General features: G+C 46.0%; 1 non-coding gene across 1 annotated transcript; it reads right to left on the bottom strand.

The window, feature by feature from the left end:
* Positions 1–48,838: 48,838 nt before the first annotated feature.
* TRNAG-CCC lies at positions 48,839–48,911 on the bottom strand. The gene has a single exon. It is a non-coding gene; the product is annotated as a tRNA-Gly (tRNA).
* Between the last annotated feature and the right edge of the window lie 23,178 nt (positions 48,912–72,089).

Here is a 72,089-nt window from a genome sequence, read left to right as displayed (position 1 = left end):
AGTACAAGTCCCATGAGCTGCAGTGTCCTGAGACTTGCTTCATGTTCTCCTTTTAAGTTCTTCCAGCTCAGGAAAATGGAAACATTTCCTAGGTGTACTTCTAGCTAAAGCCTTTGCCCAGGTGGTCTTGCCTTTAATAATATCATACCATGTGCGGATAGCGGCCTTGGTGTTGAGTTTTTAGGTATCCAGGCACGTACATGTCCATTTTGTCCCAGAATGTCATGACACAAGGCCCATGAAACCCAGGGACAGACATGAAAGGGCCCCTGGGGTGTATTTCTGGTTCGCCTGTGACCTCTAACCAGATTGCTTTCACTGGCTGAGTTGCCTGCCCATGAGCTGTTTCCCTCTTAGTGAAGCCAGAGCTTTGGACCAGATCTTGTCCATCTTCTGCTCCAACCATCCACTGAGTGGTGAGAGCTCAGGTCTCACACAAGCCTGGCAGGAGGGCTCAGTCCTCCCTCCACACAGTTGCCTGTAAAATTGTTCAGTACTTTTTATCTTGTCCTGAAGAGGCAGGTGTGATGCTCACTTTTGAATCTTAGCATATCAATCAACACCTCCAATGGAGGCATTGTGAGATTTTACAGCCAGGAAATAACCCAGCCTTTGCTTCTCAAAGCATGTTGTGGCTACAGAGGTTGTACAATTTACTTGCAAAGCAAAGTGTTCGGCTCAATGTGGATCTACGTTTGCTTCCAGCTTGAAAATTGTTATCGCTAAAATTCCAAATCCAGAGAGTCCGACATCTTGGGCTCTGTTTCAGAGGCTAAGGTGGGATGTGTCAATGGGAATCAACCAACCAATCAATCAGTACTTGTTGGCTCCTTGTCCTGTGCTATCAGCTAAATTGTGAACTAGGCAGAATTTGCCTACGGTGGTCCTGCTTTCCCATCCCCGCATCCCTGCACCTTCTGGGCCCCCTGCCTTGTACCAACACCTGCTGCTGCTGCTGCTAAGTCGCTTCAGTCGTGTCCGACTCTGTGCGACCCCAGAGACGGCAGCCCACGGGGCTCCGCCGTCCCTGGGATTCTCCAGGCAAGAACACTGGAATGGGTTGCCATTTCCTTCTCCAATGCATGAAAGTGAAAAGTGAAAGTGAAGTCGCCCAGTCGTGTCAGACTCCTAGCAACCCCATGGACTGCAGCCTACCAGGCTCCTCTGTCCATGGGATTTTCCAGGCAAGAGTACTGGAGTGGGGTGCCATTGCCTTCTCCAGTACCAACAGCTAGCACCTTCCTTTTCCCGCCCTTGCCTGATCCAAACTGTCTCAGGAGAGAATCCACCTCAGTCATGGAGCCCTTGAGCTCACCCTGTTCAGAGGACAGCTTTGTCTCTTTCTGGGGGACATACAAGCATCAGAGAAAAGCGCACAGCACGTGCAAGTTTTCTCTTCTTTAAAAACTGTATTTATTCATTTATTCTGGCTGTGCTGAGCCTCCATTGCTGCGCGGGTTTTCCTCTAGTTGCAATAAGCAGGGGCTTCTCACTGCGGGCACTTCTCCAGTTGTGGTGCACTTCTCCAGTTGTGGTGCACGGGCTGCTCATTGCAGGAGCTTCTCTTGCTTTGATAGTTGCCGTTCCCAGGCTCTAGAGCAATAGTTACAGTACGTGGGGCTTAGTTGCTCCGCGGCATATGGAATCTTCCCAGACCAGTGATCAAACTCATGTCTCCTGCGTTGGCAGGCAGATTCTTTACCACTGAGCCACTAGGGAACCCCAAGTGTAAGTTTTCTAATATGCTATCTTTCTTCTACCCTTTCAGCCCGATGGCTCTCTATCCATAATGTGAGAATGAATACTGGCACCTTTTCTTACTAGCTTGCAGCAGTGTGCTCAACTCTGAGCCTCAGTATCCTCATCCATAAAATGGGCAAACAGTGCCTACCTTTCCAGGCACTATCCAAGGTTGATGCACTCATGTACTGTAGGGGCACTTGGAGGATGCCCAGCAGCAACTGCTTTTGTTACAATCACAGGCTTAGAAGTGGGCAGGAGGCCTCCCTTGTGTCTCCCACTCACATCCCTTAAAGTGCTGGGTTATGTGCTGGGAATTTCAGAGGAAGAAACCCCAGTTCATGCTCCTGAAGGTCTTTGAGGGAGATAACACCACAGCAGGCAAAGAGTGACTAAAGTCCAGTGGCATCAAGAGTAAACTAACCCCCAAGGATCACAGGACTAGAGACTGGAATGCCAGGTCTGTGACAATGAGCTGTGAAATTAACTGTGAAATTAACCCCAAACTGAGGTGCTGAGACTGAGAGCTTCCCATCCCCACTCTTCATCTAACTGCCAGAGAGCCTCTGGGCCTACATCTCCTCACCCACAAAACAAGAGATTTGGACCAGATTAATGTCTACAGTTTGTTTCTGGTCTTACATTCTAAACTGTTTTTAATTCTCTCACTTCAAACAACTGCCACCCTTTCCACCTTTCTTCTTTCCGTGTACAGTTTTTAATGCAATAAATAAACTAAAGATTCCTGCTCACACAGAGTACACACTTAAAACGGGGCGGTGAGGGGTGGCAATAACAAGAAGCGTGATGTGCAGGCAGCCAGGTGGATAGAAGGGCTCTAGAGAAACAGCAGGCAGAGGCTAGGGGCTGGGGAGTAAGAGAGGGTGCAATTTTAACTGAGCAATGTCTTCTCCAGAGGCACCAGATGGGTGAAGACCAGGAGGAGGAGAGAGAGAAGTGTGGACTGCTGACCTGCAGTAACAGGAAGTCAGGTGGAGAGGCAGAGCACAGATGCAGGTGGCAGGCAGCCACGCTAGGAATCCATGAAAGCTCCCCTTCCCATGATTGCTGTGTTCACAGTAAAACAAGAAGTGAGGTTATCAGCTGAGTGTAAAGATGAGGATGGAGATGTTAGTGGCTGGAGGAGAGGAGAGAAGCTATGAAGTATTTATATATGAGGGAGAAACAAGTATGGACAAGCAAAACATATAATCCTTTCTGTGCTAAGAGAAGCTGGTTCAAATGCCATTGCAGGGGTACAATGGAGCATTTTTTTAATCCATTCATACATTCAGTTGGCAAAAGATGAGTGAGTGCTCTTGGCTAGCAACAGGTTAGGCAGGGCCAGAACAGGAAGTCTTTAAGGAGGACCATCACACCTTGCTAATGGCCAGGGTTGTCCCTGAAAGACTTGAACGCAAATAGTTTGTTTGGGAGGTGGAGGTAGGAGCCTGGGGAAAATGACCCAAGAAGGGAAGAAGTTAATCCAGGGTTTATTAAGGAGCAGATTACCTCTGTGGACAATCTCACCAGGGGCCTCTGGGAGACTATGTAAAACAGACTCATCCCAGCAGAGGAAGCTGGGTATCCACATGCCGTCACTGGCTGTGGGCTGCTCCTGGGTTGTGCACAAACTCTGGCCTTTTCAGCTTGCTCCAGTAAACAAAGGCCTCAGGTCTGCAGTCAGAAAATGCGGGCATGTATAAGAACAGAGGGGCTTCCCAGGGGGCACCAGTGGTAAAGAACCTGCCTGCCAACACAGGAGACATAAGAGATGTAGGTTCGATCCCTGGATCGGGAAGATCCCCTGGAGAAGGGCATGGCAACCCACTCCAGTATTCTTGCCTGGAGAACCCAGCGGACGGAGGAGCCAGGCAGGATATAGTCCGTAGTGTCACATAGAGTTGAACACAACTAAAGCAACTTAGCATGCACCCACACATGAGAACTGTGAGTGTCAAGAAAATACGAACAGGCATCAGCAATATCTATGCACTGTTGGAAGCCTCTGGCTTTAGATGGAAGATTATATGTCTCCTTATGTATAAGACACAGTTCTTCCTTTCAAAGAATTAATTTATTGGAGGAGGCTAAGAATAGGCTCAAGCCTGAAAGAAAGAAAAAAGAAAATAAATCTAAGAGAAGAAACAGGAAGCACAAGCTAAAAAAACACCAAGTGAGTCTAGTCTACATGGGGTCAGAGGAGGAAGAGGTCTTCCGGGATGGAATGGAAGGCTTCGCAGAGGAGGGTACCCAACTGGGTGGCAACTGGATGAACAGAAAAAGCAACAGAAGGCTTCAGGCGGGGGAAGCCTGCTTTCCTGGGGTAGGTCCATTCTGCCTTTGTGGCCAAAATGGACCCAAAGACAGGCAGTGGCTGCTGCTGACTCGGGGTCCCCAAGGTGTGGCAGAGAAAGACTGATATCATCCAGAGCCACCTCTGGCCACCTGCGCCCTGCAGGTGCAAGACTGCCTTGATTTGCAACCGAAGCTGCTGTTTGGGAAGCAGTAGTGGTTCAGCAGCTCCGCTTCAGGGAAGCGTAAAACAAAGGAGATTCTCACGGGTTGTTATAAAGCAGTCTCAAAAATATATCTCTGATATCCAACCTTCCTGCACAGGGCAGCTGCGGAAGACACAGCCGTGATTTACCGCAACAAATGATCCCGCCGCATCCTCCTTCCTGCAATGCCGCTGAAGTTGGAAAAGTTTGGACTGTGCTTTACCCACCCTTGGCCCCCATACTCAGAGGAGAGGGATGGGCTGAGCATTTGAATAGCGTCTTCTGATGAGGATAAATTAATTAGGACCACACGATCACAGACATCCACGTGGGTTTAGGTGTTCTAATGAGGCTGATGATCGGATGATGCTGAGTAAGGTCAGCATGGCCTGGGGGCCTGATTGCTGTTCACTCTGCCTGGAGATCGGTGGTGCCCCTGCGGTTAACCCCCTCCATTCCTGAGCATATCTTTCTCCCATCCCCACACTCCGAACTACAAACTCTTGCCTAGTTTTCACCATCAGCCCCACGTCCCTGCTTCCAAACATCCTTTTTGGGCCAGATAGCTGATAAACTGATCATCCTCAAACAGATTTGGGTTCAGTTTGCCCCTAGGGCTCAGGAACATTAATAGCTCCTTGTGACCCAAAGAATAAAATCCACATTTGAACACAAGTCCCCCATCAACCATCTCTGGCCCCTTGCCTTCCACCATGTCAGCCCCCTACTTCCCATCAAGGCTTGTCTGCATTAGCCAAATTCCTCAACCTGTTCTCCCCCTGCAAGCGTTGTTAGTTCTGGTCCAGATTGTCACTTTTCCACTCTTCCCACCTTAAAGAAGACTGTCCTCTCATCAGCAAATCCCTTTCTGTGGCTGAAGCAAAAGAGGTGCCATCTCTAAGCCTTCCCAAAGACAAAATAGCACTGGGTGATGAGTGATCAGGCACGTGTGTCAGGTCGAGACCCACACGCTCAGTGATTGAATGAACAAAGGAAGGAACCCTTCCTGGGCACCCGCCTCTGAGTCTGATAATCCTCCCTGCTATGGTGAAGTTTGGGCAAGAGCAGGTCTACCTTCTGGTTTGATTGGTGGCGATTAGTGACTCTGCGGAGTAGATTTTAGTGTTTTGTTGTGATGCCTGCATTTTGGAACTGAACGACGTTCCTAGGGAGAGAGCCTGGCAGATAATCCAGCGCTCAAATTTAAACTCGGCTTTTATTTCACTCCGCTCATGCACCACACAGGCAGTGGTTGTCAGGAAATGGTGATAAGACAATGTTATTTCCTACTGAAAACGACCACTTCTCCCCCTGGGGAAACTGTACGCTTTAGCGATGGTGCAGATGGCAGTCCGTTTGCGGGGTTGTTGGTGTCAGTCTCCCTCCTGATTTGGCTGTAAGCTCTCTGCCTGGCTGTTTCACTCTTGGCTTCTCAGGGCCTGGCATGTGGCAGGTGCTTAATACTCAGTGAAGTCAGGTACAAAAGCAAGTATTTCAAGTAAGAAATGAAAGCGTAACAAATGATAAATTCTAAAAAGCTGGCAGACACTACCAATGTCACATAATCCAGAAAAATACATTCGTCTGCATTAAATAATTTCATTATTATTATTGATTAAGATAATTATTTAATAAAATGATTGTTTTTATTAACCAAAGAGATCGCCACACCACTCAAATACTAAACTTTTAAGGACTAATAATTTCATGCATTTGATGTTTGGTAGAATTTCCACAGACTAGCTTCTGGCTCCATGTTTCAAACCTGATTTTTCTCCACTACCCACACACTTCTGGTGCCGGGTGCCATGGGCTCTCTTCAGATAGTAACCTGACTTTGGCCTACCACCTCTGTGTCCCATTACAAGGTGAATGGACAAAGGCACCAATAGAAGCCTCCGTGGAAGCTGTTCCTCCACTGGGGTGCTGTGTGCGTGTGTGTGTGTGTGTGTGTGTGTGTGTGTGTGTGTGTGTGTGTGTGTGTGTACGTGTATACTCAGTCAAATCTGACTCTTTGTGACCCCATGAACTGTAGCCCACCTGGTTCCTCTGTCCGTGGAATTTTCCCAGAAAGAATACTGGAGTGGGTTGTCATTTCCTGCTCCAGGGGGTCTTCCTGACCCGGGGATCAGAGTCTCACGCATCTCCTGCCTTGGCAGATGGATTCTTTACCACTGAGCCACCTGGGAAGCCCCTTAATTATAGGTAGGAGTGACCAAAAGCCACACATGTGACCAGCTAAACTCCAGCTGTCTACATTCTCAACTCACACTCCCTTTATCCAGGTCTAAGGAAGCCAGAGGGCCACCAGAAGCTCACCTGATGTGATGGAAAGTGTGCTGGCAAGGAAGCTGCCCTGAAGAGCCAACAGTTGTAAGCAACGGCTGTTTAAACATCATTGGCATATTTTATAAAAACATACGACCATGTGAAGACATCATAGGAGGTCCTGCCAGGGCTTCGGAAGGACCAGCATAGTCAAGAACCCTGAACCATAAGCCTCACAACTTCACAGGAAATCTTCACCCTCTTTGCCCTCCCCTGCTTCAGGAAGGAGAATGACCAACTGAAATAACAAAGAAGAAAACCTTTTTTTTTAATTTTGTATTTTGAATTGGGGTGTAGCCAATTAACAATGTTGTGATAGTTACAGGTGAACAGGGAAGGTACTCAGCCATAAATATACTTGTATCCATTTTTCCCCAAACTCCCCTTCCATCCAGGCTGCCACATAACATTGAGCAGAGTTCCCTGTGCTATACAGCAGAACCTTGTTGGTTATCCATTTTAAATATAGCAGTGTGTACATGTCCATCCTAAACTCCCTAACTATCCTCTCCCCATATCCTTCCCCCCAACAACCATAAGTTCACTCTCTAAGTCTGCGCATCTCTTTCTGAAGAAAACCATTTTAAATGTGCGTGTCTTCATTTGCTGCAGCTGCCTTAACAAAGTACCATAGACCGGGTAACTTAAACAATAGCAGTGTATTGTCTCATTGTTCTAGAAGTCCGAGATCAAGGTGTCAGCAGAGTTGGTTCCTTTGGAGGGCTGTGAGGAAGGGATCTGATCCAGCCCCCACTCCTGGCTTGTAGAATGATGACTTCTCTGTGTCATTTTATATCATCTTCCCCTGATGCATGTTTTTCTCTGTGTCCAAACTGTCCCCTTTTCCTAAAGGCACCAATTACATTGGATTAGCAGTCACCCTAATGACCTCATTTTAACTGGATCATCTTTGCAAAGACCCCATCTCTAAACAAGGCCACATTCTGGGTATTAGGACTCCCAACATATTATTTTGAGGGAATACAATTCAACTCACAACAGTGTAAAAATGCAAATTGGTATGTGCATCTCTGCAGAAAATTGAGGGAGAGGGAGAGAAACCCAGAGAGACTGAGAGAGAGAGGGAGCTGTTATCTTGTTTACACTTTGCATTTAGAAAAATTACCTCATTAGCTGTCTGTCTACATCCAGGCCCAGCTGCAACCACTAAATCAATCATTTAGGGATCCATTTGCCTTTCTTGGACACCATAAATGGCACATTTTTGAATCTGTTTTGATTTTGGTGGCTGGTCTCAAATGTCAAAAATGATGGAGAGGATAAAGAGGCTGAAATCTGAGAACAGAAAATGGGGCCTTGTCTGGCTGAAGGATGAAACAGAAGGTCAAGGGCCCAGAGAGGAAGGGACAGGAAATAAGGACTGGTCCCCAATTCTGAAGTAGCCTGTGACGGCCGTTCACTTTGCATTTGAAAGAAGTAGGTTAGGGATGAGCAAGCCCTGTTGACATAGAAGGCAGTGAATCTAGGGAAATTCACCCAAGAAGTGACAGAAGATGAAAATATAAATTCAAGGCAAGGAGACTTCCCTAGTGGCCCAGTGTTTAAGAATCCACTTGCCATTGCAGGGAGACATGGATTCAAACCCTGAAAGATCCCACATGCTGTGGGACAAATCAGCCTGTGTGCCACAACTACTGAGCCTGTGAGCCCTAGAGCCAGTGCTCCGCAACAAGAGAAGTGACTGCAATGAGAAGCTCACTTGCTGGAACAAGAGAAAGCCCATGAGAAAGCCAGCTTGCAGCAATGAAGACCCAGCACAGCCAGAACTAAATAAATAAATGTTTTTTAAAATAAAATAAATTTAAGACAAGGTTGCTTAAATTATTGGCTATCACAGCCTTCTACAGTTCATTTCTGAGAGTCCCAACAGGTGCCTTGTAAGTGCTTAGAGCAGGTGGACGTTGGAGAAGCTCTGCCCTTGCAGGAGGTGCACACAGCCCTTCACGGACCCCACTCATGGACTTGGAACTCCGGCCCCTAATTCCTGAGGACTTGGGAACAATCACTGTGGGGGAAAAGCAGAGGTTAACTGTCACAGCCCTGCAATGTCCTTTCCTGCCCTATGCCCTTCTCCCAGCAACCAAAAGTTCTTAGAGCTACTGGTTCTTGCAAACTGAGTCCTGGAGGGAGCCCAGACTCCCAATTCAGCTAGAGCCTGAGTTCCAGCCTGACAAAGAGGAAGGAGGTTAAGTAGATGCTATGTGAATTTGTTGTTTAGTCCCTCAGTCCTGTCCACCTCTTTGTGATCCTATGGACTGTAGCCCACCAGGCTCCTCTGTCCATGGAATTTTCCAGGCAAGGATTGGGTTGCCATTTCCTTCTCCAGGGGATCTTCTCTATCTAGAGACTGAACCTGCATCTCCTGTACCTTCTGCATCGGCAGGCAGATTCTTTACAACTGAGCACACAACATACACGTGAATATGAGCCCTGTTAGCAGTAGAATCAAAAGGCACATTGGAAAGAGATGGAGACCAGGCTTACAATTTCCAACGATCACTATTATAGCAAAACTCTGCAGAACCTGCTGCGTCTCCTGGCTACACATATAGCCTGGGTTTCCTTAGACCAGGTTTGTTACTAACCACACATTGTGACCCACTGGTGAATCATAAAAGCAGTTTAAAGAGTTATAATCTGCCTTTGAAAAAAATTAAAAACAGGATAGAAAATTCAAAGTGCAGCATATATCAACAGTAGAGTTTGATGAAATTTCTGTTTCCTTGACAGATACATACATGTGTGTAGGAACAGAATGTGAACATATTTCTTCTATGACTTGAGGCAGGAAACATTGAGATGCACTGATCCAGACCAAGGCCCTTAGAATACTTAAACCTATTTAACCATGTGCAGGAAAACTGGCTAGGAAGCTCATTACAATGCAGATTTTCAGGTACAGCTCTCCAGGGGGTGGGTTTTGGAGCCCATATCACTTGATGGGGCCTGTGGATCTGCATTTAACAAGCTCCCCAAGTGGTCCTGACATATTTGTTCTGCAAAATATAATGCTGAACAGGGATTCCTGTATTCAGCAGGGGAGGGGGGAAAAGTGTATTTGATAGGACTGTGCTATAAGAGTCTTTAATGACAGGGAGATGCTTGCTTCATCTTAACCCAGTGTCTTGAGAAACAGAGGGCATAAGATGGGTATATGGGGCATAAAATGGATGGGGGAAGTGATATCCATCCTCTCTTTGGAGGGATAAATTCAGTATCTTGGGTACCAGTAGACCATGCTTGCTCACAAGATTCAGAGCCAGGCATGCAAAAGGGCTAAATAGTTGCCCTGAGTAAAATCATCTACTGAGTAGAATTGTCTACCTGGAGACCCAGATGGCTTTCAGTTCAGTTCAGTTCAGTCACTCAGTCATGTCCAACTCTTTGCAACCCCATGAATCACAGCACGCCAGGCCTCCCTGTCCATCACCAACTCCCAGAGTTCAATCAAATTCACATCCATTGAGTCGGTGATGCCATCCAGCCATCTCATCCTCGGTCGTCCCCTTTTCCTCCTGCCCCCAATCCCTCCCAGCATCAGAGTCTTTTCCAATGAGTCACCTCTTCGCATGAGGTGGCCAAAGTACTGGAGTTTCAGCTTCAGCATCATTCCGTCCAAGGAAAACCCAGGGCTGATCTCCTTTAGGATGGACTGGTTGGATCTCTTTGCAGTCCAAGGGACTCACAAGAGTCTTCCCCAACACCACAGTTCAAAAGCATCAATTCTTCGGCGTTCAGCCTTCTTCACAGTCCAACTCTCACATCCATACATGACCACTGGAAAAACCATAGCCTTGACTAGACGGACCTTTGTTGGCAAAGTAATATCTCTGCTTTTGAATATGCTATCTAGGTTGGCCATAACTTTTCTTCCAAGGAGTAAGTGTCTTTTAATTTCATGGCTTCAGTCACCATCTGCAGTGATTTTGGAGCCCCCAAAAATAAAGTCTGACACCGTTTCCACTGTTTCCCTTTAGGGAAAGCCTAAACAAAAGAGAGAGAAACAAAGAAGAAAGAAAAAAGGGGGAATGTATTAGAAAAATGGACAGATAAAGGTAAAGAGATACAGAGAAATAGAAACCAACTGGCATAAAGTAAGTCTGGGCTGGGCAGTGACAATCCTGGGCTGGGTGACATCTTGAGATCACCTCTCATCTCTTTTGTCACAGATCCTAAGAGCAGCAAGATAGAGAGGTTAGAAGACAGATTCTCTCAAATATATCCATCATTGATTAGGTCAGCACTTTTAAACTGTGGATCAAAACTCATTAGTAGGTCAAGAAATCAATTTCACATCTTGAAAAATAAAATAGAGTTGAATACCACAGAAACTACCATGGTGCCCCGTGTGCAGTTAGAATGGCTGGTTATCTATGGCTGCAGAACAAACCCAACCTAAAACTTGGTGAGCTTGGGACAATGACATCTATTTTTTTTGTGATTCTGGAATTTGGGCAGGGCTCATTGAAGATAGCACATCTCTGCCCCCATGGACACCAGTTGGGTGGCTTGACTGGGACTGGAGAACTCACTTTCAAGATGCCTCATGTGCATGGCTGGCAAGGTAAGGCTGTCTATTGTCCAGGAGCTCAGCTCAGGTGGGCATTCAGGGCCTCAGTGCACCAACCAGTGACCTCTCCACATGGCTAGTTTGGGCACCCAAGGTATGACTTCTGAGTTCCAAGTGGGAGGTATCCCAAGAGCAAAATTCCAAGAGGACAAGCCCTAGTGTATAAGAACTTAGCAAGCCTTCTCTTGCATCATCCTTGTTAATGTCTTGCTTGAAGCCAGTTACCTGGTCGACCCCAGGGTCAGTGTGGGAGGGAGACTACACAGGACGTGAATAGTGATAAATGTGGCTCAAGGAAGACCATAAGCATTATTCCTGAAAAAGATGTTTTTCCCAGTTACGCATGTGTCCAATTAGTGAGTAGCCATGGAAAATATATTCCTAATAATTAATGACAGTTTGAGAAACACAGTAGTAGAGAGCTTGGGAAACGAGTAGAAGACACTTACTTTATGCCAATTGGTTTCTCTTTCTCAGTTGCTTCTCTGTATTTCTTTTCTCATACCTGTCCATTTTTCTCATACCTTCCCTGCTTTTTCTCTTTCTTCTTTGTTTCTCTCTCTTTTGCTTCTCTTCCTTCCCTTATCTCTTTCCTTCCTGCTCTTAATCTCTCTGCCACTGAATCATTTTTTACACCTTATCTTTCACATTCAAACATCTTCACTTTCAAATACATGCATACATAACCTTAATATAAACTGGGGTCCCATGTGACCTATTTTCTGCACAGCATCACATATAAATGAGCACAGTTCAGTGGCCAAAAGTAATTTTACATTTATGTCAATTTCCCTGAATCTGTTCAAGAATAGTAATAGGGATCGAATTTAAATTCCAGAGACAGACTCTATGAAATCCCTCTCTCTCTCTTCTCCCATTTCCCACCTGGCAGCTGCTCTGGGGTCTCCCAGTTGCTAAACCCACCAAACTTTCAACACTCTTCCCAGAAGACATTCCCCAACCACCTCCCTTCCACTTACTCCCTCTCCTAATACAACTCAGCTTAGCCTCCAGTTCCAACACTCTCTCCCCAGTGTCTCAATTCTGTCACAGAGGATTGAAAGTCTAGATTGAAAAAACCAAACACGGAAAGGAGTCAAGAGAGAATCGGAAAAAAACAAAAGAAAACTCTCTTTAGTTACAACTTCTTGAATAGTTATAAATTTCACCCCAGTTACACACACAAAATACAGTGTCTTAGAAAGAGTCTTCAATAGTGAGTCAGGAGAAATTGATTCTAGTTCTGGCTCTGCTGTTAATGAAATGCACAACCTTTGACAAATCATTCAGCTTCTCAGCCCCAAGCTTCTTGATCTCTGTGGTAAGTAATAATATCTATTTCTGAGGGTCGTTGTGAGGCCTAGATGAGCTTCCTTATGGCATATGCCTGGAACACAACAGGCAAGCAAAAAGGTTAATTCCCCTAGTGATCCTTCATCTGTAAAATGGGGTGATGATATATGCCTAGCTCACCTCCCACAGTCTCTCTAAGGATCAAATTAGAAAAAGTATGTGGAAACCCTTTATATACTACGAAGCACTGTGCTAATAATACATGGCATTTTTGGAACTTTATTGAACCTAGCAATCTCATCCCAGTCATATTTGTGTACAATGCCTTGTTCATTACAGGGCTCATAAATAGCTAACATTTTTGTGTGCAGCTATAATCATAAGAAAGTGAGGAAGCTTCCCTTCTCTATTGCCTCTCGCTCCCCCACCCCACAATCAAGGGAATCCTGCCTCCAAGTTTATGAAAGAGGATTTTGTGACTGAACCCAAGGCGAGGTGAGGGGTTCAGTGGTTCTCAAAATGTGGTGCCTGGACCAGCAGCATCAACATCACCTAGAAAATCAAAGATGCACATGTTAGGCCCCACCTCAGATCTACTGAGTCAGAAATTCAGAGCCCAGTGACTTATTCTTCAATAAGCCCTCCAGATGATTCTGATGCACATTCCGTTTTAAGCATAATAAAGTCAGAGTAATGGCAGCGGGGGCAATGTGAGTCTCCTGTGTATATCTGATCATGGTTTTTGGCAAAGAAGCCAGCCTTTGTGGTGCAAGATGGTCTACCTGTATTCAGACACTTGAGGACAAGAAAAGAAAATTCCAACTATAGCACAGTGTAAAGGATAGTCAAAAGTGGTTCCTTCCTCTCTGCCAAGGGCCGAGTGTTTATGTCTCCCCAGAATTCATGTGTTGACATCTTAACCCCTGATGTGATGGTTTTAGGAGGTGGAGCCTTGAGTAGAGACCTGCAGGAGATAAGGGAGACTCTTCTAGGGGCATAATATTCTAGGCAAAGGAGACTATAAGCCAAAAACCCCTAAGGCAGGGGTGCAGGTGGGTCTTTGAAGAGAAGCAAGGATGACAGTATAGCTGGAATAGAGTTAATCAGTGGGAGAACAGGAGCAGTTGAAGTCTGAGGAATAGAGAGGTTTGGGGGCAGTTCTGACAGGGCCTGGAGGCCATTGTAAGGACAGAGCCTTTACTCAAGCGGGGATAGGAGCTGCTGGGGGGCTCTGGGCATGGAAGGACATGATCTGACTTGGGTTTTCATTGGCCGCTGTGCTGTGAATAGACAGAATGGTAGCCAGGGTGAGACTGGGGAACCAGTGTAAGAGATTTTGCCGCTGTGCAAATCTAGGCAAGAAAGAACGATGGCTCAGAGAGAGGCAGCAGGGGAGGCAGGAGATATCAGACAGAGATTGGAAGGTTAAGGCAATAGTTTCTACTGAAGGATAGGGTGGGCATGCGAGAGGAAAAGGGGAATCAAAATGAGTCTAAGGGGTTTTGTCTCAAGCTACTAGAAGAAGAAGCTACCACTAACCATGATGGAGGAGACTGCGGGAGAGCCAGGCTTTGGCTTGAACATGTTACATGAGGTGCCCTTGGACTCGGGCAATGGTGGAGAGAAGGCCGCTGATACAGGAGTCAGTGCAGAGATGAGTTCGTGCGACAGAGCCAGGCCTTGGACCCCAGGATTCACAGACTACATTACCGCTGAGAGAAGGGCCAGTCCCCCAAGCTCCAAAATGAAAGCTCCATCATTTAGAAATCATAACTGAACACAATATCAAGCTTCCAAATAGATTCCAAAAATTCTAATAAGTGCTAGTTTATCTGGCATCTTTGAGGCTAGGAATTCTCTTACCTAAGACTTTCCTATGTATTCCTTTAAGAATGAATTTTTTTTTTTGAAGTCCACCACTTGAGAAAGGCTGGGCTGGTGATAAAGAAGCTCCGCACAGTCCTTGGGACGAGACTGCACAGAGGGACAGCAGCCACAGAAGAGCTCGTGCACTAGAGCACTGATATTCAACTTGAGCCCATGCTGGGCCCAGAAACAAGCGAAGGTAAACTTCTCCCCAAGGTGTATCCATCCTTGAAGACCCCCAGGAGCTACAGGAGAGCTTGCATTGCAATGAGCCATATGGGTTTGCTTAAGCCCTGCTCAGGCGGTAGAACGAGCACGTTTGACTAATGCTCTCTAAATCCACAAATCCCAAAGACCTGAGCTAGAGGAAAGACAGACTAGCTAAGGAGGGAAGCTGCCTGCTGGTATTTGCAAAGCATCCCCAGTCGATCAGCAGGTACACATGGGCTGGGTTGAAAGGGAAGAATATTTTAAGGGAGGTTCTAGTGGGATTCCCCAGAAGCAGATGCTGAGGCAAGGATGTGGCTGGAAGTCGTTTTGGAGGAATCGAGCTTAAGAAGCAGCAGCAGCAGAATGGAGAAATAAGATGGAATGAGGGTGTTAATGAACTCAGTTCCAGTGGGTACCTTCTGGGACACTGCCTAGAACACATCATAGGGCTGTCCCACCCAAGAGACAAGGAACTGGGCTATTTATCCTGTCGTGCTCTTCTATTATTGGTTAAGGGCTCTTCCTATTGGCTTTACCTTCCCACCATTTCTGCTCTCTCCCCTACCCAAATGCCCACTCTCCAGCAGCCAGAGAATTCTCTGGAGCAGAGAGCAGCAGTGCTTGAAGTAGAAAGTTGTTGGCGTGAGCTGAAACCAAAGCCAGAGTTCCAAGGCAGGGCTGGGGGAGCACCACAGTGGGTTCCACAGAAGCTGCCGGGGCTCTCAATCCTTAGCTCAGACTCTGAGAACTGTCTTCATCGCAGAAAACAGGACTGAGATGAATGACTCATCTCATTCCTGCAAGGAGAACTAGACAACAGGGCAGGGCAGAGTCTCCCTGGTCCTGACAAAGGGAAGGCACCCTGGGGGCCTCTCAGTTTGGAGACCAGGGCTGTGGTAATGCCCAACCAGAGTCAGAAGTTTGCAGTGTGTTGGAGAGACAGACTAGAAACAGAATGATCCCAGTTCTTTGGGCTCTTGGTATTTAAGAAAGTGCATAAGCAGTAGCTAAGGCTCATGATGGAGGATTCTGGACCACAGAGCGGCAGGCCAGACCATGGAGTTAGCCTTCTAGCCTTCTAGTTAAGGATTTGCCTCGTTGCTTAGTGTAGGGATCTAGAGACTGACAATCACACCCTCTACACCCTTGTCAGTTTATTATATGTGCCTGTGTACTATACATCTGCCTGCAGCCTCAATATAGACATTCACATCAACAAATCATTCTGTCAACTTCATTGAGTCCCAAGTTTAAGGTCCCACCCTAAATACTGTCATTCACAGGCCTCTGGATGGATAGACCCTACTGACTATTCGAGCCCACTTTCTCATGCCCACACTGGACAAAACTAGCTAAGAAACATCCACCCCTCCCTCCCCAAAATTCAGTCTGAATGAGCAGTCCCCTATGAAACAAGCTCAAACCTGCACAGCTGACCATTTGTCAGGAAACTGTTACTTGTAACTTGTAAGGTGGTTACAAGATAAATGGCAGAGGACCCCTGCTTTTCAAGAGCTTCCAAGTCCTGCAAATAAATACCTGCTTCTTTTATCACCTACTTGCTGAAATAGTTCCATAAAAAGAATGTCAGAATGGCCGTGACTCCCTGCACAGGCCAGAGCATTAGGGACTGGGTTTTTAGGCCCAGGAGCTCTCTCCATCAGAGCCCTGCTCCTCCCTTCCTGTGAAGATCAGTCTCGTAGGTACTCACACACTGACCATTTTTCAGCCATCGGTATCCACCACCTCCTTCAAGCTGTGTTTGCAGCCTATCTTTGCATGGTTTTGTGAGGCTTGTTTTATTTTGTTTTGTTGACCATGCTGGTACATCTACCAGCAGGCTGTGTGACCTTCAGACAGTTGCTTAGCCTCTCTGAGTTTGTCATCATAAAATGGACATAATAACCTTAGGGTGAACCTGTGAAAGTATCCTTTTTAGGTTAAAACGGCTGAATATTGGCACTTTCATAGGTTCCACCTAATACCCACTTTGTGGGGTTATAGGAAAGACGTAGTGAGAGGGTATATGTGACGCTGCAGAGCCCCCATATCTAGCTAGTCTGGGAGTCCCGAGGAAAGCCACATTCCCTTTAGTGCCAAATCACCCTGGAGTGGGAAACGACTACCCATACCAGTGCTCTTGTCTGGAATATTCCATGGACAGAGGAGCCTGCTGGGCTACAGTCCATGGGGTCACAAAGAGTCAGACACAACTAAGAGACTGAGCGTGCGTGTGCACACACACACACTCGAATCACTACTCCTCTCAAGTGTTTGCAGGATGCGGTCCAAAGTCTGTTCTTCCACAGGCCTTCCAATGATTTCTGGAAATTCTCGTGACCTCTTGTTCCCCCCACCATGTTCCCTCCGTAGTGAAGGCTGATGTCAATTGCACATTTGCTCTCTTCCAGGTGTTGTGCTCAGCAGTTTTCACCTATACACCCATCTAATCCTCCTCTCCACCCATGGGAGCTGGGTACTGCTACCATCATCCCCCTTCCCAGAGAGGGAAACAGAAGTGCCAAGAAGCCAAGTGTTTTGCCAAGGTCACACAGCCAGGAAGTGAGAGAGCCAGGACTCAAAACCCAATCTTTAGCACCAGCTGCTTCCCACACCCTCTGGGGTCCTGCCACCACCGCCATCATGAACTGTTCCATGCCAGCCTCCCACAGGTACCTCTCTCAGTGAACCCATAGGTTCCGGGTGTGGGCACTCTATTTCTCACAAGTGCTGAAATCAAGCAAATTCATCAGAGGACTGATTAAAGGGAAATGAAGAACAAAATCAAGCAGGATTAGGAATGAGAAAGAAGATATAGACCTAGGTGCACTAGAGAGTGAAAGATTAGCAGGCAATTCTACAGCAACTCTACAGAAACAAAATAGGAAATCCAGAGGTGGATATTTACTCAGAAAAATATAAATTACCTAAATTGACCCAAGGAGAAGTAGAAAATGAGAAGGCCAATTACTGCAGAAGAGACTAGAAAGGTGATTAAAGATCTACCATTATAAAAGGCACCAGGAACAGATGGTTTCACAGCTGAGTTCTGTGTAACCTTTAAAGAACAACTAATTCCAATGTTAATTAAACTCCTCCTAATCATAGAAAAAGATAAAGCACTGCAATTCATTTTATGAAGCCTACATTGCCTTAGTACCAAAACCTAATGCAGAGAGTGCTTAGAAAAAGGAGACTGTAGACTAATTATTCTTCTACATAGAAATGTAAAAATTCAAAATAAAACACTAGTAAATGAAATCTGGCAAAATGTCATTATGATCAAATGAGATTTCTCCTAGTAACACAGATTTATAACAGGAAATCAATTAACATAATTCATTACACCAACAAATCCAAGGGAAACATATGATCATATCTATAAATGATGAAAGTGTTTGATGAAATATAAACTCTAAGTAAAATCAAAATACAAGAAATTCATTCATTCTTTCAATACGTATGTACTGAATGCTTCCTGTGCATGTAGGGATTGTGGCTGTGACCATATCAAGCAAAATTCCCTGCCCTCAGAGAACTCATACTCTAGTGATTGAGACACATAATATATAAGATGCATAAGGAAAGTATATACAATGTTAGAAATACATGCTAAGTAGAAAATTATTGCAGGGGGTAGGAAGTTAGAAGGGAGTGGTGGAGATGGTTAGATAGTATCACTGACTCAATAGACATGAATCTGTGCAAACTCCAGGAGATAGTTAGGACAGGGAAGCCTGGCATGCTGCAGTCCAAGAGGTCATAAAGAATCGGACACAACATAGTGACTGAACAGCAACAGGAAGTTAGAAGGTTAGGGCAGTTGGGGAAAAAGTTGCTAAGAAGTGATAGCTGAAAACAGACCCAGGAAAGCCATTCTAGACACAGGGAACAGCGGTGTGACACCCATGGCAGGCACATGTGTCCTGGAGAAACTGTTCAAGGCCAGAGTTCCATGGAGTGCTGGAGGATAAGAGGTTTATTATCCAGTGGCTGCAACCAGATTAGCAGTGCCCTGGAAAGTTCACTGAACGCATGACACAGCAAGGACAAAACAGGAAGTGACTTATGCTGCCACCCGAGACTGCTACTCTCGGGCTCACAGGCACCACCCTTGGCAGGCACCACATGGTGAGCCAGCTGAGCACCCTTGTATCAGAATTACTGGGTGCCCCCCACTCCCCTGAGTCCCCAGCAGAACCTACAGACCTAATGGAGCTGAGATGAAGCTGCGATGGTGTCATTTTTCAACAGAAACCCCACATCTGAACCCACAGGGCTGGGCTGACACCCAAGGCCAGACAAAGCCATCACAATGGCTAATAGATCCATCTTTCACAGTCCGGATTATTCAGTCTGAAACCACACTATGTTGGGAACACCAAAACACATTTTCTATTTTTCGAATTCCCCAAGGACACAGACTGGTGAAACACACCAAATTTCCATGACTAGACAGAACACACCCTCTGGCAGCTGAAAGAATGGGTGGCCAGATTTGGGTGACATCACCATATTCTCCAAGAACAATGGCTGGGTGCTTGGTCTACATTTTTCTACCCAGGGCCCCAGTCTGCTGCTTCTCCTAAAACGAGAGAAGTAGACACCAAAGATAAACTCACCTCTCGTTCCAAATCCTCACACTACCAGCTGCCTCCAAGTGACAGTTCTCCAGCTAAAATAAAACTCAACCCTCACTCCCACACTTAGGAGAAGCACCAAGCACAATATCTGGCATGGAGTGGGCACTTGTAAAGCTCCCCATCCTCCCCCCTCCCTCTGCCTTTTCAGTTTTCCCCAATGCACCCTACAGGTGTCCCACATGGGTGTCAGCCCATAGAGCTGAAAGGGAAAGGTGCCTCTTCAAACAGCAGGAAGAGGAGCTTTGCAAAGACAGATCTCCACACTCTGCTGTGAACATCTTAGGATGAGGTTATATAGTCCCCTTCTGCATATTCTCTCTACAGAAATTACAGCTTAAGAAAGTAAATACAGGGGCTTCCCTGGTGGCTCAGTGGTAAAGAACCCACTGGTCAGTGCAGGAGACAGATTCGATCCCTGGTCTCAGAAGATCCCACATGCCATGGAGTAACTAAGCCCATGCACCACAAATTTTGAGCCTGTGCTCTAGAGCCTGGGAGGTGCAACTACTGAAGCCTGTGGATGCTAAAACCCATGCTCCATAAGAGAAGCCACTGCAATGAGAAGCCCACAACAGCAACTAGAGAATAGCCCCTGCTCACTGCAACTAGAGAAAAAGCTCTTGCAGCTATGAAGCCCCAGCACAACCAAAAATAAATAATTTTTTTTTAAGTTGCATACATATATAAAGAAAATAGGGCTTCTCTGGTAGCTCAGCTGGTAAAGAATCCTCCTGTAATGCAGGAGACCCCAGTTCGATTCCTGGGTTGGGAAGATCCTCTGGAGAAGGGAATGGTTACTCATTTCAGTATTCTGGCCTGGAGAATGCCATGGACTGTACAGTCCATGGGGTCACAAAGTGTCAGACAAAGTGTCAGACACAACTGAGTGACTTTCACTTTCACTTTCATAAAGAAAATAAATATGGAATGCTAGATACATACAGTAGATTTAAGGAGAGGGCATCTATGGGATCCCTCCTTGCTCAGCAACTCCCAGTTCAGGGCTTGCAGCAACAATTGCATCCTTCAGACCAGATGGGTTGGAAGCCTGGCTTTGGGAGCTGATGTCTGCTCTGAAGATGGAGAGACCGTGGCCACCAAAACCCCTTCGTTGATTCTGACCATGTGGTTGACGTGGTCTAGAGGAGACCACCCATCTTAAGGTCATTATTGCTGTTGACAGTAAAAACTAAAAGATCCATGGGGTCTTCTTGCTTTGTACACTGCACTTCAACCTGGTATCAAACCATCAACACTGGGCTTGATATCAGAGGACTCCTGGCTCCTTGACCCACCACTTACCAGCTGAAGAACTGCAGGCAAGTTCCTAGAGCTTGTTGAGCCTCAGGGGTTTTGCCTATAAATGGAATGTTCATATCCCACCAGAGTTATTAAGAGGAGAAAATTAAATAGTGCTCATGCCAGGGTCCACCTTAAAGAGTGATGTTGCTCATTTAAAGCATCTGAGGTTCCGTAGGACATAGGGACGGGCTTTCTCATGCTTCTCCCACTTCACATCTCATGATTTGACACTTCTTTCTCCAATTTGCTCATCCATGTTTCAATAGCAATAAATATGTTAGTAAAGCCTGATGTCCAGAGATCACCAGGTACACCCACAGAGTCAAACAAAGTTCAGTTTATGAAATTGCTATCAAGGAAAGCATGGGCCATGGGAAACTGTGGAGCAGCCTCAGTAAGAGGTTGGTGTAGGGTTTGGACTTGTTTTGCATGATTTTGGAGAAGGCTTAGGAACCAAGGGCTGTTCTCAATCAAATGCTATCATGAAGCAGGGGCATTTTGCTGGTTGTGTGTTTTAATCATTTTTATCTAAGAGACAACCGGAATGAAGCAAGGCCAGAGCTGCTTGTGGTAAAGAAAGAAGAGTCACTTCTGTCCACTGAAAGAAAAAGATGTCCATACATCCTTTTTGTAAGCATGCTTGTGTTTATCATCAACACAGAGAGGCCTTGTCTAATGCTGATATTTTGTAAAGTTGTTTATTTCAACAGGAAACACTAGGGCCAAGGGACAAGCTAGTAGTGGCCAGTACTGATGTCTAAACTATTTTTTATTCTCAATATACACAAACATAGGTACTAACCACTAGAGAACTCAAGTGCTCCCTGACTCAAGGGTGATGTGATTATATATTCTATATTGTGTCTACTCTCAGCTTTTTCCAGGAAATGTTAGCCCTAGTCATTCCCCCAAGGAGGGCTCAACAGACCAGAAGATAGAACAGCTAGCAAGGAGACAGGGGCCTGGGCTGGGGATGAGCTGGCTTCAGGCCCTGGATGGACAGAAGGGTCTCCAAAATGTGTGCCTGGACAGGAAGAGACTGGCCTCAGTCTCTGCTCTTCACACCTGTGTTTGCCAGACCCAAGCAATAGAGAGCCATCCCCTCCTGGATAATCAGGCCTGCAGGAAATCGTCTTGCATTTCACCAAGCCAGGAGAACAGGTCTCTATTCTCTGTTCTCTTTCTCTGAAGAGAAAGTTAAAGACTTTTGAAACATGCACTGATGGTAAGATATGAGAAGGGAATCTAACACCAAGAGCTGTGTGACCTTGAGCAAGTTGCTTCCCCTCTCTGGACCGTCAGTTCAGTTCAGTTGCTCAGTCGTGTCCGACTCTTTGCAACCCCATGAATCACAGCACGCCAGGCCTCCCTGTTCATCACCATCTCTCGGAGTTCACTCAGACTCATGTCCATCGAGTCAGTGATGCCATCCAGCCATCTCATCCTCGGTCGTCCCCTTCTCCTCCTGCCCCCAATCCCTCCCAGCATCACAGTCTTTTCCAATGAGTCAACTCTTCTCATGAGGTGGCCAAAGTACTGGAGTTTCAACTTCAGCATCATTCCTTCCAAAGAAATCCCAGGGCTGATCTCCTTCAGAATGGACTGGCTGGATCTTCTTGCAGTCCAAGGGACTCTCAAGAGTCTTCTCCAACACCACAGTTCAAAAGCATAAATTCTTCGGCGCTCAGCCTTCCTCACAGTCCAACTCTCACATCCATACATGACCACTGGAAAAACCATAGCCTTGACTAGACGGACCTTAGTCGGCAAAGTAATGTCTCTGCTTTTGAATATGCTGTCTAGGTTGGTCATAACTTTTCTTCCAAGGAGTAAGCATCTTTTAATTTCATGCCTGCAGTCACCATCTACAGTAATTTTGGAGCCCAAAAAAATAAAGTCTGACACTGTTTCCACTGTTTCCCCATCTACTTCCCATGAAGTGATGGGACCGGATACCATGATCTTTGTTTTCTGAATGTTGAGCTTTAAGCCAACTTTTTCGCTCTCCTGTTTCACTTTCATCAAGAGGCTTTTTAGTTCCTCTTCACTTTCTGCCATAAGGGTGGTGTCTTCTGCATATCTGAGGTTATTGATATTTCTCCTGGCAATCTTGATTCCAGCTTGTGTTTCTTCCAGTCCAGCATTTCTCATGGTGTACTCTACATAGAAGTTAAATAAGCAGGGTGACAATATACAGCCTTGACGTACTCCTTTTCCTACTTGGAACCAGTCTGTTGTTCCATGTCCAGTTCTAACTGTTGCTTCCTGACCTGCCCCTTATAATGGTAAGAAGCAGGCTAGTCCCTAAGCTCCTTTTGTCTGGCATCCTGGGAGCTAAGAGCTGAAGAAATGAAGAGCAAGCTCTTCTCTCACTGAGGATTTGGATTGGTGGAGGGAAGAAAGAAGAGAGCTGGAACCAGAACTGAGCCAGGAACTCTCACACAACTCACCGTGGGAATGGGCCTCAAACTCTCAGACTGTGAAGATGATGTTCCCTGATTTGTGAGGATAAGTAATGATTACTCAGTGCTTATGATATGCCCAGGATTGCTCTAAGAGCTCTACATGGTTAATAAGTGAATTCTCGTAACAACCCTATGGGGTGGACAATATTATTATTCCCATTTTATGGATGGAGAAACTGAGTCATGGAGCTAGTAAGTCCCTCACCTAGGGTCCCACAACCACTGAGTGACCCAGCTGGGGCTGGAACACAGGCTGTCTGGGTCTCAAGTCCATGTTCTCAGCTATATCTGGTACTGCCTCTCTGAAGTATAAGCCCTTCCACATGAGGTCGGCAAAATGTGGACTGTTGAGCTACCAAAACAAATCCAGCTGACTCACTTCTATCATGAATAAAGTTGTACTGGCACACAGCCACATCATTTATTTATTGTCTGACTTTCAAACAACAATGGCAGAGATCAGTATATGCAGTGGCGACCACATGGCCCTTCATGGATCAAGGTGGCCGGCTCCCAGCCTAGAGCTGGCACTGCCACTTCCTATGTGGGCCCAGATTAAGCTGCTTTTATGAATCTCCCTTTCCTCATCTGTGAAATACATTTGTTTGGGGAATTTGGTGAGCTGATAATTGTTGTTTAGTCGCTAGGCCATGTCCAACTCTTTACAACTCTATGGACTGTAGCCCACCAGGCTCCTCTGCCCATAGGACTGCCCAGGCAAGAATCCTGGAGTGGGTTGCCATTCCCGTCTCCAGGGAATCTTCCTAATCCAGGAATCAAACCCACATCTCCTGTATTTCTGGTGGATTCTTTACCGCTGAGCCACCAGAGAAGCCCGAGCTAGTATAGGCATGCACAAATGCCAGCCCAGAGCAGGTGCTTGATGAGGGTTAGTTGCTATCATCACTAACAGTGTGATGAGAATTACGACTGAGTCTTACAACACCACTGAGGGCAGGACAGGGCCCTTTGTCCCCACTCCGTGGGAGTCGGGTGCAACTCAGGCACAGGGAGAGGAAGTCGTTGGCTCAGAGTTTCGTGAAAGGTGAGGCAGAGCCCAGGTCTCCCGACGGAGACTCCTCTTTCCCCCTCCCCTGCAATCCCAGCCCTGGTCCTCATTTGCGTTCTCTGGCGTGTGGAGCTGCCTGTATGTGTTTGTGAGTTTTCAGCATCTGTAAGTACCCACAGCCGCTCAGAGCTCGCTGGCACAGACATTTGTCAAAGATGACACGCCAGTGATCCATGCCACCAGAGACAGTGACGGATGTGTTCTCTGGCACCGCTGTGCAGGCAGAGAGGATGGATGTGGTCCTGGCGCCCGCTCAGCCGGCCTGTGCAGGGAGCCGTGGACGAGGCAAGAGACAAACTGCAGCCTGGTCAGCGGGCGAGGAGGTTCAGAGCCTGTCTCCCCTCCCTGCTCCCTGCCAGAAACCCTTCCTCTCTCCCTGCTCCTCCCCCTCGAAGCCAGGCCTGCCGAACCTGCTGCGTACTTAGCACTTGTGTGAGGTCACAGATAAGGAGACGGATGCTCATGAGATTTGGGTGCTTTTCATTATAATCATAATGGCCAACACTCATGTATGTTGTGTGTATGTATGTGTGAAAGTCATTCAGTCGTGTCCAACATTTTGCGACCCCACGGACTGTAGCCCACCAGGCTCCTCTGTCCATGGGATTCTCCAGGCAAGAATACTGGAGTGGGTTGCCATTCCCTTCTCCAGGGGATCTTCCCAACCCAGGGATTGAACCCGCATCTCCTGCACTGCGGGCAGATTCTCTCCTGTCTGAACCATCAGGAAAGCCCCTCATATATATTGCACTGTCCTAAATCTGAGCATTTGTACTTAGCCATCTCAGTGATGAACAGAGAGGCCTAGCGTGCTGCAGAGTAGGACACGACTGAGCGACTGAACTGATCTCGGTGCAGGGAAAGGACTCTAAGGTCAGATAGGTTAGGGGACTCCTCCAAGGTCACACAGCAAATGGCAGAGGCAGGCAATCCAGACAGTCTGGCTCCAGAGTCCCCTGACACTCAGGGCTTCTATCTGAAGGTCTGAGGTGGAGGGGGACCCACTGCAGGCCCAAGACAGACAACAGGAAGTAGAAACAAAGGACCCGGCTTCCCTGCCAGGCTCACCACTAACCCACTGAGGGGTCAGGAACTGCCATCCTGTCTTACGTTCCCACCTGCAAAATCAGTAACTGCTGCTGCTACAGGGTCTTATGGGGCCCAAAAAAGCTTCTAGCCTGGCCTCTGTCTTCTTCCGGGAACCCCACCCCTGGTTCCTCTGCCTCCACGCATTCACTGTCTCCACCCTGTGACTCCAAGTCAGATTCCTCCTGGAATACCATCTCCGGGCTCATTAAGCTGTCACCTCTGCGTCCCTGAGGCAAGCTCACAGTCCTCTGAGATTTTGTAGGGATTTTTATGGCTAGTGATCGCAAAAGGGAACAGACCGCATAAAACAAAAAGAAGAGAGACGAAGAGAGCTCTAAAAAAGTTTCCAAAATCTTGCTCTAAAAGCTCCTTGTGGGCATTTCATATACATGGATGACCAATGTCCCTCTCCTTCTGGGTGAGATTTAGAGAGACCACAGTCTGAGGTCTAGTCCAGCCTGTCACTTGCTGTGGTGCCTTCCTTTCTCTGAGCCTTAGTTTTCTCATCTGTAAAATGAGGACAATGATAGCACCTATCTCATTAAAATAATTGCTAGGATTAAAGCGCTTAGAATAAATCCTGATACATAGCAAGGGCTCAGTAAATGCCAAATATTGTTAGTCCCTGATTTTCAGTTGCCTCGATGGGAAAATGAGGGGGTGGGTCTCATGCTGGGTGTGGACTTCCGGCTGGAACATTCTGTGATTTAGTGACACACCTGTGATGCTTCCTTATCTCCTCCCGCATAACATTCTACTTGGAATCTGCTGAGCCCCAGACTACTGCTTTACACAAATGGGAGGCGTTACACTCTTATTCACAGTGGGGAATTGTTCCCATTGCAACGTTGCCATCCAATGAGCCACCTCTGTTGGTCGACATAGCTGGGCAACATGAGCTATGTGGCCAGGTCCCTGCCAAACACACTCTGCATTGACAAACCTCAGGACCGCTCCCTAAGCTTCCGTGGAAAACAGTCCCCACCATCCCATCTCTGCAGACCCAGCCCCGTCAACATGATGTTTGCAGAAACCAGTAGTTACAGCTTCCCTGGGATTCATGCAGAGGACACCCACGCTGGGCGAGAATTTCTCTTGCTGTTCAAGCTGTGTAAAAACTTGAAAAGTCATTTTATTTTTCAATCTGTGGGCAGGTTGCCACCAAACCAGGAAGCATCGTAGCAGGACTTTTTTTTTTTTTCAGCTTTTTTGGGGGCGTGGGGTGGGGTCTGGTGATGGCTTTTTTATTTTTCCCACTGATGCTTTTTGGATAAACACATAAATCAGCATCATCTATATTCATTAGATAACATGCCTTGTTCAATACAAAATTACCCCTGTTTTGCATGATTTTTCCCCCTTGTGATTAATATAAATGACTTAAGTTAATTACGTTTCTCTTCATGGAAAAATGTATTTGTCAAAGTGCTGAAACATCAATAAAAAAGAAGAAGTGTCATTTGAAGAAGGGCAGGACTGCAAATGAGTAGGCAGGGTGTGGGGAAGGGAGCGAAAGCGCCCGTCTGGGGGTGTCATTCTGATTGAGTGGGCGCCCTTTATATTTACCAACAGTGACAAAAGCATTTTTCTCAGTTAAGCACTCACGGGTCTGATGAGGTATATTGATGTCATCGTTCTTAGCAATAATGATACCTCAGACACAGAGAAAGTGGTTTTCTCCAGGTTCCCAAAGCATGCTGCATGGATTAAGCATCACCTGTCATTTCCAAGGACAGCTAAAGCTGGGTATCTTACCAGCCAGCCCCTTAAAACTGGCCCAGCATTGTGGACTGAGAGAGAGAGAGAAAGATAGAGGCAAATACAGATGATTAAATGAGCGAGGGGAAGAGAAATGAAGGGAAAGCAGGGGAAAGAGAGGGTGGGACGAATTGAGAGAGTAGCTTTGCCATGGATCGCTGCCATGTGTGAAAAAGCGAGTGGGAAGCTGCGGTCTAGCCAGGGACCTCAGCCTGGTGCTCTGTGATGACCTAGACGAGTGGGAGGCAGGCTGGAAAGGGAGGGGACATGTGTGTGCTGATGACTGATTCATACTGTTGCATGGCAGAAATCCACCCAACATTGTAAACCAGTTAGCCTCCAATTAAAACTTTTCTTAAAAAATTTTAAAGGAAAAGTAACCATGAGGCTGTTCTGGAGTCCCAGAGCAAGAAGGAAGCTTCAGCTCAACCACCTCTTTGGACCAGTGACTAGATTAAGGTCCAAGAAGGGAAAGGGACTTTGCCAAGGACACACAGCCTATTAGTAGCAGATCTGAGACAGAACCCAGCACCCTTGATGCCCAGATCCTGGTCTTTTCCCTACTTGCTGCTGCTCTCCGCCCCCCACTCAGCCTGGGCACCAGGAATCAAGGGCAATGGTGCCCACAGATGGCCAGTGGGTCAGGACCACCGGAAAATCTCTGGGTTATTGCCTTTTTCTATGGTACCAGAAATGCCTCTACGACACCCTCTTGCCTTGGTTTCCTAAAAGCAGACCCAGAGACAAGATCATGGGTTCTGGAGGTTTCTTTGAGAGGGGAGCCCAAGACACCCACGTGAGGTGGAGGGGAAGTAAGAGGGAAGGGGAGGAAAGCCAAGAGTGCCAGGGGAGGAGGGGGGAGGGGTGCTAACGAGGGGATTACTGCTTCCTTCGGTACCTGTGCTCATACCCACCAGGAGACACTGTGGAGAATTAGGCCTCCCAGTGCTGAACAGAAGGCAGAAACATTCATTCCGTCACTCCCAGGGGCTTTCATCTCCAGCCCCTCTGCCCCAGGCTGAGCAAGCTCCCAGGGTGTCAGAACAACCCAGAGAACTGGACCTGGAGGTGAGAGTGGGGAGAGCCAGCATACACGGCCACCGCCTACCCCAAACGCAGGTGAAATGTATTCAACCAAAATAGCTGCTGCAGGAGACTCTGAGCAAAAGGCCCCTGGCCTGGCGTCAGAAGACCTGAGTCGAGCCTCAGCTCTGCACTGCCTACATACCTTTGGACCTTAAGCCACCTCCCGATTCCTCCTCCTCATCTCCTTCATCCATGCCATTCTACCTCCATAGCCAGGTATGAGATGCTACAGGTAAAAGCTCCTGGAACTCCTTAAAGAAGAGCAACTGTACAAGTGGGGGCTGACTGCTGCTTCTCTGTCTCATCTGAACTTGAACTGTTTCCCTAACTTGTAGCAGAATCAAAAGCTCAAGCCTGCAGGCTATGGGGACACAGAATTATTTTGTTTGACTCGCAGGGCACTTGATTACATGTTTCCCGCTTATTGTGTGAACATTACAAGGTTCTGTTTAAGAGTCCAGATGTTTGCTTTCTCTGGAGAAACTAACCATGTTAGTCCCATGGTTTTGTGTAGCATCCCCTGTCATCAGCTGGTTGGAGCAGCAAGGTGGCCGCACTCTCCACTGTCCCGACCCGAGGCTGGGAGTCAGCCAACGCTTATCACGGTGCCTGTTACCTTGTTCCTCCAACAGTGAGGAGACGTGTTTCTGCATCGGGGTTTGTATCAGAATTGGGAACACCATGCCTGGTCCACCAAGACTGCCCAGTATGAGATCATACGAGCAAGTACAATTCTTGGTAGAAGAGAAGAATAATAGTAGGAACTTAATATGCTATGTGTGTTTCAAAACACGCCAGCCTAAAGGGACTTCCTTGGTGGTCCAATGACTAAGAATCTATACCCGCCATTCTGGGACCCATGTTCGATCCCTGGTCAGGGAACTAGATCCCACACGCTGCAACTAAGAAGTTCACATGCCACAGCTAAAGATCCTGCGTGCTGCAACTAAGACCCAGTGCAGTCAAATAAATACTTTTTTTTATGTAGCCTAAATAAGGATCAGCAACAATGCAACCCCTCCCCCAGTCCTATCTGGTAGGTTACCTCTCTGGCCCTTACAAGACTTCGTGTTTCTGAAGCCTGATTTTGATAAACAAGGAATTTTCTGGCCAAAAATATGCGGTGTGTCTACTTCGTGGAAATCTGCCACTGCCTCTTCCTTCTCAGTTGATCTATGCCTTCAAGACCTTACCCAGTGACAAGACCCTAAACTTCTTCTTTTTTTAATATTTATTTATTTATTTGGCTGTGCTGGGCCTTAGTCGCAGCATGTGGAATCTAGTTCCCTGGTCAGGGATCAAACCTGGGCCCCCTTCATTGGGAGCTCGAAGTTTTAGCCATGGACCACCAGGGAAGTCCTGACCCTAAACGTCTTGACAGAGAGCATCAGGTCAATGAGCCAGACCCCAGGTATTCTGTGCTCTCCAGTCTCCAAGCTACAGGAGACTTCCGAAAGAAACGGGGTGATGACAGCTAATTCAGTTCCATCACTCAGTTGCGTTCAACTCTTTACAGCCTCATCGAGTGCAGGCCTCCCTGTCCAGCACCAGCTCCCGGAGGCTGCTCAAACTCACGTCCATCGAGTCGGCGATGCCATCCAACCATCTCATCCCCTGTCATCCCCTTCTCCCCCGCCCTCAATCTTTCCCAGCCTCAGGGTCTTTTCCAATCAGCCAATTCTTCGCATCAGGTGGCCAAAGTATTGGAGCTTCAGCTTCAGCATCAGTCCTTCCAATGAATATTCAGGGTTGATTTCCTTTAAGATTGATTGGTTTGATTTCCTTGCAGCCCAAGGGACTCTCAAGAGTCTTCTCCATCACCACAGTTCAAAAGCATCAATTTCTCAGTGCTCAGGTTTCTTTATGGTCCAACTCTCACATCCATGCATGACTACTGGATAAACCATAGCTTTGACTAGATGGACCTTTGTTAGCAAAGTCACATCTCTGCTTTTTAATATGCTGTCTAGGTTGGTCATAGCTTTTTTCTTCCAAGGAGCAAGTGTCTTTTAGTTTTATGCCTGCAGTTACCATCTGCAGTGATTTTGGAGTCCAAGAAAATAAAGTCTGTAACTGATAATTCTGCCAGACTCCTGAGTTGCACTTATCAGTTTGTAAAGCACTCTCAGTCACTCAACATTTACTTGATTAATATATGTGAAGGCTCTATTACAGATCAGGCACACTGTTACAAGCATGATGTTATACCAGGTAATCAAGATCCCTGCCCTTTGAAAGCTTCCAGTCTGGCAAGCAAAGATTTTGAGTCAACATTTCCATAGCACTTAGCGTGAAACAGTCACTGTCCTAAGTGCCTTACCTAGAGTAACTCATTGACAGTAGTTAACTCTTCACAGTAATTCTAGGAGGTAAGTACTACTTTTATCCCCATTTCACAGATGAGGAAACTGAGGTTCCAGAGCTTAAGTATCTTGTTCAAGGTTAGTGGTAGAGCCAGCCATCTGATTCACAGCAGCCTATTGGTAAAGATAGCCTTTTGCAACCATAGATTGGGAAGATAAAACCTCACCAGTGAATATTCCCAAGTCCAAGACCACAGGGCTGGATCATCCCATTCCACAGCCCTGGACCCTTCTCTCATGCCACTTCAAAATTCAGAGATAGCTACTCACTGGAGAAGAAAGCACCACACTGGTTGGTCTGGTCTAAGAATGCCAGGGCTATGCTAGCAGGATTTATAGGTTCTGAGGCAATTTGCATCTCCTGTTGGAAGTTTTCCTCATCAAAGCAATGGAAATCAATGCTGTAAATATAGTTATAACGAACTGGCCTACTCACACTCCCCATGTCTTCCTAAGGAAAAGAATCATGAGAGACACGTATTGGCTCCAACTCCATCACGTGATTCTGCCTCACCCAGTCATCCCGCTGGGAATCTTCCCTGCTCCTGTCAGCTGCATTTGAGATGTTTTGGGGGAGGGAGGCTTATTGGATGTTCTTTGTCGCTACATCCATGAGGATTCAGCACAGCTAAGATTTAAGAACCGGGAGGAGTTTTACTTCTTCCAAGCATCAAAGTCCTGTCTCATAAGCAATCAAAGAAATGTAAAACAAAGCCATGAGATTTTGGTTTTCATCCATAATATTAACAAGGAATTTAAAATATAATATTCAATGCTAGCAAGGGTGTGGTAAGAGAGACACACACGCATCCTTCTTGTTCGAATAAAAGCTGATACATCTGTGGGATATAGTTGAACAGTACGCTCTTGAACCCAGCCATTCCACCCTTCTGCTTAGAACAAAGCCTCAGACAGGTGTTTATGGTAGAAAGTTGTCCATCTAACGTGTTTTTGTATGCACCGAAAAGGAAAACAGCTCTAAGGTCCTGGAAGAGGGGAATTGTTGCATAAATTATAGTACAGCCATAGGCCAGAATAGATTCTGAAATAGTTGATTGGCATGGGAAAATGCTCACAAGCTGTTACACTTAAAAAATCAGAGTCCAACATCAAGATGTAGTTTCTAATTATATCATCTTTACCAATTCACAGAACTACGACTGCAAAGAGATACTGCCAGTAGTAGTTCCTAGACCGGCCCAGTAACATGTGTTTTCTTCTTTGTTCTTTCCTAGACTTTCCAAATTTCCTCAAATGGTCATGTATCGGGTTTGTTTTCTCTGCTTTGGGGTATTATTATATAAAAAAGAAAGCAGCTAAAGATCTTAAGTCACCCTGACTCCTTCTGTTTATTACCAGCTGAGGTTTGCTTTGTAAAATAAGGACAATTGTACCTACACTGCTTCACAGAATTGTTGTAAAGATAAAATAAGAAAATGGATGTGATATGCTTTGTAAATTATAAGATATGGTACAAATGTTAGCTGTGGTTATCATTATTACACAAAATTAACTCCAACAATCTAACAGAAAAAAAAATCTGTAATAAGATAGGGCTTTGGGAAAGGAACAAGGAAAATACAAAAATGAGCTAAGAATAGAAAGAAGCAAAAAGGCCACAGGTATTCTGAAAAATGTTCACGAGCATCTCTCAGGGAAAATGTTTAACAAGAAGCCCAAAAAAGAAAAATCTTACAAGGCAACCAAATGTAACAACACTGCTTGACTAGCAAGCCACATAAGATGTTCTGACTTTGTTTAAAAAATATATATATCTGAAAACAGGAATATTTAAATCAGGAGAATTGGGGAGCTCACTCATTGTGACAGGCAGATGAAAATCAGAATTAACTCAGGTCAAAAATGTATGGGAAATGTATCCTGCGGAATCGGACTTAACTCCAAAAGTAAAAATAAGCACCCCAGGGGAGAAAACTGGAAAGAGAGAGAGAGGGCACTTAATTATCACGGGGCCAGAGCTGGACTCAGAAATGACAAAGACCCAGGAAAAGAACTCGAATTCTTTACCTTGCCAAGGAAGACTCGGGATCTGCCATTCGCTCCTATTTGAATCTCGGCTGTTCTAGCTTCTCAGACCCTCATGTCCTTCTTGCTTGCAGCTCCTTCTCTGACTTTCCCTCCTCTTCTTGACCTCTGCACAGCACCTGCTCCAGGGTCTTTTGTTTCTCTCTGCTCTTTCCTACCTGTACTTTCCCCTCTTCCCCACTAGCACCTACAGATACTACACCTTCACTAGCACCTACAGCCCTTTCCTCAACTCTCATGCTGTCTGTCTCTCTCACTCCCTTGTGGATACACCCCTGAGTAGAAGCTCTCTGCCACTTCCCACAATGCTGCTAAAGCCAAATGGAGCTTCTTAAAAAATGACCAAACAAACACTGGTTCAGTGGATACTCATCAGCTGTTCCTGATAATAGATCTGCTAGAAACACAGGCTTCCTCGTGTGTTTCTTCCTCTCTTCCCAAACCAAATCATCATGTCTCAGATCCTATTGACACATTCTTTCAAGTTTTTCTTATATCCGACCCTTCACCTGACCCCACCCAGTTCAGATCTTCCTGGGCTACTCCAGCAGCCTCCCAAATGCTTGTCCTTGCATCTCCTCCCCCGAGTCCCTTCTAAAGTGAAAGTGAAGCCGCTTAGTCATGTCTGACTCTTTGCAACCCTGTGGACTGTAGCCTACCAGGCTCCTCCATCCATGGGATTTTCCACACAAGAGTACTGGAGTGGGTTGCCATTTCCTTCGCCAGAGGATCTTCCCAACCCAGGGATCGAATCTGGGTCTCCCGCATTGTAGGCAGACACTTTACCATCTGAGCCACCAGGGAAGCCCTATCCCTTCTAAAGGCCACTGTCAAGGAGAGCTTCCCAAGACCACACCCTCTCCTGACTTGAATTCTCCCAACTGAGCCTTTCAATGACTATCTTGTGTCTATTAGACAAAGAGCAAATTCCTTGCCTGACATTCAAAGTTCTCAAGCTCTCCCTAAGGGCTGGATGAATGACTTGGCCAAGTCCAGCTGAATGATTGGGCCAAGAGTAGATTATAGGCGTGAAGTTGGGGTTACCAATTGCCAAGAGATAACTTAGTGTGGGCAGAGTGGTCAGTGGTCAGAAGGTCAAGACCAAGGAAGGAAACGTAATTGCCAACATCTGAGCACAAACGACAACATCCCAAAGTGGGTCAAGGCAACGGCACCATTCCAGAGATGGAAAGGAGGAAAGAGAGGAGAAGCAAGAGAGTGGGTTCCAGAGACAAAGACCAAATGGGCAGAAGTTGCTGGAGTTGGAAGCAAAGAGGCCCTTCAGCCTGAGCAGTCAGGCCGTGCTTGCTCAGAGCCCAGGAGGCTGAAGCCGGGCGATATGACACACCTGAAGACAGCTTTCCTGGGCCCTTGCTCCCCACACAGTGCTTACCCTTCTCCATGCATGTGGGGCAAGTTGTAACCTCTCGAAAATCAACCACAATTAATTCTTTTGGTACATTTCCCTCTGCGTGAGCCCACCATGCCATGCTCCCTGCCCTTCAAACCAACTATGCATCCCCATCTCTAGTCATCTCCATCATTTCCCCAGCCTAGAATGTCCTTGACCCAACCACGTTTAATTCTCATCCAGCCTTCCTGGCACAACTCAAGTCCCATGTCTACATCCAGTTCGCGAGAAATTTCCTTCTTTCTGAGTTCCATATTGAAAAAATAAAATCCAAGGGAATACAGGGTTTACTGGATCTGGATCTGTTACACTTTTGTTGTAACTGCCTCGGTCGTCAGTGACTTTTGCATGCTTTTGGCTTCCCTTCTGAGGCAGATACTGTAGGCTGGCTAACCAACACCCATTCCCAACCTTGTCTGTCTTCACCACAGAGGCTGGAAAGCCTAAACGTTCATGGTCCCACCCTCTTTTAATGCCAGAGTACTCATGTAGCACTGCCGTAGCCAAAGATAGATAAACTCAAGTTTTATTCTATGGAGTTTACGGGAATGGGAGAGGTAGAGGTAAGGGAGTACTTCTTTCCCAGTAAAAGAGACAGGAAAAGCTGGTATCTTGTCCTTCCTTTTTGTTTGTGTTCTCAAACACTGGCATGATGCCTGGGGCTGCAGCAGTCATTTTGTGACCATGAGACAAAAAGCACAAGGATGAAAAGCCAGTTGCTAAAAATAGATCCATAGGGCCTGGTCCCTAAGGACATTGTTGAGCAGCTAAAGCAACATCAGTGTTTACCCACCTCCAGAGTACTTATTATTAGACAATAAATTTTAATCTTACTTGTTTAATCTACTCTTAGTTAATTTTCCTATTACTTGCATCTGAAAGCATTCCTAACTCAATCATCTTTCTCACCAGGCTGAGAGCTCTTTGATTGCAGGGACCATACCTTCCACATCTTTGCTTCCTTCAGCATCTAATATAGGATCTTGCCTATAAACAACCTTAATAACCTCAGCTAGCAGATGGGAAAGGATAGAAGGGAGTTTTCTATCCCTCAAAGTGTCTATTGAAGCAGACAAGACATGGCGTTACATGAAATAGTGGTAAATTAATGAGATGTTCTAGACCTAATTGAAAATTTTCATGTAAATAAATCCTGCCGACCAGATGGCATCCACCCAAGAGCTCTGAGGTGTGTAATTGCATAAATGCTGGCCAAAATGTCCATCCTATTAACATGAAAGTCCTCAGGTTCCAGAAGCCTGGATGATGGTCAATATCTCTCCCACCTGTAAAGCTACCTGCAGAGGGGTCTGAGGACCAGAGAGCAGTGGGTCTGCCTTCTTTTCCAAACACTTTGACGGAATCTTTAAGAGATGCCAGAACACCTAAACAATATGATGCGGTGGGAAGCTGGCATGGTTCTTACTGAAGGAGACTCAGAAAGGGCTAATCTGCAAATTCTCTTTTAAAGGGGAGCAATTAAAGAGGACTGATGCGGGGAGAAGGAAGGGCTTTATGGACAACATACATGTAGAATTTTTTTAAAAAAGCTCATAGTGTGGTTTAAGAACACAGACGTATAAATATTCATCTACTCTGGGACTGGCGAGACTGTGACCTCAAAACTGGAAATAGGATTACATAAGCATGTGTCTTAATAGAGACTTACTAACGGTAGGTTCCCTCAGGAACCCAGACCAACAGGAGTTATTTGGCAGAGGAAATATTCATAGCAGCCACTCTTCATCTACATAAGAGCCCAGCCCAAAACTCAGAAAATAGGTATAGGCTTGCCAGATAAAACACAGGACTGTGAGTTCTATTTGAATTTCAGAAAGACAACGGATATTTGTGTGATATAAGTAGATCTCAAGAATAAGTGTGCCTCGTGCAATAGTTGGGACATACTTACCCTGCAAAATAATTCCCTGGTTCTCTGAAATGGAACTGTTACTAGGTGTCCTGATTTGGGGGTTATTTTGTGAAGTTTGGCGTTTGGTTTTGTTTTTTTCATTTTTTGTGTATCTTTAGTTTTGTTTCCTGCTAAGTCTTGTAACGTTAGGCAGGGTGACAAGGAGGGAAGCTGGCAGATTCACCTGAGGAGCCCAAGGGGCGGCAGAGAGGGCCTGGACAGGACACTGAAGGAAGCAGAATCTCACTGGAGTCTAGGAGACCACGCACCCTGGGTCCGCAGGACCTTACGGGGTGGGGCATGGGGGTGGAGAGCAAGGAATCACTGGTTAAGAGACAACAGTACAGCCTAGCAGTGAAGGCTATGGACTCTGGAACCAGTTAGAGGAGCTGGGATGCTGGGTACCAATTAGGTTTAGAACATCTCATTAGTTTACCACTATTTCATGTAATGCCCATGTCTCATCTGCTTCAACAGACACTTTGAGGGATACAAAACTCCCTTCTGTCCTTTCCCATCTTCTAACTGTCTAGCTTCAACCCCTACTCCAGCATTTACCAGCTAGGTGTTTGGGGCAGTTGCTTAACCACCCTGTGCCTCAGCTCCCTCATCTGCAAACTGACATTAGAAGAGAATCCACCTTGTAGGTTGCTGAGGATTAAGTGGATGGACACATCTGAGGTGCCTAGAACAGTGCCTGGCACAAGCAAATGTCAGTTACCATCTGTGCAGAGATGAGCCAGACTGAGTCTGCACGCTGGTGTTAACCTCTATCTAGCAGCTTTCCAAAGGCCTGGCTGGCTGGAGTCACTGGGTTTACACACTTCTCTGTCATCCAGTGTCTTGTTGGAAAGCCCACATAGCACGCCTGGGGACTGCCTGCCTGGTGGGGGGCAGTGCAGGAATGTGGCGCGGGCTGTCCTGGGGACGACCATTCCCCCATCAGTCATACTTCTCCATACCCAGCACCCCAGGTCCCCTCTGTTGGCAATACGAGCAACAAAAGCCTTCCTTCCCAACATCTGCAACCACCTCTGCACCCCCAGACCCAGCAGCCCAGAGCTGGGTGTTCAGTCAAGTCGGGCTCCAGAGCCAGCAGGCTCTGTGATGCACTCTGCTGGGGCAGCACTGGCTTGTCCCGCCTCCCACAGCGTGGACCACGGCCTGACCTTGCTCTTTCCTGGCTCCTGGCTCCTGGCTCCTGGCTTGCTGCTGACCACAGGGCAGCACATTCTTTGGCCCCTCCAGACAAGGCCTGGCCTCCATGTCTGTCCTGGCTTGACCTTGAAGGATTACAAGATCCTCAATGTCCTCCTGCCTGCCTGTCCCTGTCCTTGGCTCTCCAGTTCACTCCCTCCTGCTCACAAAACTCACCCAGAGTGACCTGTGTCTACCATTGGCAAAGAAGCAACCAGTTAGTCCTCTAGAGTCAAACGGGAGGCTCAGTACAGCTACTGAACAGACCCCGCCTCCCTTTCTCTGCTGCCTGACGTCTTTCCTTCCACTATCAAGAAGTGAGTTCTGATGTGGTGGCCTGTGGGTAACACATTTAAAGTTTGAAGATAACCACAATTTAGGAATTCTCCCCAGGCCTGCAATCAGACATGTATGGATGACTTCAGAAGGATCAGGGGCAGCAGAGTGAGGAGCTGAGTGGGTGATTCCAGAAGGAACATTTTGGTGGTTGTTGTTGTTCAGTCACTCAGTCGTGTCCAGCTCTTTTCAACCCCATGAACTGCAGCATGCCAGGCTTTCCTGTCCTTCACCATCTCCCGGAGTTTACTCAAATTCATGTCCATTGAGTCGAAGATGCCATCCAACCATCGCCCCCATCTCCTCCTGCCCTCAGTCTTTCCCAGCATCGAGCATTGGGTTTTAAAATTAAAATCCAATTTAAAAAGTAGGAAGATGAGAAATGAGCCCTCGGATTGTAAAATGGTGCAGCCAATGCGGGGAAACAACTGTGTGCTTCCTTAATAAGTTAAATACAGAATGGCTAATAGCCTATGACTCAGCAAGTCCACTCCCAGGCATACATACAAAAGAATTAAAGACAAGTTTTCAAACAAGAACGTACATGAATGTTTATAGCAGCTCTATTCACAACAGTCGAAACGTGGAAACCACCCAAATGTTATCAGCTGATGAATGGATAAACAAAATGTGGTTTACCCACACAATGGAGTATTATTTGGCCACAGAAAGAAATGAAGTACCGATCCATGTTACAACATGGTGGACTTTAAACACATTATGTGAAATGAAAGGAACCAGACACACAAAAGGCTACGTATTGTATGATTCCATTTAAATGAAGAGTTTGGAATAGACCAATCTATAGAGAATGAAAGTAGATTGGTCACTGCCAGGGCCTGAAGGGGTGGGGAGATCAGTGAGTGGCAACTAAGAGGTATGACGTTTAGAACATAATGAATATGTTCTAAAATTGATTGTGGTGTTAAGGCACAACTCTAAGAATATACAAAGAGATAATGAACTGTACACTTTAAATGGTAAATTGTGTGGTATCTGAATTATATCTCAATAAAGCTGTGGGTTGTTTTTTTTCTTTTTTAAAGTTGGCAGATAGCCCAAAATAGGCTTTCAATCTTTGAAACTAGGCTGAAAGAAAAAATCACAAAAAGGAGAACTGGATTCTATTGTAAAGTGTTAGTCACTCAGTCATGTTCAACTCTTTGGGACCCCATGGACTGTAGCCCGTCAGGCTCCTCTGTCCATGGAATTCTCCAGGCAAGAATACTGGAGTGGGTAGCCACGCCCTCCTCCAGGGGATCTTTCTGATCCGGGGATCAAACCCAGTCTCCCACACTGCAGGCAGATTCTGTACCGTCTGAACCAGCGGGGACTCGTCGTGTCTGAGGACAGCTCAAAAAGCGGATTATGGGCCTTTTTTGTCTCCACTGCTGGATTATTTTCTTCTCTCACCCCTTGGTGGTACTGCTGCACCCCACACATGTCTCTATTTTTTCTTTAATGAAACCAGAATGTAATTGCTGGCCAACCTGCTGCTCCTCTGCTAGACCTTGGGATCTCAGGGTGCTGAGACCATTCCCATTGCTCTTCCTATCCCCAGGGCTTGGCATCTGATGGGTGCTCAATAAAGAACTATTGCATTAATAGATAGTTTATAGTTCCTGGTCCCTTTTATGTAAAGATTTTACTATAACCCAAGAAACTGGTAACTCATTGCCTTGGGGAAATCCAGGTGGTTGGGGAAAGGGATGGGAGTGACGTTTTCCCCGTGCCCTTTAGGACCTTCTGAATATTATACATGCCAATACATCGCCTCTTCCTAATATCCATAATTTGACAAGAAATTAATTTGCTTTTTTAATTGTTTTAAAATGCAACACCTACTAGCAAAGACGGAGAATTCAAGCATTTGACAAACTAGGGAAGAGGAGAGTATGACAGAGGTCTCAGGAGAGCAGAGTCAGGCAGCAGACCTGGGAGGTTTGCTACGGGAGGTTCAGGGGAGAGGGCTCAGAGCCCCTGGGAGAGATAGTGTGAGATTAATGGCTCCCTTCCCCTAACTCTAAGGAGGCAATCAGATCTCTTCCTTTACTCTTGGAAATGACATCAGGTCTCCCTGGGCAAGGCCAGCCTCGGCTAGCAGACCACTGTCAGTCCCAGTGTCCACACTGGTTCGTCAGGATCTTGTGGCCTTCCCATCCGCACCAACACATATTACTGCCCACCCTCCTGGCCACTGCGTAGAGCTGCAATGGCCACACATCAGGAGAGACGTCATCACTGAGCGTATTATTAGCGGACTGATGCAGGATATGAGTTCCAGCCCTCATCTCCCCAGGGGAGGTGGAACAGAGGCAAAACTCGCCCCCTTCTCTTGTAGGCAGTACCTCTCTCTCAGGCTCCTTCCCACGCAAGGCTCCTGGGTCCTCATACTATATCCCCTTGGACCCGGGCAGTGACCTCTGTGGCAGTGACAAATTAGGAAGCAATGAGACTCTGATATCCCAAAGGACACTAGCCCAGGTCAAGGGATGTTTTGAAGTGGCCTGGCAAAGTCCCAGCCTCCCTGCCTTCTTGGCAAGTGTCCTAGAGGCAAGTCAGTGTCTCTGGAATCATCCATCACCAGCTCCCAACACAACCCTGTGTTAAAAGATAAACTGAGGCATACTACAACTTGATAGCATGGAAATTACTTGAGCAAAAATCTATTCAAATCAGGCATCGCCTAACTAGATGTGGTTAGAAGTACCCTGTTGAGGGGAGCTAGAGGAAATCTCAGTACAGAGAAAAGGCAGAAGCAAAGTAAGGAAATTATTGATAGCCTAGAGTTTAAATCCTAATTGGCTATTTGTGATTGGTTCTGCCTGGGTTTCCCTTTCATAACCCTGGAGCATTTATAGGCTTAGATATTGGTTTGCTTAGGTAGGTGCCAGGGCATCAGAGCCACCGCAGTCTAAGGGCCTCCTTATTTAGCAATTCCCCTTTCCTGGTCATCCTGTCATACATGAGAGATTGACCAGAAACTTGGTCCTCCCACCATTCTCAGTCACCACGTGAGTTTAATGTTCTTGTCTTTTTGTGGAACTAGTAGGTTATGATGTCAGATCCATGGAAGAATTACTTTCACTGTTTATCCCATTGTACATCTTGTTTCTGCTTCTCCACATGCAGTAAGATGGTTGCAAACATACATTTAGGATCTTTGAGAGAACACAACACACCAGGGAGACTATAATGATGACTATTAGGCGGATAAGACTGAGAGACTGAAGTATACTCCTTAGCCAGACCCCCGCTAACCAAACCAGTTGCTATCAAATAAATCAAAGAGTGCACCTGATGAGGTATCAACCTGTTTTAGCCAGGTAGCTTTTTGTTAGTTTCTTGTAACAATACCAGGGAACTGATCCAGGTACAGCAGGAAGTATTTGCTATGGCACAGACTCTTCCTTGTTCAGCCAACAAGAAATCTAAAGCAATTGCATGGTCTACAACCATCTGAGCAAGAGAGCCTAGGGACTTCTGTATGCAGCCACAGCCTCAGCAGTAGACTCAGCAATGGTTGCTAGAGTTAAGGATAAGTTTCCAGTCATATGTTCATCTGTTCTAATGCCAAGCCAAGGGAGAAGGAATAGTTCAAATGATGCCCATCCAGAGGGGTTATCATCTGCTGGTAAACTTTTCAACTGATAGTATACATTCAAAAGTCTTCCCTGGTGGCTCAGCAGTAAAGGGTCCACTGCAATGCAGGACATGCAGAAGATGTGGGTTTGATCCCAGGGTCAGGATCCCTTGGAGAAGGGCATGGTAACCCACTCCAGTATTCTCGTCTGGAGAATCCCATGGACTGAGGAGCATGGTGAGCTACAATCCTCAGGGTCACAAAGACTCAGACATAACTGAAGCAACTAAGCATACATGGACCCATACATTCAAAGGAATGGACCAATGTTGAGTTTCTAAGATAGCATGAAGAGACAATGGAAACATAAATACAGCAAGAGCACCCTGTCCTTTCATCCCCCAGCTGTCAAGACCATGAGTTGTCCAAGCATAGGAACCATTGTCAAACCCTCCACGTATAAAGGAGTGGCCAGGAGATGTACATAAGGCTCCTCTGTATGTCTTACATTCATGGACCCATTCATTGATATAGAAGTCTTAGCATCATTTGATCCAAACTCAAATGCTGAAAAACCACACGCTGAAAAACCACCTACATCTTTGGGTCGGACAACAAGCCTACAAATAATCTGATTTTCACTGCCTGCTCTGCAGTGCCTTTTGTATTTATATTCAGTGGATCTTGTTTTCCTACCCCCTGCTGCTGCTGCTAAGTCGCTTCAGTCGTGTCCAACTCTGTGCGACCCCATAGACGGGGGCCCACTGTCTCTGGGATTCTCCAGGCAAGAACACTGGAGTGGGTTGCCATTTCCTTCTCCAATGCATGAAAGTGAAAAGCGAAAGTGAAGTCGCTCAGTCATGCCCGACTCAGCGACCCCATGGACTGCAGCCTACCAAGCTCCTCCGTCCATGGGATTTTCCAGGCAAGAGTACTGGAGTGGGGTGCCATTGCCTTCTCCGTTCCTACCCCCAGGGATGGGTTAAGTTGAGGCAAGGAATGGGGGTGTCAGGATTAATAGTATTTCAACTTTATAAAAAGAAACTGTGCAATAATTTAGGCATATTGCGGCATTTGGTATTGCAGTGAAATTACTTACAAGGTGAACTAAGGGTCCTCTCCCTTCCTGTACTGATTTTGGTTTAGCATGACATATTCAGCCATTAGTTAAGTTTCCCGCAGTGGCTATTGTTTGAGAGATCCTAATTATTGACAGATCCTCATAATATACAATTATTGTTGTCTGCCTGTGCATTAACAGAGAGAAAAAGCAGTTTGCAAATAGGCAAAAGAGGCAAAGATTTCAAATGACAGATGATCTCGATCCATCAGCTTGAAAAAACTGTTCACCTCAAGAGATTGCCTGCTTCTGGGGTAGAATCACCCTGGTCAATCTTAACTTTAGATCTCCAGCATGTGTGCAATTCCAAGAGTTTAGGGGAGCCCTTTCAACTGGGAGACATGGACCCAAAGGTCAAGTCCTTAAAGTTTTGCTGCCTCCAGGGTAGTGAGGAGAATCTGGAATGAGGGTCACAGGTAGTTTTTCCTCTTTTTTTAGTATTTATTTATTTTTGGCTGCACTGAGTCTTTGTTACTGCACATGTGCTTACTCTAGCTGCAGAGGGCAATACTCTCTAGTTGCGGTACATGAGCTTCTCACCACAGTGACTTCGGTTGCAGAGCACCGGCTCTGGGTGTGCCAGCTTAAGTAGTTGTGGCACGTGGGCTCACTAGCAATAGTGCATGGGCTTGGCTGCCCTCTGGCATGTAGAATCTTCCCAGGGATCAAACTGGCATCTTCTGCTTTACAAGGCAGACTCCCAACCACTGCACCACCAGAGAAGTCCAGGTGAGGCCTTTCTTAGGTGTCATTTCCAAAAGACTCACTCTCCAGGCTCTAAGTTGCGGAAGGTTCGACCATCTGCAGAAGGGTCACAGAAAGCTTCCTCTATGTGGTGGAAATACACTTTGGCACAATTCAAGAAAACTTTACATTATAGAGTCATATCAGATTTTATGAGTACAGAAGACACATGTAGCTCTATCATCAAAGGCATGGGTCTTCCTGTTCCTATTTCATAAGGTGTTAATTTATGTTTTCCTGTAAGTGTTGATCTAACTGTCATCAAAATCAGTGGCAGAAATTTTGACTTTGGCAATCCAGTTGATTCTGTTAATTTAGGTAGCTTTAGTTTAGGGAGAAGGAAATGGCAACCCACTCCAGTGTTCTTGCCTGGAGAATCCCAGGGATGGCAGAACCTGGTGGGCTGCCGTCTGTGGGGTCACACAGAGTCACGACTAAAGTGACTTAGCAGCAGCAGCAGTTTAGTTTACCATTTGTCCATCTGACTTTAGCAAATGACTGAGGATGGTAAAGACTACGGTAATGCCATTTTGTCATCAGCACCTTATTTAATTGCTTAATTATTTGTCCAGTGAAATGAGTTCCCTGATCACTTAGAGATTTCACTGGGAATGTCCCATGAAGGAAATATATTTTCTTAAAGTTTCCTAGCCACGGCTATGGCATCAGCCTTTCTGCATAGGAAGGCTTCAATCCATCTTGAGAACACACAAACAATTACAAGAACAAATTGGTTACCCATTGCAGAGGAAATTGAATGAAATCTGTTTGTAAGTGTTCAAATCACCCAGTAGGTGGTGAGAATGCTCCATCTAATACCTTAATAGTCTTTCCAGGGTTATGGGTTTGACAAATAAGATGTTGGTCACAAACCAATTTTGTAACCTTGATGCAGTCATCCCACCAATACTTCTTCATAATTTGAGTCATTTTATCCATGCCATGACACACTGCAGAATATAGAGCTTTTTAGTTATCACATTTTAAGGACTCAGGAAGAACCAGATGGTTGCCTGGGCCCTCAGTGTCTTCATTTAATATTAAATTTGCAACCTCATTGGTCTCAATATTATTGTTCCAGCAAGGGTGCCTGATTCTGTCTTTTAGATAAATGATCATAAATAATTTGATTAGAATCAATCTTATGAAGTTCATTCAGGTTGCATATTGGAACAATTTAAGCACTGGCTGATTTAGCATGGAAGTCTCCTAGAGCGTTTCCCTGATATTCAGGTTTTGTTTTTCTAGTATGAGCTTCAGTTTTAATCATTGCAGTTCAGTTGGGCAACAGAATGGCAGAGGGCTGTTCATTTCCTTGGAGCCCATTTTTGATTCAGGTTCTGTTAGAATTGTGGAGCCTTCTGTCTTTCCACAGCATATCAAAGTCATGGACCACCCCAATGGCAGATCTGCTATCAGTATTCTAAACATTTTCTGATTCTCCTTTGGACAGCTAACAAGCCCAAGTTGAGGGCATGTATTGAATTGTTGTGCTGGTTGTGCAGACTTAAATTGGAGAAGGAGTGGCCTTTCTAATAGTTAATATTGAGCTGTTACAACATATCCTGTTAATATTTCCCTTCTGCATTCTTAGCATCGACTATTAAATCTAGGTTTTCTAGTAGTGTCTCCAATAAGTCAATGCTGGGGGTCAATAACCATGACACCACATCTACACAGATACCATGATCCGTATCATCGTCAGGCAAGGGCAGCAGGGCTGAGCAAGTTACAGTGCTTACGGTGATGGTTAGTTGGTGCAAGATGGATCTCCTATGTTAGTCTGTTTGCTGAAAAATGTTGGGTCTGATCAGAATTTAATAGACTCAGCAGTGTGAGGTGCTTGTAAGTATGAGTCATATCCTAATAACCAATTCAGCTGAGGCTTCCACCAATTTAGCTGCTGCAGCTACTGCTTCAGTTTGGAAGTGCTCTGGCTATTGGGTCTAACTGTGAGTTATTCTAAGCAATAGGTCTGTTTCCCTCCACGCTCTTGCGTTGGAATTCCTGGAGCCTGGTTATCATGCTTGTGGACAGAAAAGGTGAAAGGCTGAGTGTCTTTAGGGAACCCACTATGCTCTGCTCTGTGCTCACTCAGTCATGTCTGACTCTTTGCCACCCTATGGGCTGTAGCTTGCCAGATTCCTCTGTCCATGGGATTGTCCAGGCAAGAATACTGGAGTGGATTGTCATTTCCTTCTCGGGGGGAATCTTCCCGACCCAGGGATCGAACCCGTGTCTCCTGCAGCTCTCCTGCAGGCAGATTCTTTTACCAACTGAGCCACCTGGGAAGCCCGAGGGAGCTTTAAGGCTAGAGTTTGCTGCAAGGCTCATTTTATTTGGCTGAAGGCTTGCTCAGGATTATCTTCCCATGGTAAGGGCTCTGGAATTGAGTTCTTTGTAAGTTTATTCTGGGGAGTAACAATCAGAGAAAATTTTGGAACTCAGGATCTACAACATCCTGCAACTCCAAGGTAACTCCTTAATTGTTATCTAGCTATAGATAGGGGTAATTTTTGGATTGTCTTCCTTCGTTCAGGTGAGACAGAAATGCCTCCTTCAGTCAAATCATGTCCTAGGAGGTGGACCATCTTTTTTGAAAATCAGAGTGTTTCCTTGGATGCCTTATGGCCTTTACAAGTCTAATAGTTATAATAGATAAATCACATCTACTTCTGAGTCCTGCCCTGTAGGGGAACATAGAAGTAAGTCACCTACATATTGAATGAATATAGAGTCCTTAGGGAACTATAAGTTTCCCAAGTCTTGATGTAAAAAAAATCTGTGGAAATAGGATGGGGCTTCAGTGAACCCTTGTGACATTGGAGTCCAGGTATATTGTTGGATTTTCCAAGTGAAAGCAAATAAATACTGATTCTCCTTGTCAACTGGAATGCTATAGAAAGCAAAGATCCACTGCTGTGAGTTGTTTTGAGTCTGTAGATGCATCCGATCACCAAGTGTTGGGATATGGACCTACAAGGAAATGGCACCCCACTCCAGTGTTCTTGCCTGGAGAATCCCAGGGACGGGGGAGCCTGGTGGGCTGCCGTCTATGGGGTGGCACAGAGTCGGACACGACTGAAGTGACTTAGCAGCAGCAGCAGCAGCAGACTTAGTATCACAATTTTCTTTTTCTTTTTACTTTTATTTTTTGGCCGCACCACAGGGTATGTAGAATCTTTGTTCCCCAATCAAGGATCGAACTTCTGCCCTCTGCAGTGGAAAAGCAGTCTTAACAGCAATGCTGGGAAAGTCCCAGTATCACAATTTTCTCTCTTTTTTTTTTTTAGGTCTGTTATGACTTTTATTTCCCAACAATGACCAGGCTAATATAACATAATTTGCAAATATATTAGTTACAATTATAATTTCTAATATTCTGGGTATAACTTTTTTATATTTTATTTAACATTGCTCCATTTATTAGGTTTTTTCCCTTGTTTTTTTTTTCTTGTTTTAATTATCAAAGATTATAACTGTACAATATTGAGAAGAATTCTTAATTGCCCTTAGATCATGAACAAATTGACAACCTTACCCATTTGGTTTGATCATGGGTGAGATCAGAGTGTTACAGGGATGAGTGCATGGAATTTTAAGTCCTTGTTTAGTTAAGTCTTCTGCACTTGGTAGCCTCTGGATAGCTGAATTGGTAAATTCTAGTGCAGCTTCTGCTTTTAGTGGATGCTGAGGCCATTTAGGCTAGGGTTTGAAATGATCTATTTGAATTCTTATGCACTCAGTGCTCTTAATTCTGCCTATATCTGTTGAGGAAGAAATCCACAGGCATTCAGGAACATTGGAAAGATTGAGCCTTCATGCATTAGAGCCTCAATTCCATCAATTCCTGCTTGCAGAGAGCAGAGCAGCTCAGGTTCAGGAAGGTCAGGAAATTCTACGGCCATTTTCCCTCTGAGCTAAATTTTATATGACTCCTCAATTTAGAAAGCAAATCTCATCCTCACAGGTTTACTGGTGCAGGACCACACAGAGGGAAAGTATGGTTTTCCCAAAAATGGCTCTTGTGTCGTCCTGACGGTTTAGCCATGAGTACAACAAATTTCACTAGAAACTCCCACTACAGAAGACCCCCATTCTCCGAACTCTGAGAGCTCTGCCATTTTATGAAAATGGGGTTTAACATAGATAAAGTGGCTCCAATATTCACAATATTGTATAGGATTCCCCATTTTTTTTTTCAATCTTAGTTTCCCTTTGCTATTTTAGAGATATCATGAGGAGGATCCCTCAGAGTCCAATCAATGTTACTTTTAATTCAGTAATAAAAATTTTTAAGACTTCCCCCCAGGGAAAACCAGTCTGGATTAGTAGGTGGAGGTCTATTAAAGGGTGAGTTCAGTGGGGGAAATTCCCTTTCCCAGGGCTCTCGTTGTTCACAGTGAAGGCAGACATCTAGGGCTACAGGTTTTCTGAATGGAAGACCTCTAGGTCCTGGCTTGAAAAGTGTACGCGAAGGTCTCTCAGCCCTTGCAGCTGTTATAACTGCAGGATCATTTATGTTTATCAGCTTTTTGAAATTTACCTTGCTCCAGAGTTTTTCGACAAGCTCAGCTAGGATTATTCGTTCAGAAAGAAGGATGGCTTCCCAGTCCAGCTCGCATCTCTTTATAAGGCTCCCTAGTATATTTTGGCACCCCACTCCAGTACTCTTGCCTGGAAAATCCCATGGACGGAGGAGCCTGGTGGGCTGCAGTCCATGGGGTCGCTGACAGTCGGACATGACTGAGCGACTTCCCTTTCACTTTTCACGTTCATGCATTGGAGAAGGACATGGCGACCCACTCCAGTGTTCTTGCCTGGAGAATCCCAGGGACGGGGGAGCCTGGTAGGAGGCCGTCTATGGGGTCGCACAGTCGGACACGACTGAAGCGACTTAGCAGCAGCAGCAGCAGCAGTGTATTTTGGACAGGAGCCCACTCATGAACAAGGACATCAGGGCATTTGCTGTGCCTGCATTTAATAAAAAAAGCTTAGAATATTTCACACAATAAAAGGTTTCCTGTCACAGTCTAAGACTGGTTCATTCTTTTTTTGTTTGCAAGATTGAATGATAGACCAGTCAGTCAAGTAGGTGTTGGGTTATCTTTCTAGTGAATTTTGGGTTGTCCTTGGTGGAGTGGTTATTATGTGGGTCTTTAATGTCACTCCTGGGACCTTCCCATTTGGCTTCAGCCCTCCATTTTCAGGCATCACCAGATCTTAATTCCACATGAATACATTGGGAGAGATCCAGGAGTCCCAGATCATAAACTCCAATTAGAATTCTAAATTCCTCATAAAATCTTTGAGGATTCTCTTTAGGGTTTGAAAAATCTTTGATGATGGACCTAAGTTCAGCCTTTGACCATGAAGAAAAGATGCTTACATCTGATTTTCCACTCTCATTGAAAGACTTCACTTTAAAAAGCATTTGTTTAACCTCTGGCTCATCTTCAGTATGAAAGACAATTGAGTTAAGGGGATAATATCGTTCTGAATATTTAGGGGAAGGTAAAGGGAAAGAGCAGTCAGAGTGAAGTTAGTCAATGCACATGTCTTTTTAGATTTGCCAGTAAGCTTTTGCAAAGAATCTTTCAAGAGGCATTTTTTTGTTTTGATTCATTTGGTTTCTTAGAAGTTTTTGCGTACCACTAAAAAATGCATCCCATTGTTTGGGGGAAAATCAGAGCCCTGTTTTTTTCTAGCAGTGAAGTGAAGTGAAGGTCGCTTGGTCATGTTCAACTGTTTTTGACCCCATGGACTATATAGTCCATGGAATTCTCCAGGCCGGAATACTAGAGTGGGTAGCCTTTCCCTTCTCCAGGGGATCTTCCCAACCCAGGGATTGAACCCGCATTACAGGCATATTCTTTACCAGCTGAGCCACAAGGGAAGCCCAAGAAAATTGGAGTGGGTAGCCTGTCCCTTCTCCAGTGGATCTTCCTGACCCAGGAACCAAACCAAGGTCACCTGCATTGCAGGAGGATTCTTTACTAACTGAGCTATCAACATCTCATAAATGGATAAGCTTATCTAGGTTAGAAGTGCCCCTCTATGGCCACTGCAATTCTTGTAACAAAAATATTTATTTATTTGGCTGCAACGGGTCTTAGTTGTGGCATGCAGTATCTTTGATCTTCGTTCTGGCATGCAAGCTCTTAGTTGTGGCATGGGGGATCTAGTTCCCTGACCAGGGATTGAACTTGGGTCCCCTGCATTGGGAGCACAGAGTCCTAGCCACTGGACCACCAGGGACATCCCAAGCCACTGCAATTCAAGGTTATCCTTGGTGAAGGTGGGTAGGGGCAGGAGAAAGCAGAAGAATAAAAAGAAAGGAGGGATGGAAGATGGAGGAAAGACAGGAGGTCCCTGGGTCCCAGGTATTTGCTAAGCTCCGGGATTTGGTGATGGACAGGGAAGCTTGGCATGCTGCTGACCATGGGGTTGCAAAGAGTCGAACACAACTGAGCGACTGGACTGGACTGAACTTGAAAGTCAGCAGCTCTATTTGGTCAGTGACCTAGAGCTTAAAATTCTCCAGTTCAGTTCAGTTCAGTCACTGAGTCGTGTTCGACTCTTTGCGACCCCATGAATCGCAGCATGCCAGGCCTCCCTGTCCATCACCAACTCCCAGAGTTCATTCAGACTCACATCCATCGAGTCAGTGATGCCATCCAGCCATCCCATCCTCTGTTGTCCCCTTCTCCTCCTGCCCTCAATCCCTCCCAGCATCAGAGTCTTTTCCAATGAGTCAACTCTTCGCATGAGGTGGCAAGCTAAGCCTAAACAGTACATGAACCGAGAACTTCCAGATGTTCACACTGGATTTAGAAAAGGCAGAGGAACCAGAGATCAAATTGCCAACATCCGTTCGATTATTGAAAAAGCAAGAGAATTCCAGAAAAACATCTACTTCTGCTTTATTGACTACACTAAAGCCTTCGATTGTGTGGATCACAACAAACTGGAAAATTCTTCAAGAGATGGGAATACCAGACCACCTTACCTGCCTCCTGTGAACCCTGCACTCAGGTCAAGATGCAACAGTTAGAACCGGACATGGAACAACAGACTGATTCTAAATCAGGAAAGGAGTACATCGAGGCTGTATATTGTCACCCTGTTTATTTAACTTATATGCAGAGTACATTATGTGAAATGTCAGGCTGGATGAAGCACAAGCTGGAATCAAGATTGCCAGGAGGCATATCAATAACCTCAGATATGCAGATGACACCACCCTTATGGAAGAAAGCGAAGAGAAACTGAAGAGCCTCTTGATGAAAGTGAAAAGGAGAGTAAAAAAGCTGGCTTAAAACTCAATATTCAAAAAACAAAGTTCATGGCATCTGGTCCCATCACTTCATGGCAAATAGATGGGAAAACAATGAAAACAGTGACAGAGTTTATTTTCTTGGGCTCCAAAATCACTGCAGATGGTGACTACAGCCATGAAATAAAAAGATGCTTGTTCCTTGAAAGAAAAGCTATGAACAACCTAGACAGCATATTAAAAAGCAGAGATATTACTTTCCCAACAAAGGTCCATCTAGTCAAACCTGTGGTTTTTCCAGGAGTCATGTATGGATGTGAGAGTTGGACCATAAAGGAGGCTGAGTGCTGAAGAATTGATGCTTTTGAGCTGCAGTGTTGGAGAAGATTTTTGAGAGTCCCATGAACTGCAAGGAGATCAAACCAATCAATCCTAAAGAAATCAATCCTGAATCTTCATTGGAAAGACTGTTGCTGAAGTTGAAGCTCCAACACTTTGGCCACCTGGTGTGAAGAGCCAACTCATTAGAAACGACCCTGTTGCTAGGAAAGATTAAAAGCAGGAAGAGAAGGGGATGACAGAGTATGTCTCATCTTGGTTGGATAGCATCACTGACTCAATGGACATGAGTTTGAGCAAGCTCCAGGAGATGGTGAAGGACAGGGAAGCCTGGTATGCTGCAGTCCATGGGGTTGCAAAGAGGCAGACATGACTGAGCTCAGTTCAGTTCAGTTCAGTCACTCAGTCATGTCCGACTCTTTGCGACCCCATGAACCGCAGCACGCCAGGCCTCCCTGTCCATCACCAACTCCCAGAGTCCATGCAAACCCATGTCCATCAAGTTGATGATGCCATCCAACCATCTCATCTTCTGTCGTCCCCTTCTCCTCCTGCCCTCAATCTTTCCCAGCATCAGGGTCTTTTCCAATGAGTCAGTTCTTTGCATCAGGTGGCCAAAGTATTGGAGCTTCAGCTTCAACATCAGCTGAACAACAATAACTAGAGGCCAGATGTCAGAGATTGACCCAGGCTGTGCAAACCCTCAATAGACTGATGAATATGTCAGAATATCATCAGTTCATTAGTTCCAGAGAAAAGCATGACTTCTGAGAAAACCAGAATCTCACGTCCATGGGTGGGAGGCCAAGGTACAAGAGAAATGAATTATTTTCATCAGCAGCCTGCCTAGTAAGCAAAGACTTCATGCCAGAGAGGAGCAGGATGATCTTAATGGCTCATGTCGGTGAGTTATGATTGCCTGATGCTCCCGGTGTCTCTCGGGCCCGCCTGTCAAGCAGAGCGGATGTTTCTGTCAGCCAGAAGGGCCCCCTTGTTCTGAACAGTGCTGGAAAAACACTGACAAATCACTGTTCCTTAGGGTCCCCTTCCTCGAAACGATGCACAGACTACCCCCCTTTAGCTAACATGTTTGTTTCCCAGACCAGGCATGTTGTGATCGATAGTATTTCACAATTGATTAGGTTTCCCCATCAGAGATGCTAAACTCTATTATGCATGGACTCATCGTACTAGCTTTTCTCTGAGAACAATCAAGTTCTGAAAACAGGAATTAAAAACAGAAACACTACTCTGACCTTTAGATTGATTATATCTTATTCTCAGGCACGTCGCTGCTTTTGGCTCCCAAGTCGGCCGTGACGCCCCATCCCAGGAAAAGATCCTGTTTGTGTCCTCACAGTGTGAATATACCAGGACTGGTTGGAAGAAGAGTGTCATGGGATGGGATTGAAACTATGCCTGGAGTGAATAGGCAAATGTTGATTCCAGTGCAAAGGAATAAATTGTAATTGAAATTAAAAACAAACCAAGTTGGGTTATTAGTAGAGATATGGATGGACCTGGAGTCTGCCATACAGAGTGAAGTAAGTCAGAAAGAGAAAAACAAATATTGTGTATTAATGTATATATGTGGAATCTTAGAAAAATGGTACAGATGAACCTGTTTGCAAAGCAGAAATAGAGACCCAGATGTAGAGAACGGATAGGTGATCATGGGGCGGGAAGACAGGGGTGTGGGATGAACTGGGAGATTGAGATTGACATACATACACTCCCATGTGGAAAATGGGCTTCCCTGGAGGCTTAGCTGGTAAAGAATCTGCCTGCAGTGCAGGAGACCTGAGTTCAGTCCCTGGGTCAGGAAGATCCCCTGGAGCAAGGAATGGCAACCCACCCCAGTATGCTTGCCTGAGAAATCCCATGAACAGAGGAGCCTCCAGTCCATGGAGTCACAAGAGTCAGACACGACGTAGTAACTAAACCACCATGTGTAAAACAGATAGCTAGTGGGAAGCTGCCCTAAAGCTCAGGAAGTTCAGCTCGGTGCTCTGTGATGACCTAGATGGGTAGGACAGAGGGGGGTGGGAGGGAGGTCCAAGGGGGAGGGGATGTATGCAAACATATGGCTGAGTCACTTCATTGTACTGCAGAAAGTAACACAACATTGTAAAGCAACTATATCCCAATTAAAATACGCATAAATATATGACTTCACTCAAGCAAGTCCGCTTTAATCCTGGCTGCTCATGAAGGCCTTTGATAGGTTGCCTAGCTTTCTAAGTATAGGATAAGACCCCCTTATCAATGGCAGAATTTTCCAATACCACTGCTAAGAGTATTATTTAAATTTACTGAACATCTTCTAAATTCTAGAGGCTGTGTCGCGTTGTTGCATGCATGTACTAGCTACTCATTTCTGAGAAACAAATTACCCCAGGACTTAGCAACACACATATTGTCTCACAGCTTCTGTTGGTCCAAGCGCAATTTAGCTGGGTCCACTAGCTCTCATCAGAGAAGGTAATGGCACCCCACTCCAGTACTCTTGCCTGGAAAATCCCATGGGCAGAGGAGCCTGGTGGGCTGCAGTCCACGGGGTCGCTAAGAGTCGAACACGACTGAGTGACTTCACTTTCACTTTTCACTTTCATGCATTGGAGAAGGAAATGACACCCCACTCCAGTGTTCTTGCCTGGAGAATCCCAGGGACAGGGGAGCCTGGTGGGCTGCCGTCTATGGGGTCGCACAGAGTCAGACACGACTGAAGCGACTTAGTAGTAGTAGTAGTAGTAACTAGCTCTCATAAGCCCACAGTCTCATCTCAAGGCTTGACTGGGTGGACTCACTTCCAATCTCACTCACGTGGTAGTTGTCAAGACTTAGTTGTTCTTTAGCTGTTGGACCCTACTCCTCCTGGAGTCTCAAGTGGGAGGCCTCCACAGTTCCTTACCATGTGGACCTCCCCATAGAGTATCTCATAACATGGAAGCTTGTTTCATCAGAGCAAGTAAGAAAGAGGGCAGGAGAGAGTACCAGCAAGGAAGAAGTCATAGTCTGTCATATCTAATCATGGAAATGGCGCCCATGTTCTACTGATTAGAATCACATCACTAGGTCCACACACACTCAAAAGGAGGGGATACACAGGAGCAAACACCAAGAGGTGGGGATAATTGGGAGCCAGGCCAGAGGCACGTGATCTCTGATACACATGGCCTCAGTGCCTGATCTCCTCAAGGTAACCTTATGAGATAGATGCTACTGTTATCCTCTGTATTTCACAGATGGCGGAAGCTGAAACTCAGAGAGGTTAAGTAAGTTGTCCAGAGTCACACAGCTCATGGATGATGGAAGCAGAACTCAAATACAAATATACTTCCATAACCATTCATTGGAATTCAGTGTGATCAGGGAGGTTTCTGGAGTGACAGTGGTCCCAAGATCCTGCCCCTCTAAAAGACCAGCTATTCTATCACTGGGTAAAGTTGGTCACCCCTGATTTGAAGAGAACACAAATAGTGGCTTTAGTGTCAAGACCAAAACCTGAATTTTCCCGTTCTAGGCTTTTAATCCCAGAGTTGCTGCAGAGATGCAGACTTGCTCACGGTCCTTCACCCCAGCTTTGCCCACACAAGGCAGCACACTCTTGGTCACTGCCTGCTTTCCCTAACCTGTCGTTACTGCTTGTGACTGTTCATCAACTTACTGTCCTTAGCAACCTGCCCGATGACCTGACTAAGCTCAATAGTATTTCATAAACATTTATTAACCACTAGTCTGTGCCAAGAACTGAGTGATGCAGAGAGAAATCAGACACTGTGCGTATTCTCCAGAAGTCCACAGACTCTCTTGAATCTAGAGCTGTCTGTCCAGGACAGTAGCTACTGGCCACATATAGCTAGTGAGCCCTTGAAATGTGTGTGGTTGGTCTGAAATAAGATGTACTATTACTGTAAAATAAGGGTGGGTTTCAAAGACTTACATGAAAAAAAGTTTAAATAGCTCATTAATCACGCTTATATTGATTAAATATAATGACATTCTGAGTATATTGACTTAAATAGAACATACTACTGAAATTAACTTCACTTCTTATCTGTTTAACGTGGCTACAATGAAATTAAAAATTGCCTATGTGGCTCATATCTGTGGCTTCTGTTTTATTTCCAGTGGGTGGTGCTGGTCAAAGAGGTAGGGAGCCAGATAATAACAATCACGTGTGTAGCATGCTCTACCCATGCTCTACCCCGGACCCAAGTCATTTCATTCAATCCTCATAGTAAACTCATGCAGTGGGGGTCATTATCCCTATTACAGATAAGGCAGTGACCCACAGGAGTGAAACCACCTGCCCAAAGTCTCCAAGTGACCAAAGTCCCAGTTGGTGATGAGGACTGTAATGGCGGAACAGGACCAGGTGGGGGCGCCCAAGAGAAAGCGGTCACGCCTCCTTGGAAGGCGAAGCAAACCGTCCAGATGGAGATGACTGATGCTTAGGCTGAGTGAGCCTAGAATAAAGACATCCACGTAGCCAACAAGCAGAAGGGGTTTCCTGAGCAGAGGAAGAGCAGGTGTGAAGTCTCAGAAGCATGAAGCTGCATGGAATGTCCAGGGAATGGCCGAGGAGGAGACAGCTCAAGCTCCGGGAGCAAGTGGAGAGAGACAAGGCGGCAGAGATAAGCAGGAGCTTTGCACGGAGAGGTCTGCATGCCACACACAGGAGTTTGAACTTTATCATTTGGGTCAGCAGTCTCAAGAGCATTGTAAAGATACCAATGCTTCCCTGGGTCCAGAAAGAGAGTTCAGACAAGTGGTTCTCTCTCTCTCTCTCTCTCTTTTTTTTTTTTTTTTTTCTTCTTTTTCCTTTTTTGTCTGTACCCCAGGGCAGGCGGAACTTCCTTGACCAGAGATCAAACCTGGGACCCCTGCAGACCACCCGGGGAAGTTCCCCCACTGCTTCTTAATCTCACCCCTCTGTTCACCCTATACAAGCTGCCTCTGACTTCCTTCCCTGTACTTTCCCTGGGCAGTCTACACACACTTCATGTTCCCTGGCCTCTGTGGTTTTCTCCACCCTATTTTTTGTTTTTGCCCCTCTGTCCTTTTGCTCACACTCCTTGCTGGGCTTGAAATGTACTCTTCCAGCCCACTCTTCTCCTGGGGAAATCCTGTCCCTCCCGCGGGCAGGGGCTCTGTAGGAGTCTCTCCCAGATGGACACACCCTTCATCTCTGCCCAGCCCCCAAGGGCTGTGAACCTCTCTTCCAGTTCTCATCTTTCCAGCCTTCTGTTACCCTTCTCCCATGCTTGTCTGATCCCTGCTACTAGAAGCGAGGACCACATGGGATTCCCTTTAGTCTCCCTTTCAGACCTGAGCCCTGTTACTTGCTCTGTAACTAGCCTGACGGTTTTCCCCCCAAATGTGTTTGAACACCATGGCTGCTGTTTCCGGACTAAAGCAAATGAGCTGGGCCTGCTGTGAACTGCACCATCACCTAGCTGTTCTGTTCTGCTGCTCCCTTAGATGCCAGAAGAAGAATGAGGTTTTCCTGTCACTGGAGTGAATGTCGTGCGTTGAGTCAGCCAAAGGGCAAACCGGCACCACACAACTCTATCGGGAAAAACGTGTTTAATTGGGAGGGTGCAAAATCCTGTAGTCCTTTGCAGAGCCTCCAAAACTGAGTTCTGACAATGGATTTCAACTTGGCCTGGATACCTCAGACCTGAGGTGTTTAGGCGGGGCCTGGATCAGGCTGGAGTTCTCAACCCTAATGGGCAGTACAAATATCATTTTCTGTGTATTCATGAAAAGAAGAGGCTGAAATGCTCCCTTTAGGGATGTCAAATTCCTAGACCCCTAGGGCCGAATGTCGTCAGAGTTTGATCCTATAAAGCCTTAGACTGTCATAGGGATAAGCACCAAATAAAGTGATTTGTAAGCAAAATGAGAGAGGATAATAAGAAGGAGTCCAGATATGAATGCGCTGGTTGAAAATTGTGATGAAAGGTTGTTCTGGGTTCAGACACGGTGGCATAGATGAGAGGGGCTGGGCATGGAGACAGGTCAGAGCCACATGAACTGTGGCGAGAACAGGGGGCGATGGGATAGAGAGGAAGTGGAAGGGCTTCTTACGTGCTGAGAATGGGGTGGATACGGTAGGGAAGCCAGCCTCTTTCCAAAAGCCCAAGTGGCTTCCTCAGTGTTTCCTCTCCTCCATCCTCCCAGAATCCTGACAGGTAGCCAAGCACAGATGAGCTTTATTCCAGGTCAATGTCCAAATGATGTGACAAAATCAGTCCTGCCCGGTTGACTCTATTTAAAGCCATGTTTGTGATGGAGCCAGCTCTGGAAAAGCCCATTTATCACGAAGATTCAATGCTTCATGACCCACTCTCTCTCTATTTCTTTTTTTTTACTTTATTCCCCAACACTAAATATGACTCCAACCTCCCTCTACTTTTAAATGCCCAATGTCCTGTCATATTTCCACGCTGAATTTTGTCCCTGCTACTCAGCCTTCCTGGGCTGCAAACAGCCACATGGATCTTTTTGCCAGTTCTTTTTTTGTTCCTGTTACCATGGGCCCTTCTGCCCTCCCATCTCCTCTCTCAGCAGCTCAATGTCCTTTCCAATTTAAGCTGAAATCAGACTCCCTCTCCCTTGCTTTTGCTTCCCCACCTCCCGTGGCCTCTCTTGTCATTTATTATTTAACTCAGACACCTCATTATATATGCACAGAAACCATTTCTGAATATGGCTGCAGTGAAAAAAAAAAATTAGGATCCAAACCAGAAGCAAACTCACCTCTTCTCAACCTGCCTCCAAAATTCACTGTCATTCTGCTCCAGGCCTGAGCCAAGACCCCCAGAAGGGCCAACCAGTGAGCACAGATTCGCTAGACAAACCCTCAAGCCCAATTAACAACTACTTAGGTTGGACATAATGGAAAATTTCCAGACGGATACTTGCAGTTATCCTTCAGTTTATGTAAGTGATGTCTTCCAGAAGGTGCATGTTTGAATGAAATTTCGTACTTAATTCCAAATATTATAATAAGGGAGGTGGATAACACACAAGATGATTGGTTCAGGGGCCCAGGTTCTATTCCTTAATGTCCATCATTACATTGCTCCTGGACCTTTAGCCTCTCTAAACCTCAGTTTCCTCATCTGTAAAACAAGAGAGTTAGACCAAGTTTCCTCAAGTTTCCAGCAGGGTGAAAATTCTCACAATCATTTCTACCCAATGATCCACATGATTCGATTGGAGATCCATCCCTATAGTTGAAATTCAGTTCACTCGGAGTCAGTAGGTAATAAGGACACTGTCTATGCTGCTGCTTTTCAGGAAAGGGGACTTTAGATTAACCTAGGAACCTCGTCCTGTGTACAGATGAAGAAGCCGGAGCCCAGAGAGGAGAAGCAGCTAACCCAAGGTCACACAGCACATGAGAAGAGTCAGACAAAAAGTCAGGACTCCTGGCTCCTTGGATGGTGATTTCAGCATGACTGCAAAGATTTTGCCCTCTTTCCATTGAGTGGGGTGTATGTTCTCACTCTTCATCCTGATGCCTGCGGTGTATGGAAGTAATGCTACGTGACTTCCAAAGTGAGGATTAAAATGGCCATGCAGCTTCTGCCTTGCCCTCAGAGATCTCTCACTTGCTCTTTGATCCCTGAGCCTCCAGTTCAGCAATCCTGACAACTCCATGCCCAAGAGGCCATGTGGAGACACTAGCCAGCCCATCCCAAATGCCAGATGTATGCATGAAGAAACTAGATTTGAAGTGTCCTAGCCCCTCCAGTTGAAGGTGCTCTCACCATTTAAGTCCTCTTCCAAGACTCCAGACCCCACGGAGCAAAGAAGAACCTCCCCCTGCCCTTTTCTGATTCCTGACCCATGGAGTCCAAGAGCATGATAAAACGGTGCTGTCCGCTATCCCTAAGCTTTGGAGTGGGTTTTTTACATAGCCATAGAGAATGCCAAGAGCTGCTCAACTCTCACACTGGCTAACGATGGAGCTTGGGGCTCCTGCCCCAAGTGACCAATCCTGCCTCTAACACAAGCACTCACACAGGCTTTCACCCCACTCGCCAGGCCAGGTTCTCGTCTGTCCTCCAGGAGTCCTTGTCTATGTGTATGTCGGACCAAACACACTGAACAGTAAATGATTTATTAATGTCTCTTCTCTAGACTGTGAGCTCTACAGGGCACGGCTGTGTTCTGCACATTTCCCCAGCCAGTGCCTCACACATATGGGCAGGAAATCAAAGGTGTGTGGAGTGAAACTGGCAAGGACCACGTGATCAGTCACGCTCCGGACCTCTGCCTCGTCCTCCTCCAGGGAGGGTGCAGTCCTTTCCTCTCCAGGGAGACTCCATCTGCTTCACATCAACCCTGGAGCAAAGAAGGGGGAAAGCCTTGTGCTGGAGCAGAGGACGAAGAGAACTCGGTCAGCTGGGACTGGGACCAGGGGAGAGCCAGCCATTCCAGAGAGCCAGACATGCGTTTTGCCAGTTGTTGCCTTTATGAACGTACATGCCCTGAAACCCCAGCTAATTTTCTTGTTCAAACATTGGTTTAAAATTGTTGGCTCTGGGAGAGATACTGTCCTTCAGCAGGTTCTCTTATAAAGTTTGCCACTCCAAGGTCTGATTCAGCAGCAAACTGGAAAAGTTCCTGGTTGCTAAGAGACCAGAGAGCAAATTACCAGCTCACAAAAGACGTAGCTGAGGCCAGTAAGACAAAACAAAACAGAATAGGAAATAGGCCACCTCAAAATCAAAAATAAGGTAAATACACCGGCTGGGAAAATGTCTGATTGGAAAAGACAATTATAAATATTCTTCACGCTGAAATGTAACGATGCACTGTCGGTAGCTATGCTCTTTGTGTTTTGTCACTTCAAGGAAACAGCAGGGGAGCCCCTTTCTGGCCCTGAAATTCTGAATCCTTGAGTCAGAGGGAAAAACAAACTGTCCCAGTTGATAAGGAGGCAGGAAAAAAAAAACATGAATAAGGCTGCCTTTTTCATGAGCTCTGCCTGCCAGGTGGGTGAACCGGATGCCTGTGGCTGTGGTCCAGAAACATCCCTGCAAGAAAATAAAAACCTTCCTCCAGGAAAGGTTTCTGATCACCACCAGTAAGGGGTCCCAGAGCCACAACACAGGGTGCTGGCCCCCCAGGAGTAGGACACACCCTCGGGGATCCAAGCTGGGTGGACAACCATTAGCTGGGACTGGCTCAAAGAAAGAAATACCCAATGGGTCCCAGGGATTTCTTTCCTTAAAGTGTTGTTCTATCTATGGTTTTTTTAGTCATTGCTTTTCTAGCCAAATGATTTAATAAAATATTAAAATGTCTTGGTAATGGTGAAGAGAAAATAGCATGCTAACCTCTCTCAGTGAATCTAGCTATGGCAGAAATTCAGCTTCTCAGGCAGAAAGACTTCCGAAGACCCCACTGTTTGGCTGGACAAAGAGTAGAAAAATCCTATTAGTGGAAATTACCAGCCTTTTGAGAGAGGAGCTTGAAAATCTTAGATGACCACAGAGGAGTCACAGTTACCTGGGTTTTGGAGCTCAGAGAAGAAATGAAGTGGGCAAAAAAAGGTAGGGGATCAGAGAAACATGAATTAAGAGAAAACTAAGCCAGCCAGTAGGTGTATGTCAGGGAGTTCTGGAGTGATGTGGCTAATAGCTATATGACCATACAGTTTCTACTCATCAATACTTGTTGAGCAGCAAAAGGATTTCAAACTATGATGGATCCAACAAGCATGAAATAATCTTTAGGGGAGAAAATACAATTCTCCACATGGCAGCCTCCTTCAGATCTTTTCTGACAATCTTTTTTGCCAGATTTCAAACGGCAGGCAACTGCTGTTTCAGGCAGAATTGGTAGCCACCCATGAGAGACTGTATTATTATCCCAAATATTGTGTCCTTCCCTGTGGGAGAAACATACACCTCCGCTAGTTGCTAAGTAACGTCCGATTCTTTGCAACCCCATGGACTATAGCCACCAGGCTCCCCTGTCCATGGGATTATCCAGGCAAGAATACCGGAGTGGGTTACCATTTCCTCCTCCAGGGGATCATCTCAGCTGGGAGATCAAATCCACGTATTCTACACTGGCAGGCTCATTCTTTACTGCTGAGCCACTGGGAAAACCCGCCTGTTCACAGACGTGACCGTGTGACTTGTAGCCCATGAAATGTGAGCGTAAGTCCCACATGTCACTTCTGGCTAAGTTTAAAGAGCTAGCACAGGCTTTCCGGCTTTCCTTTCCCCTGCTATCATGATGACCATTAATGCTCTAGAAAGTGCCTTATCCAACAGCAGTGGTCCCCAAGAGGAGAATGCATGGCACACAGCTGCAACTGGATGGCAATGGACATGTAGCCCAGGTGAAAAATAAGGCCCTGTCATAAGCCACAGAGATTTGTGGTTATCTGTGCTGTGATTCCAGCAACACCTAGCCTATCTGACTAAGGGGCCACCCCTGGGACTAAAATGTGGCAGAATCATCCTCACCCAGACTTTCTCTCCTACCTGGCCACAGTCCACCAGGAGGGGAAAGTCATTGGGAATTCCCAAAGGTCCAGTGGTTAAGACTCCACATCTTCAGCAGGTTCAATCCCTGGTCAGGGAACTAAGACCCCACAAGCTTCACAGTGTGGCCAAAAAAAAAAAATAGTCATTACATTCCCAATGGCCCACTTAGAATTCACACGTGGTGCCCAGCTAATTCTATGTTCTGGGAAATCAGGGCTGAAGGCTGTGAGGCCCTGCTGCTTAGTGTAGCTCAGAAACCACAGAGCCCCAAAACAGTGTGTGGAGCCGAGTGGGAAGAACATATCTTCATGTCTCCTAAATGCATATGGGTGCAGGCTCGCCAGTTCTGGTTTAACCCAAAACTAAACAAAATTACACCTTCTTGTTTGTCAACCTTTAGAACTCCACAGGTTTTTTATTAAAAAAAAAAAAAAAGTCCGGCTCCCAAAGTCATAGGAAATAACATAACATTTTACTGTATAGCACAGGGAACTCTGTTCAGTGTTTTGTGGCAGCCTGGATGGGAGGGGAGCTTGTGGGGAGAATGGATACATGTGTATGTATGACTGACTCCCTTTGCCGTCCACCTGAAAGCATCACAACATTATTAATTGTCTATACTCCTATACTGGAGAAGGTGATGGCACCCCACTCCAGTACTCCTGCCTGGAAAAATCCCATGGACAGAGGAGCCTGGTGGGCTGCAGTCCATGTGGTTGCTAAGAGTCGGACACAACTGAGCAACTTCACTTTCACTTTTCATTTTCATGCATTGGAAAACAAAATGGCAACCCACTCCAGTGTTCTTGCCTGGAGAATCCCAGGGACAGCAGAGCCTGGTGGGCTGCCATCTATGGGGTCGCACAGAGTCGGACACGACTGAAGTGACTTAGCAGCAGCAGCAGCAGCAGCATACTCCTATACAAAGTGAAAAGTTTTTTTAAAAGGAAATAACACAAGGTTTTATTGAAGAAACTTGGATTTTCTCCTCAAAGCTTCTTCACCCTTCCAAAGCCCACAACATCCCACGCATCAGAGCTGCTCTTTGCCCCAAGCTCTCTCTTGTCTTTCCCCCAAACTCCAGCCTATGTCTCAAACCCCCAGCATCTATTTTCCCAGCTCCTTTCTGCCATTCTCTTCCACGTGTTACTAGATAAACATTCTTCCCATCTTTCTCACCCATTACCCCAATCTGCAGGTGAGGTCACAGAAACCAGGCTGATCCAACATACATGCCCCTTAGAGAGCACCAGAGAGGAAAAGCTCTGAATTCTTCTATTTTGTTTATAACAAACTTTTGCTTCCCACAGGGAAACCCAGGTAAGAAATTAACCTTAATAGCAGCAGAGAGGGAGTGACAAGATATACTTCCTGGGAAACCATGGAAAGGCAGGGAGCAAGCACAGCCACAGCTCTTCATATGGTTCCTGTGGTCACTTTAGGGAGCTGTACTGAGCCACCGGTTGGATGTGTCTTGGCAGACAAGTCCTGGGAAGGGGTCCTGGCCAAAGAGAAAGCTTGAACACTTCATGGAGTTTTGAATGGGACTTTTTGAGCAACTCAGAACTTCTGTTAACACCCCTAAAGTGGCAGACAGGAAGCAAAAGTGCTCCCACATTCTAAAGAGGAAGTGATCTGGGCATACCTGCAGGATTTATTCAAAGCTGCGTCACACAGTCTTGCCACTCCCACTTCCTGCACCCCACGAGAAAGACGAGGAGTGCAGTCCCCTGAACTAGGGGCATTTCTAAGAGTAGGGAGTCATAAGCTGAGTAGTGAGAAAGGCTGGGATGTTTCCCCATCCCACCCCTCCCCAGGGAGGGGCTTCTGCCAGGCTTCAGGGCAGGCAAGGGGATCCGAGATCAGTTCAGAAGGTGGGAGGCCTTCAAAGCAGAGAGTGAGTCCAACACCCAGCTGGCTGAGCCACAGAAACCAGTAGACTGACCCGGTGTTCCCACAGGACAGGACTTGGGGAGCCTGCTCGTCCTTGCCCTCCAGGCCCTAGAACAGGGAGGCTGGCAGCTGCTGCTTTCCCAGAGAACTATTAATATAAAGTGATGGCCTGTGATGGCAGAGATGCAGAAAGGACATGGGGCAGCTCCCCACTGATCAGCTGTAGTGACACCTGGGCCACGTGGACTCTGAAGGAGTATGATAAGTCCTCCACCCAAAGGGGAAGCCCAGAAGGTGGGGGGTGGTAAAAGTAGGTTATTCCTCCTCCCCAAGGCAGGTCTCCAGCTCAGGAATGACCTGAGGGGTAGGGAGAGGAAAAGCCTTGAGTTGGGTATGAGATCAAAATTTTCATGTAGCCTGGGTTGGACCCGTCAATGCCCGAAAGAGATGAAACAGCCAAAATAAGGATTAAAGAATCTGCCTGCCAATGAAGGAGACTCAAGAGATGCAGGTTCGATCCCTGGATTGGGAAGATCCCCTGCAGAAGGAAATGACAACCCACTCCAGTGTTTATGCCTGGGAAACTCCATGGACAGAGGAGCCTGGAGGGCTGCAGTCCATGGGGTCGCAAAGGGTTGAACGTGACTATGGTACATTAGAGCTGAAAGTGCCCCCAAACTGTAACTTCTGCCTGAGACATCAAGGAAAGAGGAAGGAAGCTGCAACGGAAAGCTCGAAAATGGGAGATGGAGGAAAAAATAAAGAAATAAAGCCATTTCCTGACTGTGAGTCCACAGTGAGTCAAATTGGTTAAAACAACAGTAACACCAGGAGGGGAAGTTCACCAAATAGAGAAATGTTCTCCTTGAGCAATTATTGTTGAGAAGAACTGCCGTAGGACATGACATCCTCCAGTCCCATTAAAGCAGGCATTCTCAGGAACAGTAGGGCACCCCAAGGGGGTGAAAATTGGCTCTTAGAGGGGAAGAGCAAAAAACCAGATATTTCAAAGTTTTATGATTCTCAGAAGGTCAACTCTAGCCAGTAAATACTATTAGTTTGTCTTGTTGTCCTTCAGTTGTGTTCTCTTTTCGACCCCGTGTACCACAGCACAGCAGGCTTCCCTGTCCTTCACTATCTCCTGGAGTTTGCTCAAACTCATGTCCACTGAGTCAGTGAAACCTTCCAACCATCTCATCCTCTGTCGCTCCCTTCTCCTCCTGCCCTCAATCTTTTCCAGCGTCAGGGTCTTTCCCAATGAGTTGGCTCTTCAAACCAGGTGGCCAAAGTATTGGCACTTCAGCTTTAGCATCAGTCCTTCCAATGAATATTCAGGACTGATTTCCTTTAGGATTGACTGGTTCGATCTCTTTGCTGTCCAAGGGAGTCTAATGAACTGAAATAGGGTGGAATTGTGTACTGATGAGAGCAATAAGGAGGAAACGTTTTAGAAACGTTGAGTCCTAGAGACCAGCCACGTTCTACCCCAATTTAGAGTCGGTGCTTAGATGTTTTTCGGACCCCAAGTAGAATTGTTTTCACTGAATTTGCTTTGATATTTCATTTTGAGGACTTCATCTCCTGCCTCATAAGATGTTCTTTTCATAAGCCTCCAAAGGAGAACTTTCTTTCAGGTCTCACTCTAAAGAAAGGCAGTGCTTCTACTGGATAAGTGGTTTGTCTTTTATGCATACTAAAAAAGCAAACTCAAATTAGGTCAAGTTTCCCTCTTTACTTCAGCCACAAGGGAGCTCAGGGCAGCTCTTGCAAGATCTACAGAACTGGGTGATCTGTATGTCTGGGACTTCATCTTAACTGTGCTGTTAGTATTTTTCTACTTTTAATTCTGCCACAATTCTATCAGCTGTGTTTCAACTCTTTTCCACGTCATGTTTTTTAATAAGCCCCTTAAAATCCTTTGTGGAGGAAGTGAAGTACAAATACAGAAAGAGGAATACTTCTTCACTCTTCTTCCAAAGTGTTTTCTCCACCCACTGACATTATTTTCTTAACTCAAGGTAGAACTGCTATGTATTCCAGTAAGTTTGATTTTCATCACAGTTTTTCCAGATATCAAGATCTTCTTGAAATCTGATTCTGTGACCTGATGCATCCTCCACTCCTCAGCTTTGTATTTTCCACAGCATCAAGCACACTTTCTTTGTTTTCATCCAAGTCATTGATAACAATGTTGAGTGGACAGAGCCAATGCAGACCCCTGTGGAATGCCACTAGAGACCTCTTTCCAGTCACTATCCACATAGTAGTCACTTTTTTCCTTTGATGTGGTTGAACCAACTGTTAGTCCATCACATTCCTGAGATACCTGTGTATTGGAATGGCCAAGAGACTTAATCAAATGCCTCTCTGGACTCCAAAGAACCTCTGCCCACACTGTCACTTGTAATGCCTTCCAACAAAAGGAAGTAGATGAGGGGATTCCAGCGTGGTCCAGTGGCTAAGACTTGGTGCTCCCAATGTAGCAGGCCTGGGTTTGATCCCTGGTCAGGAAACTAGATGCCACATACCTCAACTGAAAATCCTGTGTGCAGCAACTAAGACCCCACGCAGCCAAATAAATTAATTAAATAATTTTTTAAAAAAAATAAGGAAATAGATGGGCACTGGATGCTAAGAACTCAACTCTCATGCAACTGTGCTTGTTGCCACCTCTGCCTTAGGTATTTGATATCATATCCCCAAAGCCAGAAGACTAGGCTGCCAGCAGCATCAGTGAAACAATACCCAGTCCAGGGCTTTGCATTTGCTACTGAGTGGATGTCTCAGGTAGCTTCTCCTGACTGGTGCAGCCCAAGTCACATGTCTGGCCCCAGCTACAAAGGGAACTAAAAACCCCCATTCTCTGGCCATGGGAACTCCGACAAGCCTTAGAACAGTATTCAACAGGCACCAAGCTATCAGACAACCCAACAAATGTACCTGGAGCTCAAATCCTGGAGTGTGGCTGCTGTCCAGAGCCCAGGCTCCACCCTGCACTTCTGCTCCAGGTTCCCAGGAGGGGAACCTGATTGGCTGACCTTGGATGGGATGCTTTGCCCAGGCTCGACCTCCCTGGCCGGGGCTGCGGGGTCAGGCAGTGCTCCTAGGGTACAGCCCCCTGAGTCCACCAGCGTCTGAGCCTCTGCCAGGGGCTGATCTCAGACTCTCTCATGCCTGGGAATTCACACCCTCCTGGGGCATCTCTTAATCACCGAGTGAGTGTACGAGAAGTAGACATCCTGCTACCTCCTCCCCGATAAAGACAGTTCCAAGGTGAGACCTACACGGTACACAGCGACCTTGGGACTTGCGCTAGACTCCCTTTGTTTCCCCATCCACTTCCTCGTGCCCTCACTGATTTTTTTCCTGGGGATACTTCCTAACCCTTTGCTAACACTTTTACACAAACCCTCATCTCAGGGTCTGCTTCTGGGGAGCCCAGACTGAGACAGACAAACATGGCTGCCGGAGGTCAACAGTGGTAAAGGAGGAATGAGAAAACCCTGAAGTGTCCACCTTCCCCTGGTTTGACCCTATCCAGACAGTCCTGGTTCTGCTCGCTCGCTCTCTTTCCAGTTTTGCTGTATAGTTTGCCGGATCTTAGTTCCCCAACCAAGGATTGTACCTGCACCCTCAGCAGTGAAAGCATGGAGTTCTAACTACTGGACCACCAGGGAATTCCTCCATCCTGGTTCTGAAAGTGAGGGCATAACCTCCAAACATCTGCCCCAGCCCTGCCCTGGTCCAGGACCAGAGCTGGGACTCAAAACGAACTCTCTTGAAGACACACACATCTTCTCATAACCCTGGGGTGAGAACATCCCAGCCCATGCGCTGTGACTTCCAGAATCCTCTTTTCCACTTTTTGAATGTCAAGAGCGCATATGTCCATCTCTTGTCTTTGAGTACAAATCTCCTTCTCTATAATTTATCAAAGATGAATGACAGCGGCTCTGAAATCGCTTGTCAGGTCCCTCCAGGACGACAGGACATAATTCACCAAGCTCAGAGCCCCGAGTTCATTACAGCTGCTGTGCCTGGCTTTCCTGCCTCTTCACCTGCCCTTGACTTCAATCACCTCTTTGCAATGCTTTTCCCAACTCTCTCCAGTGGAAGACCACTTTCCCCTCTGGAGAAGGAGGAGGTAAAACAGTAATTGAGCAGCAATGCTCTCACTTTGTCTTCAGCCCTGAACATTAAATCATTTTCTCTAAGCAATGCCTGCCCTTAATCTTTGCATGCTCCACAAAGATAAATAGGATTCTTCCCTAGAGTTCATAACTCTTAGCTCATTCAAGGCATCAGACTTCCTACCTTGGTTCTTACAGATGAGGACACACTGGTGAACTCAGCTTAGCTTGTGTCATTCATTCAGGGCCCTTTTGCACAAACCTAACCTCCATGGCCACGTCTGAATCCCATTCCAACTGTTTGGGGACCCAGCTTGCTGCTTGTTTTGCTGGCAGCTGTTGCTCCTTCTTTATTCTTTGTCATCTCCCTCCTTAAGAGCCTGACTAAAAAGTTATCAGTCATCTTCCTTGGCCCATACTTTCAATCTTCCTTGCTTTTTTTCCTGAGGGCAGAGCTCATGAAATCACCCTCTTCTGTCACTTTGAGAGGGGGCCCACGTGACCTGTCCCCAGGAAACGCTCTTTCCTGCAAGTCTGGCCCCCAGGCAATTGCTTTAGGTCCTCTGAATGCTTGAGAGGCTCTAGCCCCAGTGACCCCCTGGTTCCCCGCTTCTACCTTATATGTCCCCCTGTCTCCTGCTACTATTTTTCTTTCCTTTTTTTTGCCCCACCAAGTCTTAGTTGCAACATGTGGAAACTTAGCTCCCCAACCAAGGATCGAACCTGTGCTCCCTCCGATGGAAGTGCAGAACCTTAATCACTGGACCACCAGGGAAGTATTTTTCCTTCCATTTTCGTACTGTTCTCCTTTAAACCTACACCTTAAGAGACTGGGGGCTTCCCAGCTGGCTCAGTGGTAAAGAATTCACCTGCAAATGTAAGAGATACAGGAGACTAGAGTTCAATCCCTGGGTTGGTGAGTTTGATCCCTGGGTCAGGTAGGTCCCCTGGACTAGAGTAAGGAATGGCCAGTATTCTTGCCTGGAAGAGTCAGTGGACAGAGGAGCCTGGTAGGCTGCAGTCCATGGGGTTGCAGAGTCATGACTAAGCAACTGAGCACACACAAACGCTAAGAGATTCACCTCCTTCTTTAGCTAAAGCCCCTTTTTCCTCTTCAGCTGGATCAATGCTATTTTAAAACAACAATGATGCCAGGAAGAGTAAATGAGAATCTAATGAAAATAGTTAGTTTCAGGAAGTGGGTAGAAATGCAGTGGAAGTGGTAAGGATGAGACAGCCACATTTATACCTTTTAATGTATTTTTTATTTTACAATCATTTAGACATTTTACTTGTTTCAAAAATTAAAATTAAATCAACAGCTAGCTCTGTATTAAGACATATAGGGAAAAAAATCATTTTGGACACTATTTCCTGACTATACATATTTAGTGGATATAATCTAAAGAAAAAGAACTACACAAAAGCCTCAGAGCTGATTGGATAGGTCTGCTGTTAGTAGTATTTCAGCTGTGTAATTCTAAAATGACTTGCTTGTATTTTAGGATCGAGAAAATTAGCAAATATATTGACATTGCTTAGAAGCGGCTTTCACTGTGAGAGAAAGGAAGCATCAATATGGAATGTGGGGAGGGGAGTAAGAGCCTGTGGTGTTGGATTTGACTGGAAATATCAAAGTGAATTCAAGATTTGTTTTATTTGAAAAGAGCATTTCTTAGCTCTGTCCACTGAAAACGGCTAGAAACAACAATACTCCAACAATAATGAGCATACCAAGTCACCAGATTTTGGTTATTAAATACCATTCTCCATTAAAAGGAACCAGGCAGGGCCCCTTGGAGAAATGACTAATTCAATTCTGCAGCAGAGAAAGTACAAGGTGAGCCCAGGGTATCAGGTTATACTAAAAATCAAGGAAGTGCTTAAATTCTAATTTAAGACGTGTCACAGGAACACAAGAACCAATCTGAAGGGGCTCCCACTGGCCAAATTTGGGACAATTTGAGCTTTAATATTTGTAATGAATTATGACACATTGAATCTTTTTTTTAAGTCCTTGAGTTCATGGTGATATTCAAAAGAGTAGAGAAACACTACAGAAGAAAGTCTGTGAATGAAGTAGAAGGGATGATAGAATTAGGAAAATTACCATGTACCATATTATAACGTATTAATCCCCTCCGCTAAGGATCATCAGTGTACTCTCTTACAATTAGGTAAGAATTGGTAGGATATTCAGACAATCCAAGTTTAATCCCCCCAGATTACTTATTAATTAGACAGGTACAATGGAGAAATACGGTGGCCACCACTTGACCAAAGGATCATCTAAGCATGACGAAGAGCAGGTTCAGCTGACGTGAAATGGCCCCCAATGTGCTACAGTGGGAAGCACGCCTCACCAGTGCGGTGTTCTTACCCAAGTTTTTGCCTGAATTCAATCAGAGGCAACAATCGCAGAGACCCGGACAGTGGGAAACTCCACAATAGAAATTACGTGGATTCTTCAAAAATGTCCATGTCAAGAAGGACCAGAAAGTTGAAGGAAACTATTTCTCTATTAGAAAATGCCCATGATCTTAAAGAAAGGATTTCCCTGGAAAAGGCTTTTCCCTGGAAAAGCCCAGAGGCAAAAGATCAAAGAAGAGAGAGAAAGGGGGAAGGAAGACAGTCTTTTACAGAGAGCCGGGTCACACGCACTCACACTGGGCCTTTTTAGGTATGGGTGCTATAGCTGTGTTGTACCCACCATATCTCATGAAATCCACCCAACGCCCCCCACCACACATAAGGCAAGTACTACTCTCCTCCTCATTTTATGCCATGAAATACGAGGCTCAGAAAAGTTAATTAACTTGTCCAACATCACACAGCTTCATCCCTAGTAGTCTGGGACCAAAGTTCACAGCCTTAACCATTGTGCTGTCCCTTACTGCCTACATGGGGGCCTGAAGGGAAGGGAAGCAAGAACTGATATTTATCAAGCAGCTGCAAACACGTTATCTTGTCGAGTTCTCTCTGCAGGCCCATGAAGCAGGTCTCATCTCCTTCTACTTAGAAAGCTCAGCAAATGGATTCTGAGATAAAGTTAATTCTGTTCCCTCATGTTGTTCAAGACTAAAAGGTGCTAGCGTCTGCATTGGGTTCTCTGTGTGAATAGCACCCAGAATCTGCTGAAGCCCAGACACCTCATCCCTGGGAGCAGTGCCATGTAGGACCAGAAGTGATGTGTCGAGGGTTACACGGCCAGGATTTGAAACCAAGGACTCTCAGACCCAAGCCCCCTTCCACTGCACTGCCTCTCTGGGAAAGCCCTGCTGCCCCTCAGCCTCCAAGGTAGCCAGACATCTCCTGCCAAGGATCAGAGCCCCTCTTTGTGCCGGGAGAGCGGTGTCAGAGGCACGAGCTCTTCCACGCAGGTCTCTGCTACAAGGCAGAGGCTTCCGGAAGTAACACCTGGCCGTGTCAGCGGCCCCTCAGCCAGGCTTCTCACGGTGGCGGCTGCTCAATGTGATTTCAGAGGATGGGAAATACACACACAATCTCAGAATGATCTCCTCCCCCACTGGCTCACCTCAGCCCCGGAAAATCCCCTGGCTTTGGTCCAGTGGAGATCTACGTAGTTGTTATTGTTCATTAGTATACACACGGCCCCTCTGGAAAGCTGGGAATTAACCACTGGCGTCTGGGACAAAGAGATTAGTTGTGCTAGGGGAGGGAGAGGGAGGCAGGAAGCTGAGTCTTGCCAGAGAAGATGCAGCCTGGGTGGAGGAGGGGGGGGGGGGGGGGGGGGGGGGGGGGAGCTGTCTCTTGAAAAGGCAAAAGAAACTAATCACAAACAGGGAAGGGCTCAGAAAGGCCACTCTCTGCTCTCCCACACTGCGGTCTGGTGCAGTGATTGAGTGTGAAAGCAAACAGCCAGAGCTCAAACCACAGCGGTGTCATTGCTGACTATGTGGTCTTGGGAGACTTACTCAATGTCACTATCTTCATTTGCTGTGTGCTTTGCTGTGCTCAGTCAAGTCTGACTCTTTTGCAACCCCACAAGGCTCTTCTGTCCATGGAATTTTCCAGTCAAGAACATTGAAATGGGTTGCTATTTCCTACTCCAGAGGATCTTTCTGACCCAGGGATCGAACTTGTGTCTCTTGAGTCTCCTGCATTGGCAGGTGGATCCTTTACCACTGCACCACCTGGGAAGCCCACAACAACTTTGGAGATATTTGGAAATCCAGGGAACAAACCCAGAACCTCACACAAATGGAGTCATTATTTCCATTTATTTATCCTTAAACAAGGATAATGACAGTACCATCTTACAGGGTTTTCTGGAGGCTTCAATGAGGCAATCCATGTGAAGTGTTTAACCACAGTTCCCAGCCCTGAATAAAGGCACAGTAAATGTTTAATATTATTATTAATGTTTAAGCCTGTAGCCTGTCTCCACCACCAGTATCTCCAGCCATGAGCTTCCTCCTTGGAGTCTGCCAAAGGTCCTATGGTTCACCAACGCTCTGGGAGTGAATTGCTTGTAAACTGCAACAGTAGAAAAATAAGAAATGTCTATAAATTGATTGTGAAAAGATCTCAAGATCCATTGTCAAGTAAAAAAAGCAGAGCACAAAAGAAAATGGGGAAAGTGAAAAAAAGTAATATACTCCCCTATGCAGTTAATATGCTTAGAATTAACTCTGAAGGAAAACTCAAGAAATGGCAGTATTTTCTCTAAGAAAGCAAAACCAAGGGACCAAAAGACAAGACAGTCACTGAGTTGCCTTTTATACATTTTGAATTTTAAACTGTTAAAAATATATAGACTTTTGTTTAAGAGCACTGGGCTTGGAATCAAACAGACCTGTGTTCAAAACCCAAAGCCAATGGTTGTGATGTTGGGCAGGTCACTTCAATCTCTGAGCCTTGGTTTCCCCATATGTAAAACAAGGGTAGGAATCACACCCGAATGGCAGAGTTATCGTGAGAACTTACTGAGACTGTGCTAAAAAACAAACAACAAAAACATGTGGAAGGTAGCTTTCAATCACGTAAGCTGAATCTGAATGTATTTCCTCCCATGTGCCTAGGAGAGCGTTGTAGGCTAGGTTAAGGACAGTAGATGGAATAAAAAATGTAAGTGTAGGAAGTGTCTTTCCTACAAGTTCTGGAGGACGGCAGGTCCCTTCACGCATGTGTGCTGTTCACTGCAGTGGACCATCTCCAACACCGGTCACTGGATCCTAAGGGTCCTGTGACATAAACAAGACAGAGATGCATAGCACCATTTTACAAGCTCCACTATCCCATGGAGCTGCATAGGGAGTTT

The sequence above is a fragment of the Oryx dammah genome, unplaced genomic scaffold, assembly GCF_014754425.2.
Source record: "Oryx dammah isolate SB20612 unplaced genomic scaffold, SCBI_Odam_1.1 HiC_scaffold_11, whole genome shotgun sequence".
Lineage (NCBI taxonomy): Eukaryota > Metazoa > Chordata > Mammalia > Artiodactyla > Bovidae > Oryx > Oryx dammah.
This window is presented reverse-complemented; position numbering and strand designations above follow the sequence as displayed.